The 69,808-nt window shown below is 52.1% G+C and overlaps 3 protein-coding genes across 14 annotated transcripts in view; 2 read left to right on the forward strand and 1 right to left on the reverse strand.

Moving 5' to 3' along the window:
• Positions 1-8,510: 8,510 nt before the first annotated feature.
• Positions 8,511-13,700, forward strand: MYL2 (myosin light chain 2; the record flags this gene model as incomplete). Of its 2 annotated transcripts, XM_080717479.1 has the most annotated exons (6): positions 8,511-8,597; positions 10,439-10,514; positions 10,741-10,845; positions 11,682-11,760; positions 11,844-11,892; positions 13,602-13,700. In XM_080717479.1, the coding sequence occupies exons 1-6, from the start codon at positions 8,562-8,564 to the stop codon at positions 13,698-13,700; spliced, it is 444 nt and encodes a 147-aa protein (XP_080573605.1). In that variant the 5' UTR covers positions 8,511-8,561. The 2 variants fall into 2 exon arrangements, with proteins under 2 accessions (XP_080573605.1, XP_080573606.1); XM_080717480.1 differs by lacking the exon at positions 10,439-10,514 and having other exon boundaries at positions 8,514-8,597; positions 10,698-10,845.
• A 2,083-nt stretch (positions 13,701-15,783) lies between these two features.
• Positions 15,784-31,620, reverse strand: CCDC63 (coiled-coil domain containing 63; the record flags this gene model as incomplete). The annotated part of the gene is made up of 10 exons (XM_080717573.1): positions 31,457-31,620; positions 29,733-29,922; positions 29,147-29,266; positions 27,593-27,774; positions 24,967-25,148; positions 23,874-24,094; positions 21,127-21,201; positions 18,013-18,205; positions 17,507-17,710; positions 15,784-15,920 (listed from the first exon to the last, which is right to left on the reverse strand). The coding sequence occupies exons 1-10, from the start codon at positions 31,513-31,515 to the stop codon at positions 15,784-15,786; spliced, it is 1,563 nt and encodes a 520-aa protein (XP_080573699.1). The 5' UTR covers positions 31,516-31,620.
• Positions 31,621-52,633: 21,013 nt separating this feature from the next.
• The window catches only part of PPP1CC (protein phosphatase 1 catalytic subunit gamma), a gene marked incomplete at its 3' end in the record, with an annotated part of 22,673 nt that continues 5,498 nt past the window's right edge, over positions 52,634-69,808 (forward strand). For 6 of the 11 annotated variants that reach the window (XM_080717420.1, XM_080717423.1, XM_080717427.1 and 3 more), the window contains exons 1-3: positions 52,634-52,821; positions 67,061-67,192; positions 67,980-68,210. In XM_080717420.1, the coding sequence (XP_080573546.1) occupies positions 52,767-52,821; positions 67,061-67,192; positions 67,980-68,210 (418 nt within the window). In that variant the 5' untranslated portion in view covers positions 52,634-52,766. Of the gene's footprint in view, positions 52,822-67,060; positions 67,193-67,979; positions 68,215-69,808 lie in introns of all 11 variants that reach the window. The other 5 variants (XM_080717424.1, XM_080717421.1, XM_080717426.1 and 2 more) reach the window with 4 other exon arrangements.

Raw genomic sequence — 69,808 nt, forward strand, 5'->3', positions numbered from 1 at the left:
CAAGTAATGGAATTACAAGCGTGCACCACCACACCCAGATTAGTTTTCTTTTGCAATTTTTACTGTTCGCAAAACAGTCATTTTGCAAAAATTACTGTTTCACAATAAATGAGTTTTTTTCTTTTTCTTTTCTTTTCTTTTTCTTCTTTTCTTGGTACTGGGATGGAATGGAAGGGTATTCTACCTCTGAACCATATCCCCAGCCCTATTTTACTTGGTTTGTGGTATTGGTGATGGAACCCAGGGGCATTCTGCCTCCAAGCCACACACCCCCCCCCTCCCAGCCCTTCAATTTTTTTTTTATCTGGAAACAGGGTCTCGCTAAGTTGCTGAGAGCCTCACTAAATTGCTGAGGCTGGCCTCGAACCTGCGATCCTCCTGTCTCGTCCTCCCAAGTACTGGATTCACAGTTGTGTGCCGCCGTGCCCTGCAAGAGCAGGTCATTTTTGACGGTTCTGTCCCCTGGTCATAAATGATTAAATGAATAAAATGGCTTTCCTTTACAAAGACTTTATTCCACCCTTGCCGTTGTGATTTTCTGAAAGCACGGCCCGGGCGAGATGGGTCTGGCAGGCCTGGTAGGGACAGGTGCGGCGAAAGATGTTCCTCTCCGGTTTCCAAATTTCTGCTCCCCTCGGCGTCCACGGGAGAGCGGCAGGCTGAGCGCTGGGCGGCGGCGCCCCCCGCTGGCCAAACTCGGGAACTGCAGGGCAGAGGCCGCACAGCGGCTCCTCTGCTGGGAACTAAACCTGGGCGTTTGGGATGGAGAGGCCATGGGCGGGCTCCTGGGGTTCCCTCTGGGAATCCAGACGGGTTTGTTGGGTTTTTTTAAGCTCGAAGGAAGTGGGATCCACTTCCTCAGATGCCGGGTCTGATTCCTGGCATGAGCGGGTTATTCCTGTTAAGAGATTTGGCCAAGACTTTTTTTTTTTTTTTTTTTTTTTTGGTGGTACTGGGGGTGGGACCCAGAGGCTTTCTACCTCCGGGCTATACTCCCAGACCTTTTTTATATTTCATTTGGAAACAGGGTCTCACTGAGTTGCTGAGAGCCTCACTAAGTAGCTGAGGCTGGCTTCGAACCCGCGCGATCCTCCTGTCTCTGCCTCCCAAGCGCGGGGATGACAAGCGTGCGCCACCACGCCCGGCCTTTTATTTTTTATTTCTGAAACAGGGTCTCACTGAGTTGCAAAGGGCCTCGCTAAGTAGCTGAGGCTGCCCGTGAACCGCGATCCTCCTGCCTCAGCCTCCCAGGTCCTGGGATTACAAGCGTGCGCCGCCACGCCCGGCTGACTTTATTTATTTGGAAACAGGGTCTCACTGGGTTTCTAAGAGCCTCGCTAAGTTGCCAAGGCTGGCTTGGACCTGCGATCCTCTGGTCTCAGCCTCCCAAGTACCACGACGACAAGTGTGCACCACCCCGCCTAGCTGGTTCCTTGGGTTTAATGTGGAGGCTTTTTACAACTACATCCCAGCCCCATTGAAGCCCAGCTCCAACGCATACTTTTGATTTTACTTTTATAGTAAAAGCGATAATCTGGTCAGGCGTGGCGGTGCACACCTGTAATCCCAGTACTTGGAGGCTGAGACAGGAGGATCGCGATTCACGGACAGCCTCAGCTACTTAGCGAGGCCCTTTGCAACTCAGTGAGATCCTACTTCAAAATAAAGAATAAAGCCGGGCGTGGTGGCGCACGCTTGTCATCCCCGCGCTTGGGAGGCGGAGACAGGAGGATCGCACAGGTTCGAAGCCAGCCGCGCTGGCGTAAGAGACCCTGTTTCAAAAATATAAAAATAGGTCTGGGAGCGTAGCCCGGAGGTAGAAGGGCTTCCAGGAACCCCAGTACCACCAAAAAAATAAAGAAAGAAAGAATAAAAAATAGGGCTTGGGGGTATAGCCTGGAGGTAGAATGCCCCTGGGTTTTATCCCCAAAACTGGGGGAAAAAAAGTTTTGACTTCATTTGACTAGTCTGGGTTTAAAGAATGAGCTGTAAGCCGCGTTTTTCTTTCTTTTTCTTTTTTTTTTGCAGTACTGGGGATGGAACCCAGGGGCATTCGACCTCCCAGCTACACCCCCTGCCCTATTTTTTATTCTTTATTTTGAAACCGGGTCTCACTGAGTTGCAGAGGGCCTCACTAAGCAGCTGAGGCTGTCCGCGAACCGCGATCCTCCTGTCTCAGCCTCCCCAATGCTGGGATGACAAGCGTGCGCCACCACGCCCGGCTTGTTTTTGTTTTTGTTTTTTGATACCTGCAGCCCAACACATTCCTCATGGATCTAGGCTCCCTGCTCTCTGTCCGGAATTAAAATCAGCATGGTCTCTCGTCTCTGCCCACTGGTTTCGCCTTGAGGACAGCCTGGGCTTCCTGTCCTGGGGCCTGTATCCATTGGGAAGCCATGACTCATCCCCCAGGCCTGGCCTGCTCACACCTCCGTTCCAGGAGCCCCGCCATCCGCCCTTCTTTGTCCTTCTCCTCTCTCCTGTCTATTTCTGTCCTTTGTGACATACCCTGGCCCCCAGCTAGGTCACAAAGGTATTAGCACACCCTGCCCTGTAATTCCACAGGCTCCGGTGCCTCCGTCCAAAGCCACACAGGGGAAGCCAGTGCGGTGGCGCAGGCCAGTCAGCCCAGGACTTGGGAGGCTGAGACAGGAGGGTCTCAGGTTCGAGGATAGCGTCAGCAATTTCGTGAGGCCCTCAGTAACTTAGTGAGACCCTGTTGCAAAATAAAAAATAAAATCGGGCTGGGGGTGAAACTCAGAGGTAGAATGTACTGGGTTCAATCCCCAGTACCACAGACAAAAACGAGAGAGAGAGGGAGGAAGAGAAAGACAGAGCGAGACCGAGAGTGAGACGGAGTCTTTATCCTAAGACAAGGAGCCACCATGTGAAAGTACAGACTTTGAGCTGGGCATGGTGGCATATTCTCGTAATCCCAGTACTTTATAGGCTGGGAGAAGAGGATCCCAGGTTCGCAGACAGCCTCAGCAACTTACTGAGGCCATAGCGACTTAGAGAGACCCTGTTTCAAAATAAAAAATACAACAGTGAGCCGGGAGAGGTGTGCATGCTTATAATGGTGCTGGTACCTGGGAGGCTGAGAAAGGAGGGCCGCAGGTTGAGGACAGCCTCAACAAGTAGTGGGACTCTCGTTAACCTAGGGAGACACTGTTTCAAAATAAGAATAAATAGGGCCGGGGGGTATCTCAGAGGTAGAATTCCCCAGGTTCAACCCCCAGAACCACAATAAAATAAAATTAAAATTAAAAATATGACAGGGGTACAGCTCAGAGGCCAAAAGCCCAGGTTCAAACCCCAGCACCCAACAAATAATTAATGCAAATATAGGTACTGAACTAAGATGATTTGGGATTGAACCAGTGTCAGATTGTCTTTTTGCTAAGAAAAGTCCTGACTTCATCTGAGGACCAATGACTGATACAGTTCACCTCACGGTAGTGAGATTTTTTTTTTTTTTTTTTTTTTTTTGCGGGTCTGGGGATGGAACCCAGGGCCATTCTACCTCTGAGCTACACCCAGCCCTATTTTTTATTCTTTATTTTGAAACAGGGTCTCACTGAGCTGCAAAGGGCCTCACTGTGTGGCTGAGGCTGGCTGTGAACCACCATCCTCCTGTCTCAGCCTCCCGGAGGCTGGGATGACAAGCCTGCGCCACCACGCCTGGCTATACTTGGTTTCTTTGTTTTGGGAGATTTTAGTTTTGGTCATTTTTTTGTTTGTTTGTTTGGTGTGTGTGTGTGTGTGTGTGTGTGTGTGTGTGTGTGTGTGTGATACTGGAGATTGAACTCAAGGGCATTCTACCTCTGAGCTACATACCCAGCCAGACTTTATGTTTTATTTGGAAACAGGGTCTTGCTAGGCTGATGAGTCCCACCAAGTAGCTGAGGCTATCCTTGAACCTGCGATCCTCCTGTCTCAGCCTCCCAGGTACCAGGATGACAAGCGTGCGCCGCCGCGCCTGGCTGGTCGTCACTCTTGGGAAGGGGCCTTGCTCCTGGCAGCTCTGGACAGTGGCCAGAGACCCCACTCCACTTCCTTGTGCACAGGACACCGGCTCCTGCCCAAACATAGGCATGATCGGGCCCCAACGTCCCCAGAGCTGGGGCCGGGAAGGAGCTGGAGGGCGGCCGGCTCTGCTGCCGGGTGTGAGCTGTTGAAAGGCCCTTCACACAGTGACCCCAGGTCGATGGCTGAGGAGCCGGCGGCGTGGTTTTCTACAGCCCGGGCCGGCGTGAGGGACCAGCCCGGGCTGGCGGGGTGCCACGTCCTTCAGCCCGGGGCGGCGGGCAGGGCCGGTGGGCAGCAGCTGTTGCTGGAATCCAGGCCTCAGCTAGGAACAATGTCCCAGGAATGCCGGGCACGCCAGCGGGACGCGGAGCCGGGCAGCGGCAGGACAGCCGTAACAATGGCATCCCGCCCCCACCCAGGCAGAGCAGGTGACCCGCAGCTAAAAATACTAAAGAAAAAGCCACCGGCGGCCTCTGCCTGCCCGGGCTGGGATGCCTTTGCCCCGGGCTGGCAGGGGTGGGAGCGAGGGCTCCCCGGGGGTACCAGAGCGAGGACCCGCCTGGACAGGGAGGCCTGGCACCCTGGGCTCGCATCCCGGGCCGCCCGGCGCCCACGGTGGGGTTGCTCTTCTCTGAACCTCCATCTCCTGGAAAATGGGTTCTGCATCAACGCCCGCCTCACAGTGCTGTTGGAGGAATTAAATAAGACCGTGGGTAGCCCGGCGTGGTGGGGCACGCTTGTAAATCTAGACTGTGAGGCTAAATCAGAGAGGATGGCTGCAACCTAGCACGTTTCTAAATAAAAGAATAAAATAGGGCTGCGGGTGTAGCTCGGAGGTAGAATGCCTCTGGGTTCTATCCTCAGTACTGAAAGAAGAAAGAAAAAGAAGGAAAGGAAGGAAGGAAGGAAGGAAGGAAGGAAGGAAGGAAGGAAGGAAGGAAGGAAGGAAGGAGTGTATCACTAAATTGCTGAGGCTGGCCGGGCGTGGCGGCGCACGCTTGTAATCCCAGCATCCGGGAAGCTGAGACCAGAGGATCGCGGTTCGCGGACAGTCTCAGCTACTTAGTGAGACCCTCCGTAACTCAGTGAGACCCTGTTTCAAAGTAAAGAATATAAAAAAAATAAGGCTGGAGTTGTGGCCTAGAGGTAGAATGCCCCTGGGTACCACAAAAAATAATAAATACCCAGTACCACAAAAATAATCCCCAGTACCACAAAAATAATAAATCCCCAGTACCACAAAAATAATAAATAAATAAATAAATAAATAAATAAATAAGCAAGCTGAGGCTGGCCTTCGGACCTGCCATCCTCCATCCTCCATCCTCCTGTTTCTGCCTCCCAAGCACTGGGAGTTACAGGCGCGTGCCACCACTGTGACCAACTCACAAGAATTCTTGGAAGGAATGACCACTATCTGCGCACCTGACAAGGAAACCAAGGCACCAAGGCTCTCTTGGCCTTGGGACACGGCAGGCGGCGGCTCAGCCACCATCTCCGCAGGTCACCGCGCGCTCAGCCCACTCGCTGGCTCGGCCAGGCTCCCGCTGGCACCTGGGGGCCCTGACAGGAAGAGATAGGCCGTATCACTTGGTGACAGGGTCTGTCCCCCACGCCTCGGGCCGCCAGGACGCGGCGGCCTTTGTTGTGTGGGAGAGCGCTGACCTCACCAACTCCTTACAGGGCATCCGGCCGCCAGGCCAGCCGACGCTGCCACCTTCCCAAGGGCACCGCAGAGACCCCGCGAGGATCATGGTTCATGGCCAGCTGGCCTCAGCTACTTAGCGAGGCCCTCGGCAACTCAGTGAGACCCCGTTTCCAAATAAAGAATAAAAAATAGGGCTGGGGGTGGAGCTCAGAGGTAGATGCCCCTGGGTTCCATCCCTGGTACTAAAAAAAAAAAAGCTGCGGAGGTGGCGCACGTCTATAATCCCAGGACTCGGGAGGCTGAGACAGGAGGATCATGCAGATTGGAAGCCAGCCTCCACTGGCTTGAGACCATTTCCAAATCATATATATAATAGGTCTGGGAGTGTAGCCCAGAGGTAGAAGGCCCCTCGGTTCCATCCCCAGGACCACTAAAAAAATGAAATAAGTAGCCGGTCATGGTGGTGCCTGCTTGAAATCCCAGCACTCGGGAGGCTGAGACAGGAGATCGCACAGGTTCGAAGCCAGCCTCAGCTACTTAGTGAGGCTCTCAGCAACTTAGTGAGACCCTGTTTCCACATAAAATATAAAATAGGTCTGGGAGTATAGTCTGGACGTAAAAAAGCCTGGGTTCCACCCCAGTACCACAAAAATAAATAAATAAATAAAAAGTAAAATAGGGCTGGGGGTGCAGCTCAGAAATAGAATGCCCCTGGATTCAGTCCCCAGCAACACACACACACACACACACACACACACACACACACACACATTCATACACAAGAATTCCCCTAGTGAGACTGGTTTAAAACCATTACAAAGCTGGGCGCGGCGGTGCACACTCGTAATCCCAGCACCTGGGAGGTTGCGACCAGATGATCACGGTCCATAGACAGCCTCAGCTACTTAGCCAGGCCCTCTGCCAGTGGACAGGCAGAGCCTGCTCCCCCCGTGGCCATGGCCTGGCCGCTGTCTCTTTAACCTTGAACACGTTTCTGGGTCTCATGTGTCACCGGCCGGCGGCAGCGGCGACCTGACTTCAGAGGAACGGCATGGGGTGGGTGGGGGGACCCAGGTGGCCTCCGCCTCACCTACCACGGCCAAAAGTGGTCATGGAGTTATTTTTAAACGCAGGGAGGAAGTATTTATTGTTCCTGGGCTGGGGAGAGCTGAGCTGGAGTATTTATTGTTCCTTCCCGGAGCCTCCTGTGAACCATGGTGAGTGGCCTCGGCCCCGCGAGGAGACGATGCTAGCTCGGGATGGCCGTCAGGAAGGGAATGCCATCTATGAGCCGGGGACCAAAGCAGAGGGGGAGAGAGACAGCTCCGAGGCCCGCAGCCTCCCCACACCTCGTGGAGAAAGCGGGGCGCCCTTGTATGCAACAGAGAATCCCCAGCCAGCCAGGTGTGGTGGCGCACGCCTGTAATCCCAGTCCTTGGGAGGCTGAGGCAGGAGGATTGGAGGTTGGAGGATAGCCTCAGCTAATTAGGGAGGATCCCTACAACTCAATGAGAGCCTGTTTCAAAATAAAGAATGAAAAATAGGGCTGGGGGGTGTAGCTCAGAGATAGAATGCCCCTGGGTTCCATCCCCAGTTCTCAAAAAAAAAAAAAAGAAAGAAAGAAAAAGAAAAGAAAAGATAAAAAGAAGCCCCAATCAATGCCCCGAGAGGCCACGGATAACAGCGGCTCCCAGGGACTCGCAGAAACCCCAGGGCTGGCTTCTTTATGGCTCGTTTGCTGACCTCTGGAGGGATCAATAACTCCCCGGCTCGCAAAGTGGGATTGAACGCTTCTAAGGATCAAATTGTAATTCTTTTCTCTTGCTCAGGCAGCTGGGGGAAAGAATCTTTTATAATTTTTTTGTTTTTACCTTTCGAACTTGCAAATTTAAAACCTCTCCTCCTGGGCTGTGTGGAGAGGTGCCCCCTCCCGGAGCGGGCAGCCCCCCAGCTCGGGGTCGGTGGTTAGGGCCCCAGGCTGCAGCCGGGAGGCCTGGGTTCTGCTCTGGCTCGGCCTTTCCGCGGCTGTGTGACCCTGGGCAACTGATTTGACCTCTCTGAGCCTCAGTAACTTCTAACAGCCTCCACCTGAGAGTAACTGTAAGACTGATACGAAATGAGGCCCGAGAGGTACGTAGGTGTCTGCGATTATTTAAGGTCAGCGGGGTTGGGGGCCGGGCATAGAGGCGCACACCTGTAATCCTAGCACTGGGGAGGCTGAGGCTGGAGGATCCAGGTTCGTGGCCAGCCTCAGCTATTTAGTGAGGCCCTCTGCAACTCAGTGAGGCCCTGTTTCAAAATAAAGCATAAAAATAGAGCTGGGGGTGTAGCTCAGAGGTAGAATGCCCCGGGTTCCATCCCCAGACCCGCAAAATAAAGTCAGAGGGAGGTGGAGCGGGGGAAGAGGTAAGGGGGCGTCCACAGGGCCTAGAGGAAGAGGAGGGCCAGGCGCAGGTGCTCGCGTCCTGGAGGTCACTTCGCCTGACTGTGTCACGACTTGGCGCAGGCCTCCTGGTCCCTGCACTGCATCGCCAAGCTTGAGCCAGGCGCCAGAGGGGACGCCTGCCGGGCAGCCAGCGCTGGGGCCCTCGGGCTCCGCTCCACGGGGCTCAGCTAGTCTCGGTTAGGCTCGGCTGGGCTCGGTTCAGCTGGTCCGGCAGGGTTAGGCCCAGCTCCAGCTGGCAGAGGTCCCTGGGCGCCATCCGGCTCTCAGGACGCCCCCTCCCTCAGTGGCGCCTTCTGAGATGGGAGCCCCGCATCCCGGCCCTGCCTCCCGCCCTCTGCCCACCCGGGGCCGGGCTGACCCGTCTGACCTCCGCCTCTCCCCCAGGCACCCAAGAAGGCCAAGAAGAGGACGGAGGGGGCCAACTCCAACGTCTTCTCCATGTTCGAGCAAACGCAGATCCAGGAGTTTAAGGAGGTGGGTGGACGGGCCGCCAACACCCGACCTCTGCTTACGGGCCTTCTCCTTCTGTCCACCTGCCTATCTGTCTACCTGTCTGTCTGTCTACCTGCCTATCTGTCTACCTGTCTGCCTACCTGTCTGTCTACCTATCTACCTATCTATCTATCTACCATATATATTTTTTAAACTTATTTATTATCATTTTGGTACTAGGGGTTGAATCCAGAGGCACTCTACCTCCAAGCTATATCTTACTTACTGAGGCCCTCTGCAACTTAGTAAGACCCTGTTTCAAAATACAGAATAAAATATCAGGCTGGGGGTGTAGCTCAGAGGTAGAACGCCTCTAGGTCGCATCCCTAGCACCATAAAAAAGGGAGTTCTAGCCGGGCGTGGTGGCGCACGCTTGTAATCCCCGCGCTTGGGAGGCTGAGACAGGAGGATCGCGCAGGTTCAAAGCCAGCCTCAGCTACTTAGTGAGGCTCTTGGCACCTTAGTGAGACCCTGTTTCCAAATAAAATAGAAAATAGGTCTGGGAGTATAGCCCGGAAGTAGAAAGCCCCTGGGTTCCACCCCCAGTACCACCAAAAAAAAAAAAAAAAAAAAAGGGGAGTTCTCTAACAACTTTTGCTGGTTAGTAAACTAAAACATAACATATTCCTTATTGGGAAAATATATACTACACACACATATATATATATATATATATTTTTTTTTCCTTAGGTACTAGGAATTGAACTCAGGAGGAGTCTACTTCCTAGCTACACCCCAGCCCTACTCTTTTTATTTTGGTGGTGGTGGTGGTGGTGGTGGTGGTGGTGGTGGTGGTGGTGGTGGTGGTGGTGTGTGTGTGTGTGTGTGTGTGTGTGTGTGTGTGTGTGTGTGTGTGGTGCTGGGGATGGAACCCAGAGTCACTCTACCTTTGAGCTACACCCCCAGCACAATTTTTTTTTTTTTTGCACTACTGGGGATGGAACCCAGGGGCATTCTACTTCTGAGCGTCACCCCCCAGTCCTATTTTTTATTCTTTACTTTGAAACAGGGTCTCACTGAGTTGCAAAGGGCCTCACTAAGTAGCTGAGGCTGGCTTTGTTTGGGGTTTTTTTTGTTTGTTTGTTTGTTTGGTTGGTTGGTTGGTTGGTTTTGGTGGTACTGGGGGTGGAACCCAGAGGCTTTCTACCTCCGGGCTATACTCCCAGACCTATTTTATATTTTATTTAGAAACAGGGTCTCAGTGAGTTGCAAAGGACCTCACTAAGTAGCTGAGGCTGGCTTCGAACCCGCGCGATCCTCCTGTCTCCGCCTCCCTAGCGCGGGGATGACAAGCGTGCGCCACGCCGGCCTCATCAAAGTCTTTTTAAGTTAGATGTACAATTCAGAAGTTTGTAACACAGTCTCAAAGTCTTCAAACATCTCTCCTCTAACTTGGAGACACTTTCTTCTCCCCAGAAGAAACCCCCCCCCATGAGCTGTCTCCCGGCCCGGCCTCTGCTCACCCGCCCCGTAGCCCTGTCTCTTGGGGACACTTCACAGAAACAGAATGGGGCGCTCCGCGGCCTTTTGTGTCTGGTTTTTCTCCCTACATATCTTGCCCTGATGTTCTGCCATGTTGTGGCTTGTGTCCAAATTTTCTTCTTTTTTGTGGCTGAATAGTATTCCACTGTGGAGGGACCCTATTTTGCTCATCTGCTCATCTGTTGGGTCTCTTATGAAGAACACTGCTAGGCATCTTGGTGCCCAGTTTCTGTGCGGACTCGGTTTCTATCCCGAGCGTGTGTCCCTAACCAGAGCTGGTGTTGGCCGGGCCGCTCGGGCTCCTCCTCGCGTCTCTGGCTCAGCCTCCATGCCCCCCGCAGGCCTTCACGATCATGGACCAGAACAGGGACGGCTTCATCGACAAGAACGACCTGCGAGACACGTTCGCCGCCCTCGGTAAGGCGCCGGTTCTGGCCCACGAGTTGCAGAGGGAGGGCCTTGCTAAGTGGCGGAGGCCGGCCTCGAACCCGCGCCTCCTGCCTCGGCCTCCCCAGGGCCGGGATGACGAGCGTGCCCACCACGCCGGCCTCCCCGTTTCTCATCATCCCTCGGCCAGATCTTTGGAGTCGCAGACGCCAGGCCCCGCCGCCCGGCTCTGACCTCCCGTGCGTTTCTGCTCCAGGGCGCGTCAACGTGAAAAATGAGGAAATCGACGAGATGATCAAGGAGGCACCGGGCGCCATCAACTTCACCGTGTTCCTCACCATGTTCGGAGAGAAGCTGAAGGGTGAGCGCACGCCGAGCCTCTCCCCAGGCAGGCAGGGTCGGGAGCGTGCGCGGGAGGCTGAGGCAGGAGGACCCGGGTTCGCGGACAGCTTCGGCCACTTAGCGAGGCCCTGGGCCATTCAGTGAGACCCCAGCATTCGGGAGGCTGAGACCGGAGGATCGCGGTTCACGGACAGCCTCAGCTATTTAGTGAGGCCCTGGGCAACTCGGTGAGACTCTTTCCAAATAAATTATGAAATAGGGCTGCAGGTGTAGCCCGGAGGTAGAAAAGCCCCTGGGTTCTACCCCCCCAGTACTACCAAAAACAATAAATAAATAAATAAATAAATAAATAAATAAATAAATAGACTAAAAGCCGGGCATGGTGGCGCACACTTGTAATCCCAGCATTCTGGAGACTGAGACCAGAGGATCGCGGTTCCTGGCCAGCCTCAGCTACTTAGCGAGGCCCTCCGCAACTTAGACCCTGCTTCAAAAATAAAGAATAAAAAATAGGGCAGGGGATGTAGCTCAGAGGTCGATTGCCCCTGGGTTCCATCCCCAGGCCCGCCAAAAAAAAAATTTTTTTAATTAAAAAAATAAAGACACTAAAAAATAGGGCTGGGGGTGTAGCTCAGAGGTAGAGGGTTTCCAGGAACCCCAGTACCACCACCAAAAAAGAAAAAATAGGGCTGGGGGTGTAGCTCGGAGGTCGAATGCCCCTGGGTTCCAGCCCTAGCACTACCCTGCAACAGAAGAGAGGTAGGCGGGATCCTCTCCTGGGGAGGGTCCTGCTGGCCCCCGCCTTGGGGGGCTCTGGGCCACCTGCAGCGCCGAGCCCCCTCCATTCCGTTCCAGGCGCGGACCCCGAGGAGACCATCCTCAACGCATTCAAGGTGTTCGACCCCGAGGGCAAAGGGGTGCTGAAGGCCGACTAGTGAGTGGGCGCTTGTGGGGGGGCCCCTTCCCGCCGCCCGCCGCCCGCCGCCCGCTGACCGCCGCCTCCTCCCTCCCCTGCAGCGTGCGCGAGATGCTGACCACGCAGGCCGAGCGCTTCTCCCAGGAGGAGGTAACCATGGCAACCCTGGTCCAGCGCGCGCACCGCGCCTGCGCGGACCGAGGCGCCGCCCACCCCGGCCAGCAGGGGGCGCCAAGGGCCGCCGCTCATTTGCCAAAGGCGGGCCGCGATGTTTCTGACCTTAGGAACTTCAATGGGTCTATTGAAAATACCCCGGTGTAGCTTCTTAGGCCTGTGTTCTTCGTCGAGTTCCATATTTTGTTTTGTTTTATTTTGTTTTGTTTGCGGTGCTGGGGATGGAAGCTAGGGGCATGCAACCTCCGAGCTACACCCCAGCCGTGTGTGTGTGTGTGTGTGTGTGTGTGTGTGTGTGTGTGTGTGTGTGTTACTGGGGTTCCTGGAAACCCTTCTACCTCCAGGCTACACTCCCAGACCTATTTTTTTGTATTTTTATTTGGAAACAGGGTCTCCTAAGCCAGCGCGGCTGGCTTCGAACCTGCGCCATCCTCCTGTCTCGGCCTCCCAAGCGCGGGGATGACAAGCGTGCCCACCACGCCCGGCTCCGATTTTTTTAGTCTTTATTTTGAAACAGGGTCTCACTGAGTTGCAGAGGACCTCACTAAGTAGCCGAGGCTGGCCGGGAACTGCGATCCTTCTGTCTCAGCCTCCCGAATGCTGGGATGACAAGCAGGTGCCACCACGCCCGGCTAGGCCTCTTTTTTTGTTTTTTTTTTTTAAATTGAGTTCCACGATTTGTTTTTTTTGTTTTGTTTTGGTTTTTTGTGTTTTGTTTTGTTTTGTTTTGTTTTGTTTTGCAGTGCTGAGGATCAAACCCATGGCATTCTACCATTGAGCTACACCCCAGCCCGATTTTTTTTATTCTTTATTAATGGAAATAGAGTCTCGCTAAGTTGTTGAGGGCCTCACTAAGTAACTGAGGCTGGCCATGACCCCATGATCCTGTCTCGGCCTCCCAAGTACTGGGATTACAAACGTGGGCCGGCACTCTGGGCTGATCTTATTAAATACTGTGTGTACAAGCCAGGCATGGTGGCGCACACCTGTAATCCCAGTACTTGGTCCTAGTACTTGGGAGGCTGAGACAGGAGGGTCACAGGTTGGAGACCAGCCTCGGCCACAGAGGGAGACGCTCATCTCCCTGTTTCCACCAAAAGAAAAGAAAAAAGGGGGTTGGGGGTGTAGCTCAGGGATAGAATGCCCCGGGTTGGATCCCCTGTCTGTCTGTCTGTCTGTCTGTCTCTCTCTCTCTCTCACACACACACACACACACACACACACCCCTAGATTTCTAGTTTCCCTCAAGCAATCTGACCTCCTCGCCCGAGCGCCCAGGGTCGCTTGGCCCTGAGCGGTTGCTGCCCTGCTGACGGACCAGGCATCTGCCTTTAGCCACAGTCCCCACCAGACCCCTCGCCCACCCGCCCGACTGCACACTTGAGTCTGGGACCCCCGCTCCCCGTTGCAGGGCCGCCTCCCGCAACATCCCTGCAGGACGCCTACTTGGGGGGCCTTGGGGTCAGCGCCCGGGGAAGGAGGACCAGGGGCAGGTGCGTGCGGAGGGGCCCTGGGGGTCGAGCTGGGCACCGCGGCCAGGCCTTTGCGCCCCCACTCTGGGCCGGGCTGCGGGGTGCCCAGGACAGCACGAGCCTGGGAGAGGTGGTCTCCACCTCACACCCAGCTCCCAGGGGCCCCTCAGCCTGCGCCCGGCCCCCTCAGCGCGTCTTGCTGCTTGTTCGCAGATTGACCAGATGTTCATAGCCTTTCCTCCAGATGTGACGGGCAATCTGGACTACAAGAACCTGGTGCACATCATTACCCACGGGGAAGAGAAGGACTGAGGCGGCCGGCCGCCCCGGGCCCGCGCAGCCCCTCCCCGGCCCACTGCGCTCACCCACCGCCATCTTTACCACAGCCTGGGTGCCCTTGATACCCACGGCCACATGGCCTGCAGACAGAGAGCCGCCCACACGGGGGCAGCGTGTCCAAATAGATGGAAATGTGTCAGGGGCCACGCTCAATAAACACGTTTATTGGTTGTGCATCTGGTGGTGATGCCCTCTTTCTTATTCTTTATTTGAAACAGGGTCTCACTGAGTTGCAGAGGGCCTCGCTAAGTAGCTGAGGCTGGCCTTAAGTCTTGGATCCTCCAGTCTCAGACTCCCAAGTACTGGGATGACAAGTACGTGCCACCACGCCCGGTTGACCCTGGGTTTGAGTGACCAAAGTCCTGGTTGAAGCACCTGGGTTCACTGTACCCACAAAAGTCATGAGAAGGAACCCCCAGGGCTTCAGGCACAGCTGTATCCAGCAGCCCAGACGGCTCCCGCCGCCCAAGGCCAGACGGCTCCCTGCGGCTCCTCTTCTACCCGGCAGCGATCTTAGTGGGAATGGGAGCTGTCTCACCAGCTCCACACGAGTGTGAGAACAGGAGCTCGTCCTGTCCTGACCGCTGGCCTCAGGGCAGGGGAGGTGATCCCCAAGGATGGCCAGAAGGACACAGTGGACTCAGAGAAGAAGCCCAAGCCCCACACAGGGAATGATTCGCAAGATGGGGACCCGGAGCCGAAGCGGGGTGCAGGGCAGAGCTGGGCCCCATGGAGGCCAGAAGAGGAGGCCCAGGAGGTGGGAGAGCTCAGGGCCAGGTCCATCCATGCCCCCAGTGAGCTGCCCAGCAAGCCGGGGACAGCCCCCCACGGCCTCCATTCCCCCGGGCATAGTGGAGGCCACGGACTTGGTACCAGCTCCTGCGGAGGCCCAGCCCCAGCTCAGAGCATCAGGGTGCAGCGTGCACCTTCAGGGTGACCCTCAGCACCCCTGAAGGGACAGCTCGACCACGAGACACAGGGACGGACACACCCAGACACACGGTCACACCAATCCAAGGACACAAACACACACGGCCAGGCGTGGTGGTGCACGCCTGTCATCCCAGTACTTGGGAGGCTGAGCCAGGAGGATCGCAGGCTCGAGGCCAGCCCCAGCCACTTAGCGAGGCCCACAGCAACTTAGACAGGTCCTGTTCCGAAATTTTAAAGAGCAGCCCAGCATGGTGGCAAGGCCTCTCATCCCAGTACTTGGGAGCCTGAGGCCAGAAAAATCACAGGTTCAAGGACAGCTCTGGCTAGTTGTGAGACCTTCATGAACCTAGCCCACCCCGTTTCTTAATAAAAATAAAATAGGGCTGGGGCTGGGGCTCCGAGGTAGAATGCCCCTGGGTACCTTCTCCATCCCAGTACAACGCAAGTGCACACACACACACACACGCAGATACAGATATACAAAGACACACAGACATACAAACATCCACAGACGCTTACGGAGCGGTGGACACACCTGTGGGGGTTCCATGCCACCGGGGCTCAGGGTGGCTGTTGTGGCTGTAGCGGTTTCTTAGGGCTCAGGGTCACTGTTGTGGCTGTAGCGGTGTCCTTGAGCTCAGGGTGACTGTTGTGTCCCTAGTGGTTGCTTTGGGCTCAGAGTGACTGTTGTGGCTCTAGCGGTTGCCTAGAGCTCAAGGTGACTGTCGTGGCTCTAGCGCTTTCCTAAGGCTCTGGGTGACTGTTGTGGCTCTAGCGGTTGCATTGATCTCAGGGTGGCTGTTGTGTCCTTAGTGGTTGCCTCCGGCTCAGGGTGGCTGTTGTGGCTCTAGTGGTTTCTTTGCGCTCAGGGTGACTGTTGTGGCTCTAGTGGTTTCTTTGCGCTCAGGGTGGCTGTTGTGGCTCTGGCGGTTGGTTTGGGCTCAGGGTGACTGTTGTGGCTCTAGCGGTTGCTTCTGTGTGCTCTCGGGAGCCCCACAGGTTGGGTGGTAAATGGGTGCCTTTCCCGCTCCCGGTTCCGTCGCTGTGGGGAGCAGGGAGGCCACTAAGTCTGGAGAACAAAACTTTTAATGTCTGGGCGGGTACAGAGGTCACACTCAGGCCGTCACTTCTTCTTGGGCCGTGACTCGTCAGGCTTCTCCATCGCGCTGTCCAGGAGTGGCTCGCGGGTCCGCGTCTCCTTCAGGCTTAAGTTGTCCAGCACCAGCTGCCTCAGGCTGACGTGGTCCAGGGGCTGTTCGACTGCACCGGAGCGGGTTGGGTCAGCTCCGCCAGCTGCCCCTGGCCGCGGCCCGGCACTGGACGCCCCAGCCAACGGGAGCCCTTGCGTGTGTGGGTGAGTGCCCGTACATGGGCATGCACATCTGTGGCATATCTGTGGACGGTTTGGCTTTTAGGGCAGCAGGATTGTATTGTATGGACCATTATGCCACCTTCTGCTTTTTCCTTTGAGGTCTATATGTTACTAAGGCTGTTCTCCCACATCAGCACATATGGACCTAGGGTGTCCTTTTTAGTGGCTATATAGTATTCCGTCGGGTAGACTATAATTTATTGAGCCAATGATGAGGGGGTGGGTATTTTGCTCTCTTTCTGGTTTGGGGCTAGAGTGAACATCCTTCTACTTCATCAGGGTCTCGGGGACTCATAAGCTTTTCTGGAAGGATCAGTTCTGGTAAGGGGCAGACCATGAACTTCCACCCGGAGAAGGTGAGGGAGCGGCAAACCCGAGCCCAAGCGGCCACGGCTGGGCAGAGCCAAGCCCGAGCGCCTCCATCAGGGGAAGGGGACATGGGTGGAGTCAGACTCCAGAGAAGAGGATGGGGGAGGAGTCTGGTGATCAGGTGTGTTTGTATCTGCCTAATTTGTAAAAATTTGCATATATGTAAATTTGTGTTGCATATTTATGTGTGTGTGTGTGTGTGTGTATTACATGACTGAGGATTGAGCCCAAAGGCATTCCACCTTTGAACTACACTCCCCAGCCATTTTTATTTTTTATTTGTCAAACAGGGTTTGGCTAGGTTATTAGGAGTCTCACTAAATTGCTGAGGCTGCCGTTGAACCTGTGACCCTCCCACCTCAGCCTCCCAAGCGCGGGGATGACAGGCCTGCGCCACCGCGCCCAGCTTTAAGTCTGTGCATTTTTAAGGTTCCTTTTAAAAGGTCCCAGGGAGCCGGGCGCGGTGGCGCACGCTTGTCATCCCCGGGCTTGGGAGGCGGAGACAGGAGGATCGCGCAGGTTCGAAGCCAGCCTCAGCTACTTAGTGAGGCTCTCGGCAACTTAGTGAGACCCTGTTTCCAAAAAAAATATAAAATGGGTCTGGGAGTATAGCCCGGAGGTAGAAAGCCCCTGGGTTCCACCCCCAGTACCACAAAAAATAAATAAATAAATAAATAAGTAAATAAATAAATAAATGGTCCCAAGGTAGCAGTGACTTTTGACAATACACAAGAGAAGTAAACTTGGGGAGTCTGTGGCGGGGCCGCCCTCAAGGCACAAGAACGAGCGTCCACGAGTCACGTTCAATGGGCTGTGGAGAGCCCGTGAGGGTTTGTACAGAGGGGACACCGAGGAAGCTGAGCCGGGCGCCTGTCGTCCCTGGGAGGCTGAGACGGGAGGATCCCAGGCTCCCGGCCAGCCTCAGCAACCTAATGAGGTCAAAGTAAGAATGTTTAAAAAACCGAGAGGACTTCGGGTGTAGCTCAGAAGTAGAATGCCCCTGAGTTCCGTCCCGGTACCAAAAGGAAGAGGGTGCAGCACCTGCGCCCCAGGGCGCCAGGACACGTCCCCGGGGGCCGCCCAGACCACGGGGGTCAGCACTCACTGTCGTCCAGCTTGTCGCTGAAAGGGTCGGCGCCCAGCACGGGCGGGGTGACCTTGATGGGTTCCGGGGGCTTGAGGAGGCCGGAGCCCCCCCAGAAGGGGTTGACGAAGGGCACGGGCGTCTCGGCGTCCGCCCCCTCCGTGTCCTGCATCCTTCTGCAGGACTCCAGCAGCAGCAGGTCGTTGGTCTTCTTCTCGATGATAGCTGCAAGAGAGGACGGGGGGCGCGCGCCCGTCATCCCGGCACTGGGGAGGCCGGGGCGGGAGGACCGCGGTGCGCGGCCAGCCTCGGCTACTCAGTGAGGCCCTCTGCAACTCAGGGAGACCCTGTTTCCAAATAAAATATAAATGGGTCTGGGAGTATAGCCCGGAGGTGGAAAGCCTCTGGGTTCCACCCCAGTACCATAAATAAATAAATAAATAAATAAATAAATAAATAAATAAATAAATAACAGCTGCTCTTCTAACCCAAGACCAGGGGCCGGCCGCCCTGGGCTCTGGACTCACAGAAGTACTGCGGGAGGTTGTTGTCTGTGATCTTCCCCGTCTCCCCCAGCTGCACCAAGACCCTGGTGGCGTCGCAGTCGATCTTCTTGAACAGACCCTCCACCGACTTCTTGAGGCGGTCCAGGGTCTGGCTGGTCTCCAGGTACTTGTCCTCGTAGGCGTTCGCCTCCTCCGTGGTCTGTCTTAGCTTCTCCTGCGGGCAGACACCAAGGTCCCGGGGTCGGCGGCTGGGCAGGACGTGCCCTGGGAGGGGAGGAGGCGGGGACCCCCGCACCAGGCTCTGCCGCCAGCCACGGTTCTGCAGACCTGGGGTGGGGGCGGGATCCCACCCAGATCCGTGCCCCCCACCCAGATCCGTGCGCTCCCATCAGCATCTTAAAATAGAACAGAAATGACAGGAGGAGCTCCTGCGTGGAGGCGCACCCTGGCCATCCCGGTACTTGGGAGGCTGAGACAGGAGGATCGCGGTTCTCGGCCAGTTTCCCCTACCTGTGAGGACCTTTGCAACTCAGTGAGACCTTGTTTCAAAATAAAGAATAAGCCGGGCGTGGTGGCGCAGGCTTGTAATCCCTGCGCTTGGGAGGCGGAGACAGGAGGATCGCGCGGGTTCGAAGCCAGCCTCAGCTACTTAGTGAGGCCCTCAGCAACTTAGTGAGACCCTGTTTCCAAATAAAGTATTAAAAAAAAATAGGTCTGGGAGTATAGCCCGGAGGTAGAAAAGCCCCTGGGTTTCACCCCCAGTTCCACTCAAGAATAAAAATAAAGAATAAAAAATCGGGCTGGAGGTGTAGCTTAGAGGCAGAATGCCCCTGGGTCCCATCCCCAGTACCACATAAATAAATAAATAAATGAATAGCCGGGCGTGGTGGCGCACGCTTGTCATCCCAGCATTCGGGAGGCTGAGACAAGAGGATCCCGGCTCACAGCCGGCCCCAGCTACTTAGTGAGGCCCTCTGCAATTTAGTGAGACCCTGTCTCAAAATAAAGAATAAAAAAAATCGGGCTGGAGGTGTAGCTCAGAGGTAGAACGCCCCCGGGTTCAATCCCCAGTACCGCAAAAAATATCAAATTAAATAACAATAGGCCAAAGAAAGCGCTAACCAGGGACTTGCACACAGATGGGCGCCAGTGGCCTCCGGGGGCGATGGCGCGTGCTCTGCTGCCCCCTGGTGGCCGGTCCGGGAAGGGCCCGCCGTTCCTGTTCCCAGCCAGGCACCTCTGGATTAGAACAGGACTTGGTGGCCAGATTAAGAGTTCACAGTTTTGCCCAACCCCACGCCACTAATATTTTTTCTTCTACTGGGAATTAAACCACCAAGTAGTCTACCTGTAGCCTACACTCCCAACCCGATTTTATTTATTTATTTTTTTTTTTTTGCGGGTCTGGGGATGGAACCCAGGGGCATTCGACCTCCGAGCTCCACCCCCTGCCCTATTTTTTATTCTTTATTTTGAAACCGGGTCTCACTGAGTTGCAGAGGGCCTAAGTAGCTGAGGCTGTCCGCGAACCGCGATCCTCCCGTCTCAGCCTCCCGAATGCTGGGATTACAAGCGTGCGCCACCACGCCCGGCTCCTATTCTATTTTTTTTATTTTTACCTAATCTTTTTACATTTTTTAAAATTTGGAAATGGTCTCCTAAGTCAGCGCGCGCGGCTGGCTTCGAACCTGGGCGATCCTCCTGTCTCTGCCTCCCAAGCGCGGGGATTACAGGCGTGCGCCACCACGCCTGGCTTTTATTTTTTTTATTTTGAAACCAGGTCACACCAAGTTACAGAGAGCCTGGCTAAACTGCTGAGGCTGGCTACGAACCTGTGATCCTTTGGTCTCAGTCTCCCAAGTGCTGGAGTTATAGGTGTATGCCGCTGCGCCCAGCAAACTCTTTTTCGTTTTTTCTAGTAGCTCCGCGCTCCACCCCAAGCCCTATCTGTTAGTCTTTAACCAGGGCCTCACTGAGCAGCTGAGGCTGGCCACGAACCTGCAACCTTCCTGTCTCAGCCTCCTAAGCACTGGGATGACAAACTCGCGCCACCACGCCCAGCGTGGCTCCTGTTATTAACAAATACAATTCTGAGGTGGTGCACACTGTCACCCCAGTACTCGAGATTAAAAAAAGAATTGAAAACGGCTGGGGATGGCCGGGTGTGGTGGCGCACACTTGCAATCCCGGCATTCCAGAGGCCAAGACCCCTGAGGATCGCGGTTCACAGCAAGGCCTTTTGCAACTCAGTGAGACTGTTTCAAAAAACAAAAAGACTAACAGCGGGCGCGGTGGCACAGCTTGTCATCCCCGCGCTTGGGAGGCGGAGACAGGAGGATCGCGCAGATTCAAAGCCAGCCTCGCTGACATAAGAGACTGTTTCAAAAATATAAAATAGGTCTGGGAGTGTAGCCCGGAGGTAGAAGGGCTTCCAGGAACCCCAGTGCCACACACACAAAAAAAAAAACCTAAATAAAAACTAAAAAATAGGGCTGGGGGTGTCGCTCTGAGGTAGAATGCCCCTGGGTTCCATCCCCAGTACCAAAAAAATAATAATAATAAATAGGGCTGGGGATGTAGCTCAGAGGTAGAATACACACACACACACACACACACACACACACACACACACACACACACGTGTCTTACAACATTCCAGCCCCGTAAGGCTGGCCAGGTGATTTGACCTCTGTGAACCCCGTCCCCTCGTCTGTAAAATGGGGTGATCGTCGGGTCGGATGGCACGAGCAGAGCACATAACGCGTCCCCGCTGGCCCTCACTGCTGGGCGGCAGGCGGCCAGGCCGGGTGGGCACAGGGGAGGCCCTGCATCGGGTGGGCACAGGGGAGGCCCTGCGGCGGGTGGGCACAGGGGAGGCCCTGCGGCGGGGACCTTTCTGGATGGAGTCCACCTGGGCTCCTCTCTCCAAAACGAGAGCTGTCTCTCTACAACGAAGACACCTGGGAACGGGGTCCCGCAGCCGGGCAGCCGGAGGTCACACCCAGATATGAGCCGCACCGGTCTCAAGCTATGGGGCGGACATGTTCCTGCTCCTAAAGCCGCCAGGCAGACAGACAGACAGACAGACAGACAGACAGACAGCAGAGGCTTCCGCCCCCTCCGCCCCCGGCTCACCTCCATCTGCTTGAGGATGGAGCGGCTGTCCTCGTGGGCCGATTTCTGCTGGGACCGCAGAGAGATTATCTCATCCTGCTCCAGGGAGAAGGGACAGGGCCGTGAGGGGCAGCGGTGTCCCCTCCCCGCCACACCCGGACCCACGCTCCCAGCAACAACCCAGACCCTGACTTTTTATTTTATTTTATTTTATTTTTGGCTTCATTTTGAAACAGGGTCTGGCCTAGGATGCTGAGGGTATCACTGAATTGCCGAGGCTGGCCTCAGGTCTGCGATCCTCCAGTGCTCAGCCTCCCAAGAGCGGAGATGACAGGCCCCGCTCCAAAAACGCCCAACTGTGGCCCCGGTTAGGGAAAACCTCGGTGTTCCGGCCAGAGCCCTCCCTGCCGTGCCGCAGACGGCCACCAGGGGGCGGTGGCGTCCTTCTCTAGTCTGATTTTCCAAGAGAAACCAGAAATTCAGATTTCCGCGTAGAATATACTGACTTTTAAATATTGGCAAGCAATAAATTAACAAGTTACAGGGTGGAGGAGACCAAGGAAAGGCGTAAGGCTGGATTCAGCCAGTTTTAGGACCTTGGGCCCCAGCCCCCAGGAGAGAGTGAAGCCAGGTGTTAGAATAGGAATCCAAGCCAGGCTGGTGGGCACGCTTGTAATCCCCGCGCTTGGGAGGCAGAGACAGGAGGATCGCACAGGTTCGAAGCCAGCCTCGGCTACTGAGTGAGGCTCTCGGCAACTTAGTGAGACCCTGTTTCCAAATAAAATATAAAATAGGTCTGGGAGTATAGCCCGGAGGTAGAAAGCCTCTGGGTTCCACCCCCAGTACCACCAAAAAGAGAGAGAGAGAGAGAGAGAAAGAGAGAGAGAGAGAGGCCCTGTTTCAAATTTTTTTTAAAAAAAGTATAAAATAGGCCTGGGAGTGTAACCCAGAGGTAGAAGGGTTTCCAGGAACCCCAGTACCACCAAAAAAAAAAAAAAAAAAAAAGGAATACAAATCCATGTTTGTAATCCCAGTACTTGGGAAGCTGAGACAGGAGGAGGATCATAGGTTTGAGGACAGCCTCAGCAAGTAATGAGACTCTCATTAACCTAGCGAGGCCCTTTTTCAAAATAAAAATAAACGCCAGGCATGGCGGTGCACACTTGTAATCTCAGCATTTGGGAGGCTGAGACAGGAGGATCGCGGATGGAGGACAGCCTCAGCTACTTAGTGAGGCCCTTTGCAACTCAGTGAGACCCTGTTTCAAAAGAAAGACTAAAAAATAGGACTGGAGGTGTAGCTCAGAGATAGAATGCCTTTGGGTTCCATCCCTAGTACCACAAAAAATAAAAATAAAAAAATAAAAGTAAAATTGGGGCTGGGGATGTAACTCAGAGGTAGAATGCCCCTGGACTCAATTTCCAGTACCACACACACAAAAAGAAACTTTTTTTTTTTTTTTTTGGTACTGGGGATTGAACCCAAGGGTGTTCTACCTCCGAGCTACACCCCCAGTTCTAATTTATTTCTTATTTGTAAACAGGGCCTCACTAAGTCGCCAAGGCTGGCTTCGAACCTGTGATCCTCTTATCTCAGTCTCCCAAGTACTGGGATTACAAGCGTGCACCACAATGCTTGGCTCGGCTGTTTATATTCTGAGGAATAAGTAGGTCGGGAGCCAATTAAATTTGGGAAATTACGGGTTCCATAAAGGTAAACGAGTTTCTTTCTTGCAGGCCTTGACAGAGCCTTGACTTCGCTCCTGTACACAAAGTCTGTACGAGATGAGCGGTGCCTCTCCCTCCTCAGCTCCTGCAACTGCTGATAACAGGGGTCAGCAAACTTAGGGCAGAGGGCCCGACGGTAAGCGTTCTAGTCTTTGCATGTGTGCTTGTGTGCTTCCTTTAAAATTTTAAAAGTTGAGGCAGATATGGTGGCGCACACCTGTAACCCCAGTACTTGGGAGGCTGAGACAGGAGGATCGCGGGCTTGAAGTCAGCCTCAGGAACTTAGTGGACGTCCTGTTTCCAAGGGAAAAATAAAAACAGAGCTGGGGTGAAGCTCAGAGGTAGAATACCCCTGGGTTCAATTCCTAGTACCCAAACAAATCAATTAGTTAAATTCATTTAAAAAGTGTAAAAAGTTATTCTTCATCCATGGACTATATAAAACAGCCATGATCTATAGTTTACTGAGCCCTGGATTATAAAACACGCCATGGGTTACAGACATCACTACTGGATGCGGGAGTCACGAGACATTAAATGTCTGTATCAACTCAAAGTCGAAAACCGATTTCGGGGTGTATTCATTTCGAGTCACCGCCCCATGCCATTTTGGCATGGGGCTGTATTTCTATTTTCTGTATTTCTATCTTCCTAATAAACTTCTTTAAATCTTCAGCAGCTGTCAAAAAAAAAGAAAAAAGAAAAAAAGAAAACCGATTTCAAAGAAGTTAAAATGGAGGGCGTGAGAGGAGCTGGGTATGGTGGCTCGTGCCTGTAATCCCAGTCCTTGGGAGGCTGAGACAAGAGGATCCCAGGTTCGAAGACAGCCTCAGCAACCTAGCGAGACCCAGTTTCCAAACATTAAAACATTTTTAAAAGGCCGGGGGTGAGGCTCAGAGGTAGAATGCCCCCTACTCCATCCCCCAGCACCACAGAGATAAGTGACATAAACTGAAGGAGAGGCACAGGGCGTGGGCTAAGCTGGCTGGGCTTGGGGGTCACGGCATTAGGGAGGCTGCTTGGAGACAGGAGCTGCCCCACCTGGATCCTCTGGGTCCTCTTGTGCATCGTCTCCATGTAGTTATTGAGCTCCGTGACATACGTGAACCGGGCAAAGTTCTTCTCTTCCTTAGCCAGGAACTCCTCAATGAGCTGGGCCAGGTTGCCGCTCTCCGCCAGCTTGAGCAGCCGGAGGTGGGCCACCTCGTAGCTCTCAAAGCTCTCCCCCTTGCTCCTCTTCCCCCGTTTTTTGGCCTTGAGAGCTGGGGAGGAAAGAAAAACCCAGCGCGGGTGAGTGCCTCCCGCGGGGAAGCCATCCTGTCCTGGGGGAGGGGCTGGGTTGTTCCAGAAAATGGAGCGGCAGCTTCACCTGCGGTTTCTTCACCAGTAGCTTAGGAAGCTGTGACTACGGGCCCAACACTGGGCTACACTCTACTGACACCGAAATGTTCTGGCCCCGAAGGAGCTTCCATGAAAAGATCAAAGAAGATACCCAAGTAAACAGAAGAAACCCGCACGTTACCGTGGCGGGAGGAAGGAGATGCCTCGCAGCTGAGATGGGGGCTCGGCTTTGGCTGCGTGGCCAGGGAAGGCCTCTCTAGAGAGGGGGCGTTGAGCTGGCCGGAGGTCAAGGTTTGTGGGAAGGCCCAGAGCTGGGCACACCCAAGGAACTGGCACCAAGAAAGTTCTCAGAGCCTTTCTCTCCCCACAGCCTGACTGCCTTAACCCAGGCTCTTTCCTCTCTCTGAAGGAACTTTCTAGATAAATCTGGCTCACATGACTTCATCACGTGGATGCCCACCGTCCTTGGGATAAAACCAAGGACAGGGAGGCTCAGCTGTCATCCCAGGATTTGAGAGGCTGAGACAGGACAATAGCAGGTCCGGGGCCAGCGTCGGCAATTTAGCAAGGTCCTCCACAACTTAAAAAATTTAAGTTTTCCAAATTAAATAGAAGGCCCTGGTTTCCACCCCTAGTACCACAAAAAAAAAATTCATTAATTAATTAACATTTAAATTAAACTAGGCATTTTGGACTTCGATTTGCTAAATTTGGCAGTCCTGTTACAAGGAGACTTGGGCACCGAGGGGCCCTCGGGAGAGGGGCAGAAGGTCAGAGCGCCCGGGGAGGGTACCTTCCTCCTTCTTGGCCTGCTCTTCGAATTCGCTGCGGTCGTTGAGTTTGATGAGCAGGAAGGACTTAAGCTTGGTCTCGTGGGCGTAGAGCCGCTCCAGCTCGCGGATCTCCAGGTTGTACTGGGAAATATCCTTCTGCTGGCGGTCCTTCATGGCGGCCATCCGAGCCATGGCTTCCAACCTGGGCAGAGGAGCAGGGCTGAGTGTCCTGAGGCCCCTTCCAGCCAGTCTAGAAGGACTTCCTGCCCACCAGGGACCACCAAGGTTTTGGGGTATTTTTTAACCAACAGAGGTTCCTGGGCATGGCTGAACAGCTCAACGGACCTGAGCAACTGGAGCTGCTCAGGAAGTGAGTTTTTCTACCATTATCATCTCCATCATCATTACTGCCACCACTATCATCATTATTACCAGCACTATTTACATCATCACCATCACCATCACCATTGTCATCATCATCACCACCACCATCAGCAGCAGGATCACCACCACCATCATCACCACCATCACCATCGTCACCATCACCACCATCATCAGCATCACCACCATCATCAGCATCATCACCATCGTCACCATCATCACCACCATCATCATCACCATCGTCACCATCATCACTATCATCATCACCACCACCATCAGCAGCAGCATCACCACCATCATCGTCACCATCACCACCACCATCATCACCATCATCACCACCATCAGCAGCATCATCACCATCGTCACCATCATCACCACCATCATCATCACCATCGTCACCATCATCACTATCATCATCATCACCACCACCACCATCAGCAGTAGCATCACCACCACCATCGTCACCATCATCACCACCATCGTCACCATCACCACCATCAGCAGCATCATCACCATCGTCACCATCATCACTATCATCATCATCACCACCACCATCAGCAGCAGCATCACCACCATCATCGTCACCATCACCACCACCATCATCACCATCACCATCATCACCATCATCATCATCACCACCATCGTCACCATCAACACCACCACCATCATCATCATCACCATCGTCACCATCGTCACCACCACCATCATCGTCACCATCACCACCACCATCGTCACCATCACCACCACCATCATCACCATCACCATCGTCACCATCATCACCATCATCACCACCACCATCATCGTCACCATCACCACCATCATCACCATCACCATCGTCACCATCATCACCATCATCATCATCACCACCACCATCGTCACCACCATCACCACCACCATCATCATCATCACCATTGTCACCATCGTCACCACCACCATCATCGTCACCATCGTCATTACCATCATCATCATCATCACAATCATCACCATCACCACCGTCACCATCACCACTGTCACCATCACCATAACTATCATCACCATCACCACCATTACCATTATCATCATCACCATCATCACCATCACCACTGTCACCATCACCATCATAACTATCATCACCATCACCATCACCATCATCACCATCATCACCACCATCATCACCATTATCACCATCACCATTGTCATCACCATCACCATCACCACCATAATCACCATTATCACCATCATCACCATCACCACCACCACCGTCACCATCACCATCATAACCATATCACCACCATCATCACCATCACCATTGTCATCACCATCACCCTCATCACCATCATCACCATCGTCACCATCACCATAACTATCATCACCATCACCATAATGACCATTATCACCATCATCACCATCACCACCACCACCGTCACCATCACCATCATAACCATATCACCACCATCATCATCATCATCACCAGCAGCAGCATCACCACTATTCCCATCCTCACCCTCGTCATCATCACCATCACCGGTGGTCACCAGTATCATCACCATGACCACCACCATCCCAGGGCCGGCAGCAGCAGCATTCCCACCGCTCGGAATCGCCGTGTCCCGGCACTCCCTTCTGTGCATACATTATTGAGTCTTCTTTACGGTGCCAAAAATCCCACGCCATTAGTAATCATGGAGCCAGGATTCCAGCCCAGTTATGTAGGACTCTAAAACCTGTTGTCTCTGCAGCCAAACAATATGCCGAGAGGCCTAGATGGAGAAAGACTCCTCGGAGGCAGTCATGTTGAGAGACAGAGACAGGAGGATCACGGGTTCGAGGACAGCCTCAGCAAGTAGTGAGACTCTCATCAACCTATTGAGGCCCTATTTCCAAAAATAACTAAAATAGAGGTTGGGGCTTAGCTCAGAGCTAGAATGCCCTGGATTTGATCCCCAGTACAAAAAAGAAAAGAAAAAGAAAAAAGACCCCCAGGACCAGAGGCAGGAGCACCTGCGGGGGACAGCGCAGAATAAAGCTTTGAGCCCCAGCTCTACCATGTCTGCGACCTCCCGGATTTCGGGTGAACATTTTAGCACCTCTAAGCCTGTGTCCTGGTCTGCAAAATGGGAGTAACGCCTCCCAGAGCAGTCGTGAGGATTAAAATAATCCACGGCGCCCCTGACATCACACGGGGCACGCGGCGGTGCCCGAGTCCTTATTAGGACGACGCAAGGCCCCCAACGCACCAGAGCAGGTGCCTCGAGCCAGCGCGGCCCCGCCATGCCCCCGGCGCACCTCTGCTCGTAGGCCTGGGAGGACTGTTCAATGGCCACGTTCATCGTCTTCTTCTGCGTGGACAGGCGTCGCTGCAGCTGCTGGTAGACGTTGTCGTACGCGGCCTTCTCGAAGCGCAGGTCCTCGATCTCCTTCCGAAGCTTGGCGTTGGTGGTCAGTATCTTGTCAAAGTGGACGGTGACCTGTTGGGAGGGTGCGTTTCAGAACGGGGCTCATTCCTCCTGCGGCAGGTAGGAGGCTGCAGGATCTCCCTGTCTCATACCCCCGGGCCGGGGAATGGTTGAGCACTGCCAGAGGGATTTGAGCAGGCCTTGCGCAGGTTCAAGGCCACCCTCAGTGACCTTTAGACCTCACCTCTGGTTTTCAGCAATTACAGGGGAGACGGGAGCTGGCCAAGCTAAGCAACCCCATCGGAAATAACTAGCCAAACCAGGCCTATCATCCCAGTACTTGGGAGGCTGAGGCTGGAGAACTGTAAGATTCGAGGCCAGCCTCAGCAACTTAGTGAGGCCCTGTTTCACAGTAAAAAATAAAATAGGACGCCGGGCGTGGTGGCGCACGCTTGTAATCCCTGCGCTTGGGAGGCGGAGACAGGAGGACCGCGCAGGTTCGAAGCCAGCTGCGCTGGCTTAAGAGACCCTGTTTCCAAATAAAAATATAAAATGGGTCTGAGAGTGTAGCCCAGAGGTAGAAGGGTTTCCAGTAACCCCAGTACCACCAATAAATAAGTAAATAAATAAATAATTAAAATAAAATAGGACTGGGGGTGTAACTCAGCGGTAGAATGCCCCTGGGTTCAATTCTCACTACCACAGACACACACAAAAAAGAGCTGCTCTCCTAGATTTAAGAAATTTAAGAGACCCAACAATTATATAAACTTTGAATTGACTTTGTGTATGTTTCTGTGTGTGTGTGTGTGTGTGTGTGTGTGTCAGCATCTTGTACATGCTAGTTAAGGACTCTACCACTAAGCCACGTCCTCACGCCCTGAATTTATTTATTTATTTATTTATTTATTTATTTATTTATTTATTTATTATTTGGTGGTGCTGGGAATTGAATCCAGGGGCATTCTGCCTCTGAGCTACACCCCCTATTTGTTTTGTTTTGTTTTGGGTTTTTTTGGGTGGTATTGGGGGTGGAACCCAGGGGCTTTCTACCTCTGGACTACACTCCCAGACCTATTTTATACTTTATTTGGAAACAGGTTCTCACTAAGTTGCTGAGAGCCTCACTAAGTAGCTGAGGCTGGCTTCGAACCTGTGTGATCCTCCTGTCTCAGCCTCACAAGCGCGGGGATTACAAGCGTGCGCCACCATGCTCGGCCCCAGCCCTATTTTTATCCTTTATTTTGGAACAGGGTCTCACTAAGTTGGGGAGGGCCTAAGTAGCTGAGGCTGGCCTTGAACCTGCGATCCTCCTGTCTCAGCCTCCCAAGTCCTGGGATTCCAGGCCTGGGCCACCTCCCATATGCCCAGCTCATCATTCTTGACTCTGAGCGGAGGGGAGCGGACAGTCCTGCTCAGAAGTCACAGCGGACACGGTACGTACAAGATTCAAGCGGGTTTCCAGAATGTGGATCTGTCTCTGCAGTTTCCGAGGGTTAGTGGCCTCTTGCATTTTGACAAAGATCTGCTTTTGGCTTGTGATTTTTTTTTCCATTTGAACAATCTGAAAAAGTGAAAAAGTCCAGCTGTGTTAATATCTGTATGGGTCCAAATTGTCATTGTTGTTGTTGTCCTTTTGGAGATGGAACCCAGGGACATTCTACTTCCAGGCTACGCCTCCAGCCCTATTTTATTTTTGTATTCTGCAAAGGGTCTTGCCGAGTTGCTGAGAGCATCACACCAAGTTGCTGAGGCCGTCCTCGAACCTACAACCCTCCGGTCTCAGCCTCCCAAGTACCAGGATCCCAGGTGCACACCGCCATGCCCAGCTCGGCCTTACAGCTTCAGGGCCGGGGGACTGGGCAACGGGCAGCTACAGCTCACCCCCCCACACAGTGTGCTAAGGATGTGTCCTAGCATGGGGGAGGGGGCCAGCTGCTAGGGAGCCCAGCGGGGCAGGGGAGTGGAGAGCCCGGGCTCTCTGGGCTCCAGGAGGGCACTGGCTGGGGTTAACCCTGCGTGGGCCGCACCTTCCCGTCCAGCTCCGCCAGCAGACCCTTCATGGACTTGATCAGGGCCTCGTAGTCCTCCTTGGCCTGCAGCAGGAAGCGCAGCTCCATGTAATTTTTCTGATTCAGATCCAAGTTCTTGGAGGACTTCAGGAGACTCAGGAGCAGGGTAATCTCGTCCTGCTCTGCCTGCAGGGTCTGTATTTCCCTCCTGCGGGGAGAGGGGATCTCCATTGACCCTGGACCCAGTAATAGCCCTCGTGGGTCCTCGGGCACCTTAGCACGGAGAGGAGCTTGGGAGAAGTACTTCCCCTCCCAGCCAGCGCAGGGGTCTCGCCCCGGGTCTCAGATCCAGGTCTACAACCCTGATTCTGAGCCGGGCCTGGCGGCGCACACGGCTCATCCCAGTACTTGGCAGGTAGAGACAGGAGGATCGCAGGTTCGAGGGCAGCCTCGGCAAGTAGTGAGACTCTTATCAATCTAGTGAGACCCTGTTTCCAAATAATAGAACCCTGATCACCACAGAGACCAGATCCACTGGCCGCCTGTGTTTGTAAATAAAGTTTTATTTACAAACACACCCGTTATCACATGCATGGACTATGGCAATTCATAATTGACTACAATTTTCCTTCTGCTAATAAGCAGCTTCTGCGTTTGCAAGTGTTATGGATGTGGCTAAGGAATTCAGTCCCTTTGGAGGGAATCTCTGCATGCCTGTTTTATGTTTATCTCTTCAACTCCAAGGAACAACTTCCTATTGCCCAAAGAAATACACACGTCATCGTTTCTAGGGCAACCCAATTTCAAATATTCAACCTTGCAGCTCCCAGAAGCACACACTAAGGAGAAACATAGGGATCCGCCACGGAGAGATTCCAGCCTTCGCAGGAAACGACCGGCTCCCCTGGCGAGACCAGGCAGGGATGGCCACGCCCACCCCGAAGCCCAGCCCCACCCACCGCAGCTGATTGGACCTGGCGAAGACACCTGACTGATTGTAGCCAATCAATCAGATTCTCCCTCTCTTGGGGAATTTGGAATTGGAAGTGATTCTTGACAGGCCCTCTGTGGCCCTCAGTCCCAGACAAGTGCAAGCTGATTGGACCAGACGTAGACACCTGCTGAAATTCGGAGGGAAAAGAGGACAGGACATGGATAGAGAAAAACAGGGACCAGAAATTCTCTCTGAAACTTGGGTGCCCTGCTCCTTGGCATCCTCAAGACACTTGGCGTCCTGATATTGAAGACCCCTCCCCACAGACACTGTCTTGTGTGGGTTAAGAGTCTTCAAAAAATGTGTGTGTGTGTGTGTGTGTGTGTGTGTGTGTGTGTGTATGTGTGTGTGTGTATATATATATATATATATATATATTTTTTTTTTTTTTTAATGGTGCTGGGGAGTGAGCACAGAGGCATTCTACCTTCGAGCTACACGCCTAACCCTATTTTATTTTTTTATTTGGAAACAGGGTCGCAATTGTTGAAGGCCTTTGAAGTGAGCCTTGAACCTGTGATCTTCGTGTCCCAGCCTCCCAAGTACTAGGGTTACAGGTATGCGACACCACACCCGGTTTCCTAATTTTTTATTTTACTTTTTTAATTTATTTTTTTATTTTTAAATAAAAGCCTCAGTTCTGGGGACCGGTCTCAGAAGCACAGCTGCACCCAGCCCCGGAGCCCGCACAGGGAGCCGAACCCCACTGTCCTCCCAGGCCCAGGTTCGAGACCCCGCCGCCACTCACTGCTGGCTGTTGAGCCTTAGCTGATTGCGGAAGTTGAAGGACTTCCGACTGGCCACCATCTTGCGGAACTGCTGGCGCAGCCTCCGAAGCTCGGTCTCGGCCTGCAGCTCTTTGACCTTCTCCGGGGGCTCTGGAAGGGGGTCCGAGTCCCTTCTCCGGTTCCTCTTCAACTGGGCCCGGCGGGCAGAGAACAAGGGTGAGGGGGCCGGTGGAGCCCCCACCCCAAGGGCGGCAGCGCTGGGGGGAAGGCCCCGGGGTGGGGGGGGCGTCTCGGCCACAGAGGGGGCCCGCCCCGGGTCGCCAGGGGGGACACACGGCGGGACTCCTCGCCGCACCCCGGGGGCGCCCGGCTGTGCTGGGAGGAGGCTGTTGTCTGGGGTCCTGGGTTCGAGTCCCGCCTGTGCTGTCGACGGCATGGTGATGGGCAGAGCCAATCAAGGCCCAGGAAGCAGCCGCAGGGTGCTGACGTCCCGGGAGCTAGGTCACCTACCATGGGCACCTACCATGGGCACCTACCATGGGCATCTTGAGACAAGTGGGCTTTCCTTCCGCTGGACGCTGGACCCAGGCAGCTCAGATCAGCAAGTCCCCTCTCTCTCTCTCTCTCTCTCTCTCTCTCTCTCTCTCTCTCTCTCTCTCGTCTTTTTCTCTCTCTGCAGTATCCTGTCCACAGGGGCAGAAGGACGAGAACTTGTAAGCCGCCTGCTGCAGTCCGGACCTGCGGGCCTCCCCCTTCCCGGCTCCCCACAGCCCCGTCCCCCGCCCGCAGCTTGGCAGGGGACAGCGGGGCAGATGCTGCCCGGGTGTGAGAGGAGCCCCCTCCCCGAAAAGCAACGTTTGCCTGGAACTTGTTCCTCTCATGATTTATTATTAGGAGCCGGGGAGACGGTGTGAGGATTAAAGGCAGGGGCGCCCCACCTGGCTGCCCCACCTCACGCTAGCCGAGGCTGGACCCCTGGCCCTCAACTTAGAGTAGCAGTGTGCACTGGTGGTGGGATGGAACCCACCTCCCAGCTTCACCCCCAGCCCCATTTCACTTATTTATTTGTTTATTTATTTATTGGCGCTACCGGGGATGGAGCCCAGGGGCATTCTACCTTCGAGCTACACCCCAGCCCTATTTTATGTATGTATGTATGTATGTATGTATGTATGTATGTATGTATGTATTTGCGGTACCAGGGATGGAGCCCAGGGCATTCTATCTTCGAGCTACACCCCCAGCCCTATTTTTTAGTCTTATTTTTGAAACAAGGTCTCATTGAGTTGCAAAGGGCCTCACCAAGCAGCTGAGGGTAACCGCAGCCTCAGCCTCCCGAATGCTGGGATTATAAACGTGTGCCACCACGCCTGGCTCACTTATTTATTTATTTTATTTATTTGTTGGCTTGTGTTTAATCTATTTAATGGCACTGGGGCTTTCTACCCCTGAGCTTACACCCCCAGCCTTAATAATTTATATCTTTATTTATAGGTACTGGGAACTGAACTCAAGGGCATTCTACCTCTGAGCTACCACACTGAGGGGCGTCCCGGGTACCTTTCTCCTCTGGAGACTGTGCCCGGAAGTTCCCGTGGGAAGCCACGCCCTCCCCCACCAGCTCCACCCCCTCCTGTTTTGCTGCTCAGGGCTGGCCACACCCACCAATTCCAGGATTGGGGCATATGACTCCGGGTGGACCAATCAGAATGCCAGATCCCTGCCCAATCCGCATAATCCTCAACTCCTGGAATGAGTAGGCGAAGGGGCGTCCCACCCTGACTTAATCTGAGTGAATAGTGCAATTTCAGCTTGAATTCTTAGATTTTGCTTTTTCCCGCGCTCGAACCTAACTGAATAAGGCGAGGAGCGGCTGATAACCATCGTTTCTCTGCAGGCACCTGAGTCTGAATCTTAAAAGCATCGTCTAAGCCCCTGGATTTCGCCAAGCCCAAAGATGCCTCGGGGTTATAATCAATGGTAGGAATCAATATTTTCCATTAAAGCCATCTAAGCTGCATTTTCTCCCGCGAGCATCCAGATGGGTTCTTGGGCTACTTAAATCCATTTAGCACCAACACTGAGCCCCTGATCCTAATGTAGGCTCAACTTTCTAGGGAATTCAGTGGCCAGTGAACCATACAGGCGCTCTGAATAGAGCAGGCGTGGTGGCACACGCTTATAATCTCAGTTCTTGGGAGGCTGAGACAGGAAGATCGCAGGTTCCAGGACAGCCTCGGCAACGTAGTGAGACCCTGTTTCAGAATCAAAATAAAAGGGCTGAGGATGTCCTTAGGAGTTAGAATGCCACTGGGTTCAATAACCAGTATCAAAAAAAGAGGGGGTGGGGAAAGGCTGGTGGTGCAGCTGAAAGGTATCCCCAGTGCCCAAAATAAAAAAATAAAAATAAAAAGGCCGGGCGTGGTGGCGCGCGCTTGTAATCCCAGTACTCAGCAGGCTGAGACAGGAAGGTCGCAGGTTCGAAACCAGCCTCAGCTATTTAGTGAGGCCCTCCGCAACTTAGTGAGTTCCTGTTTCAAAATAAAAAATAGGGATAGAGCCTGGAGTGGTGGCACACGCTTGCAATCCCGGCATTCAGGAAGCTGAGACAGGAGGACCATGGTTTGCGGACAGCCTCAGCTACTGGATAAGGCCCTTTGCAACTCAGTGAGACCCTGTTTCAAAATAAATAAAAAGTTGGGAAATACACACAATGGAATTCTATTCAGCTATAAAGAAGAACAAAATCACCGTCATTCGTAAGAAGACGGAAAGTGCTGGAAAGCATTATGTTAAGTGAGATCAGCCAAGCACAGAGAGAGAAGGGACATATGTTTCCTCTAATATGCCCAAACGAGTGAGCACTGGGGATACCAGAGGGACTCCAGATGATGGAAGGGAAATCTCAGCAAAGTTTGAGTGGAAAACTAAGAGAGGAAGGAGGCTGAACTTGACTGATGAGCGGCCATTTCCAAATAGGTGTAAAAGTACGAATATAGCAAGGTTAGCCTGGGTATTAAGTGTCGGGAGGGGGGAAGGGAAGCGAGGGGGGGAGAGGGCACCAAATACAGATTAAATGTATAACATTTACTTTCAATAAAAAGAAAGAAAGAAAGATAAATAAATAAATTAAAAATTAAAATAATAAGGCTAGGGGTGTAGCTTTTAGGCAGAATGCCCCTGAGTTCAATCGGTACCCCCCAAAAATAATAATTACATAAAATAAAAAGGCTGGAGGTGTAGCTCAAAGGTGGAATGCCCCAGGGTTCAATCGCCAGGACTAATAATAATCATAATAAATCAAGGGTCATTATGGGAGGAAACTGGAAAGTGCTGCGTCTATGGGGCTGACATCCCGAATTCACTTAGCCGTTCCCCCAGCTCGGGGCCTCGGTCTGAACCGCTGGGGGCACCCCCTTGGCCTCTGCCCAGCAGGGGCGCCGTGGAGAGCCGCTGCGGGCGGGCACTCACCAGCGACCGGCGGGTCCGCGGTGCAGGGAGAGGGCTGCGCCGCCCGCCCGGCCCGGCCGAGGCCCGCTCCCAGCTCGCGCCTTGTGACGCGCACAGAGTTCGGCCCTGGAAGGCCGGGCTGCGGCCGGGGGCGCGGGGAGGGGCGGCAGCCGCTCGCCCACCCCCTCCCGAGAGCCCTGCCCTGCCCTGCCCTGCCCTGCCCGGTGGGCCCTCCTGACCGGGGTAGCCCGCCGCCTCCTCCACCTCCTCCTCTCCCTCCTCCTCCTCCTCCTCCTCCTCCACCTCCTCCTCTCTCTCCTCCTCTCCCTCCTCCTCCTCTCCCTCCTCCTCATCCTCCTCCTCTTCTCCCCTCCTCCTCCTCCATCTCCTCCTCTCCCTTCTCCCTCTTCTCTCCCTCCTCCTCTCCCTCCTCCTCCACCTCCTCCTCTCCCTCCTCCTCCACCTCCTCCTCTCCCTCCTCCTCCTCTCCCTCCTCCTCTTCCTCCCCTCCTCCTCCACCTCCTCCTCTCCCTCCTCCTCCTCCTCCACCTCCTCCTTTCCCTCCTCCTCCTCTCCCTCCTCCTCCTCTCCCTCCTCCCTCCTCCTCTCCCTCCTCCTCCTCCACAGCCTCCTCTCCCTCCTCCTCCTCCTCCACCTCCTCCTCTCCCTCCTCCTCCTTCACCTCCTCCTTCCTCCTCCCCCCCTCCTCTACCTCCTCCACACCTCCACCTCCTCCTCCTCTCCCTCCTCCTCCTCTCCCTCCTCCTCCTCTCCCTCCTCCTCCTCCTCTCCCTCCTCCTCCTCCTCCACCTCCTCCTCTCCCTCCTCCTCCTCCACCTCCTCCTCTCCCTCCTCCCTCCTCCACCTCCTCCTTTCCCTCCTCCTCCCTCCCTCCTCCTCCCTCTCCTCCTCCTCCTCCTCTCCCTCCTCCTCCTCCACATCCTCCTCTCCCTCCTCCTCCTCCACCTCCTCCTCTCCCTCCTCCTCCTTCACCTCCTCCTCTCCCTCCTCCCCCCTCCTCTACCTCCTCCACACCTCCACCTCCTCCTCCTCTCCCTCCTCCTCTCCCTCCTCCTCCTCTCCCTCCTCCTCCTCCTCTCCCTCCTCCTCCTCTCCCTCCTCCTCCTCCTCTCCCTCCTCCTCCTCCTCCACATCCTCCTATCCCTCCTCCTCCTCCTCTCCCTCCTCCTCTCCTCCTCCTCCTCTCCCTCCTCCTCCTCCTCCACCTCCTCCTCTCCCTCCTCCTCCTCCTCCACCTCCTCCTCTCCCTCCTCCTCCACCTCCTCTTCTCCCTCCTCCTCTCCCTCCTCCTCCACCTCCTCTTCTCCCTCCTCCTCTCCTCCCCCCTCTCCTCCTCCTCTCCTCCCCCTTCTCCTCCTCCTCCCCCCTTCTCCTCCTCCTCCCCCTCTCCCTCCTCCCCCCTCCTCCACCTCCTCCTCTCCCTCCTCCTCCTCCTCCACCTCCTCCTCTCCCTCCTCCTCTCCACCTCCTCTTCTCCCTCCTCCTCCTCTCCCTCCTCCTCCACCTCTACTTCCTCCTCTTCTTCCTCCTCCTCCTCCACCTCCTCCTCCTCCCTCTTCCTCCTCCTCTTTTCTTATCTTTTTTTTTTTTCTTTTTTGCTACTAGGGATTGAACCCAGAGGCATTCTACTTCTGAGCTGCACCCCCAGCCCTATTTTTTATTCTTTATTTTCAAACAGGATCTCACCAAGTTGTGGAGGGCTTCACTCAGTAGCTGAGGCTGGATGCAAACCTGTGATCAGGTACTGGGGTCACAAGCATGCGCCACCACGCCGGGCTTTTTTTTTTTTTTTTTTACTTTAATTTTGTGACACTGGGGATTGAACCCAGGGCATTCTGCCTCCGGGATACACTCGGGTTATTTGGGGGGGGGGAGGTCCTGGGAATAAAACCCAGGGCATTCTTCTCCCAGCTACGCCCCCAGCCCTATTTTTTATACTTTATTTGGAAACAGGGTCTCACTAAGTTGCAGAGGGCCTCACTAAGCAGCTGAGGCTGGCCGCGAACCTGTGATCCTCCTGTCTCAGCCTCCCAAGTGCTGGGATGACAAGCGTGCGCCGCCACGCCTGGCACGTGTGATATTTTAAGGGCTGCTGTGCACCTCAGTACCAGGCATGGAACACAGATATTTCAAGTGTCAACGACCGAAAGATGATTAAGTTCAGTTAGGTTCAGGAATTGTTAAAAATAGGCCTGCCTGGGAAGAATTTACTCTCTGCCTTCATGGGTGCAAAGCTAAGCCTCCCTGAAGAGAGGAGCGCAAGGCTTTTTAAATTAGAACATGCCAGAATCAATTCTGCTAAAGGCATCTGCAGCTCCATCCTCGGGCCCTGGAGCGGGATGAGATGCCGGCTTGCCAAAGCCGTGAGCCAGCGGTGAGAGAGGTCGGCAATCCTTGAGGCTCCGGAGCGGAGGGGATCCCAGCCAAGCTGTGAGGAGCCCAGGCGGGGGCCTGGATGCAGATCAGGAAGCTGGCCTGGCTCCCCAAGCCGCTCTGGGGCTGAAAGGACCAGAAACCCACTGGAGCCAATTCTCCCTCCTGCCTCTGTAGCAGATCCCAGTCTGGCCAGGTAAAACGTCCCTCCCCCTCTGCCCTGGAACATTCACATACACGGCAGAGCTCCATTAGCCTTAAGTAGGCACAGCCGGTGGACGTGGTGGCGTCCACCTGGAATCTCAGTCCTTGGGAGGCTGAAACAGGAGGATCAGAGGTTTGAGGACAGCCTCAGCGAGTAGAGGGACTCTCAGCAACCTAGTGAGACCTTGTTTTAAAATTAAAATAAGACTGGGTTCAATCTCCAGTACTAAATAAATAAATAAATAAATAATAGATTCTTTTAGGCTCTAAATTTCTTTCTAGATTCATTTATAACAGTCACTAGCCGGGCGTGGTGGCGCACGCTTGTAATCTCCGCGCTTGGGAGGCGGAGACAGGAGGATCGCGCAGGTTTGAAGCCAGCCGCGCTGGCTTAGGAGACCCTGTTTCCAAATAAAAATATAAAATATGTCTGGGAGCGTAGCCTGGAGGTAGAAGGGTTTCCAGGAACCCCAGTACCAGCAAAAAATAAAAAATAAAAAAATAAAAATAAAACAGTCACTAGCCGGGCGTGGTGGCCCACACTCGTCATCCCAGCATTTGGGAGGCTGAGACAGGAGGATCGCCGTTCACAGCCAGCCTCATCTACTTAGTGAGGCCCTCTGCAACTTAGACCCTGTTTTAAAATAAAGAGTAAGAAATAGGGCTGGGGGTGTGGCTCAGAGGTAGAATGCCCCTGGGTTCCATCCCCACTATCACAAAAATAAAACGGGCACTGAACCCGGTGCACTCTACCTGGGGCTACGCCCCCAACGCTAGTATATTTCCATCTTGAAACAGGGTCTCCCTAGGTTGCTGGGAGTCTCACTACTTGCTGAGGCTGTCCTCGAACCTGTGGTCCTCCTGTCTCAGCCCCCAAGGAATGGGATGACGACAAGCGTGCCCGCCCGGGGCTCAGTATTTTCCAGCTCCAGACGGCAAGTGAGGAAGTCCCAGGTGGGTTTTACCTGAGGTTCCTATTCCCAAGTCCCCCGCTCTGGGTCCCAAGCTTTCTTAAAAAGCCACCTTCTCCTCCGACAGATTCAGGTTAATCTCCTTATCCAGTAGCGCGGGGTCAGGCGGACAGTCCGGTCACCTGCCTCAGCCTGGCCAGACGGGATTACCCGCCGTGACCCCAAAATTCACTCAGGCGCGCCTGCTCCTGACCCGTCTGCTGACGAGTCACGCCGCGGGGCGTCTGGGGACACTGCATTCACCTCCCGGGACAATCCAGGCTGGGGCACAGGGGTCACCCCTGCGGGGCGGTGGTTAAGCACCAGAGTCCTCCCCTGGCCCCCCAGCCCTGATTCTGATGCTTTTGCTTTTTCTTTCTTTCTTTTTTTTTTTTTTGCGGGCACTAGGGATAAAACCCAGGGGCATTCTACCCCCGAGCTACACCCCCTGCCCTATTTTTTATTCTTTCTTTTGAAACCGGGTCTCACTGAGTTGCAGAGGGCCTCACTGAGTAGCTGAGGCTGGCCGCGAACCGCCATCCTCCTGACTCAGCCTCCCGAGTGCTGGGATTAGAGGCTGGGATTAGAGGCTGGGATTAGAGGCGATGCCACCACGCCCGGCTCCATTCTGGGCCCTTTCAAAGGTCCACCCAGTTTCCACACACCGATATCCCAGAAAAGAAAATCAAATCAATGGTTTATGAAATTAAAGAATTTGAGAGTCACCAGGTTATTCTGACGTGGTCCAGCTCGGGGCCCTGTAAGGGATGGTTGTTGGCGTTTCTGTGTTCCTCCGGGAAGAGCACCCCGAGTTCCCTTGGGGGGCGCATCCCTCCTCTGCCCTCCGTCGGGGGTGAGGGGCCCAGCGCGGTGTGAGGTCGGCTGCATTCCTCCCCACTGCCTGGCTCCTGTTGGGGCCTCTCCCAGCTGAGATTCTGGAACATTCTTCCTCTGCCCCTTCCACCGGGGGCTTCCCCATCCCCATCCCCGCTGCCCCCCAGCACCACTGGACCAGTGACCTCTTCATCCGCCACAGACAAGGACCGTGGGGCCCCGATTCCCCTGGGTTTCCAGCAGCCCTATTTATTTTATTTTTTTCCTGATCCTGGGGATCAAACCCAGGGGCATTCTGCCTCTGAGCTACACGCGGCTCTTTGTTTGTTTGTTTTGAAACAGGGTCTCATTAGGTTGCTGAGAGCCTCACAGGTTGCTCAGGCTGGCCTCTAGCCTGCGATCCTCCTGTCTCAGCCTCCCCAGTACTAGGATTACAGATGTGCGTACCTTGCCTGCCCAGTACTGTTTGTTTATTTGTTACCAGGAATGGAACCTAGGAGCATTCTACCTCCAAGCTACACCGCCAGCACTACTTTTACTTTTTTTTTTTTTTTTTGGTGGTACAGGGGGTGAAACCCAGGGGCTTTTCTACCTCCAGGCTACACTCCCAGACGTATTCTCTATTTTATTTGGAAACAAGGTCTCACTAAGTTGCTGAGAGCCTCACTAAGTAGCTGAGGCTGGCTTCGAACCTGTGCGATCCTCCTGTCTCAGCCTCCCAAGCGCAGGGATTACAAGCCGCCATGCCCGGCCTACTTTTTTTTTTTTTAAAGAATCTTATAAGCCAGGCATGGTGGCGCACACTTGTAACCCCAGTACTTGGGAGGCTGAGACAGGAGGATCGCACAGGTTCAAGGCCAGCCTCGATATGTAGTGAGGCCCTCTGCAACTGAGTGCGATCCTCTTTCCAAAAAAATAAATAAATAAAAATAAAAATAAATAAATAAAATAGGGCTGGGGGTAGAACGCCCCTGGGTCCCATCCCCAGTAACACACACACACAGGCTATGAAGCGTTAGCAATGATCCTGCTGATTAGCGGAAGATTCTGATTTTAAATCAGCCCAAGGCAGGATTCGGCACTCTTTTATGTTCAGAACAGAGGCCGTCTGGGCTCAGCCAGGCTCACTAACTTGGTAAACCGGGACCCTGCGGGTCCTGCCCTTGGCCCCAGGGTGTCCTCGCTGGAGCTGAGCTGAGGATGTGTTTCAGGGGCACACTGAATCAGAAGGCCCTGGGCAGGAGGCGCGGAGGCTGGAGCAGAGGCTGGAGGCTGAAGGCTCAGGGCCAGGCAGGTTCCAGCGATGGGAATTTCAGTTCCAGGATCCGACACTGTCTCCTGCCATAGAGCCGGGCGGTGCTGGGGGTGGGGGGAGCCAGGCGCTACCTCGTCCCCTGGACGCAGCCCGGAGGGACGGGCAGATGGCTGCTTTTATCCCCGCTCAGCCCTGACCCCCAGCCCTCGGCAGCGCCTGCTCCCAACCTCCCTCCCCAGACCCTGCCTCCTTCCAGAGGATCAAAGTCAGGAAAATTAAAAGCCCCGCAGGATCCTCTAAGACTCTGCCGGGGCTTAGCCACCCAGGCAATTAAAGACGTCTCTCAGATTTGAGTTCCCGGCAAATCGGATCTCAAAAAAAAAAAATCCCCAACTCAAAAGGCCTGTGAGGCACCAAATCCGGCGCCCTGCAAAGCTTTTGGGCATGGGAATTATACAAAGGTAAGATTTGGAAGTACATGGCCGTGTGCATCCTAGGGCTGCCAAGGAGCTCAGGGCTTCAAGGTCAAAGGAGACGATAAAAACAGGTTCCCCAAACGCACAAAAAACCAGGCATTCTGCCAAAGACTCTCACACTAACAGGAACCCACCATAAGAAAGAGCCATAGGAGCGCCATGTGATTATTTATTTATTTATTTATTTTGGTGGTACTGGGGGTGGAACCCAGGGGCTTTCTACCTCCGGGCTATATTCCCAGACTGATTTTATACTTTATTTGGAAACAGGGTCTCACTGAGTTGCTGAGAGCCTCGCTAAGTAGCTGAGGCTGGCTTCGAACCCGTGCGATCCTCCCGTCTCAGCCTCCCAAGCACGGGGATTATAAGCGTGCGCCGCCACGCCCGGCTCACCATATGATTATTTAAAAAGAAGCCAGGCACAGCAGCACACGCCTGTCATTCCAGGACTCTGGAAGCAGAGACAGGAGAATTACAGGTTCGAGGCCAGTCTCAGCAACTAGGGAGACTCTCACCAACTTAGCGAGACCCCATTTTCAAATGAAAATAAAATAGTGTTTGGGGGGGGTAGCTTGGAGGAGATAGAACACCCCTGGGCTCAATCCCCAGTAGCAAAAAAAAAAAAAAGAAAGAAAGAAAAAAAAGAACAGGAGAGGAGTTGATCGGGTTATATCGTAGGATTGCATAGGTGCCAAACATCTTGAATTTAAAAATTATGTAAGAGAAGTTTCTGGTTTCCAGGAGGTAGGTGCAGGTAGAGACATCATGTTTGTAACTTCTTAAGTGGTCCTTTTCTTCTTTTTGGGCACTGGGGATAGAGTTTAGGGGCATTCTACCTCCAAGCTCCGTCCCCAGCCCTATTTATATTTATTTATTTTTTTTGAAACAGTGTCTCCCTAAATTGCTGAGGTTGGCCTTGAACCTGCAATCCTTCTGTCTTGGCCTCTCAAGTACTACTAGGATTACAGGAGTTCACCACTGTGTCAGGCTAATAGTGCGTGCGTGCGTGCGTGCGTGCATGCGTGCGTGCGTGTTACTGGAGATTGAACCCAGGCTCTATCTCTGAGCTCTATTTTTTTTTTTTTTTTTTTTTTGCAGTACTGGGGATGAAACCCGGGCATTCGACTTCTGAGCTCCACCCCCGTCCTCTTTTTTATTCTTTATTTTGAAACAGGGTCTCACTGAGTTGCAGAGGGCCTCACTAAGTAGCCGAGGCTGTCTGCGAACCGCGATCCTCCTGTCTCAGCCTCCCGAATGCTGGGGTTACAAGTGTGTGCCACCATGCCTGGCTCCCTAGCTCTATTTTATTTTATTTTTATTTATATATTTACTTATTTTTGTTGTAGTGGAGATTGAACTCAGGGGTATTCTACCTCCACACTACACCCCCAGCCCTAGTTTTTATTCTTTATTTTGAAACAGGGTCTCACTAAGTTGCAGAGGGCCTCACTAAGTAGCTGAGGCTGGCCGAGAACCTGCGATCTTCCTGTCTCAGCTTCCCAAGGACTGGGATGTATCACCCACCATGCCTGGCTTCTATTTTATCTTTTATTTCGAAACAGGGTCTCACTTAATTGCCGAGGGCTTCACTAACTTACTCAGGCTGTCCCTGACCCTGCGATCCTCCCCATCTCAGCCTTTCAAGTACTGGGATTACAGAGGTAGGCCACCAGGCCTCTCCCTCCCTCCCCCTCCCCCTCCCCCATCTCTTTTCCCCCTCCCTCTCGGAGGATAAGTCCAGACAGCAATTTGGTGAATATAAAAGCCACCCGGAGATTTCTAGGTCACCAGCTGTGCGGCATATTTAACCTGGTTTCCTCAGAACGCAGGGCCACTCAACATTCTCTGCCACCTCCTGGTGGCCGGGTGAGGAGAGGGTCCCCTCATGCCCTCCACACAATCAGCTGCAGGTTTCTTCCTCTGCAGCCTCGCACTTTTCTGTCCTCTGGAACTAAGATCCCCTGCGGCTAAAGCGGATCCTCCTGACCTACCTCAGCGGGTGAAGCGGTTAGAGGGATGAGCTGAAGGACCGGGCCTTGTGGCCCAGGATCGTCATCCCAGCATTTGGGAGGCTGAGACAGGAGGATCACGGTTCACAGCCTCAGCTACTTAGGTCCTTTACAACTCGGTGAGACCCTGTTTCCAAATATTTACTTTTATGGTACAGAGATTGAACCCAGGAGCATTCTACCTCCAAAGTACAACCCCAGCCTGATTTTCATTTTTATTTAGAAACAGTCTTGCTACGTTGATGAGAGTCTCACTACTTGCTAAGGCTGTCTGTCCTCAAACCTGTGATCCTCCTGTCTCAGCCTCCCAAGTCCTGGGACGACAAGCCTGCGCCACCACGCCCAGCAGATGCAGGTCTTTAAAGACAGGGCTGGCCGGGCGTGGAGGCGCAGGCTTGTCGTCCCAGGACTTGGGAGGCTGAGACAGGAGGATCACAGGTTTGAAGGCAGAATCAGCAACCTAGCAAGGCCCTCAGCAACCTAGTAAGACCCTCTTTCCAAATAAGCAATGAAGTCAGGCTGGAGAAAGCTTGGAGGTAGGATGCCTCTGGGTTCCACCTCCTGACGAGGCATCTGGCCTCTTACCTCTCCCTGGCATCAACCTCCGTGTGCCTGGTTCGGTTCTTGCTCCAAGTAGACCTGCCTTTCCTGCTGGGCCCATTTACTAAGCAGCTGGGCCTTTATGTCCTGATCTGATGGACGCTTTTTTTTTTTTTTTTTTTTGGCAAGAAATACCAGACCAGAACTGCCAATTTTCAGAAATAATTTATTTTCTGATGCAACCTAAGAGAACCGGGTTAGAAACAGGAGAAAGGCCGTTGGGGCCTGGTGGCGCACGCTGGTAAGCCCAGGACTGGGGAGGCTGAGACAGGAGGATCGCAGGTAGCCTGGTCAGCCTCAGCTACTTAGTGAGGCCCTCTGCAAAGTGAGACCCTGCTTCCAGAAATTAAAAAATAAAAATAGCCAAGGGCTGCATGCATTCATGTCACTAACCTTATTATTATTGTTGTTGGTTATTATTATTAGTAGTACTACAGATTGAACCCAGGGGCATCCTACCTCCAATGTACTCACTCAGCCCTATTTTATTTTATTTTCAAACAGAGTCTCACTAGGTTGATGAGAGTATCACTCTTTGCTGAGGCTGTCCTCAAACCTGTGATCCTCCTGCCTCAGCCTCCCAAGTACTAGGATTACAGGTATGCGCTATCATACCTGGATTACTATATATTCTTTGAGCGAGGTGTGGTGGCGCACCCTTGTAATCCCAGCATTTGGGAGGCTGAGATGCAGACAAGACCCTGTTACAGAATAAAGAATAAAAAATAGAGCTGGGGCTGGGCGTGGTGGGCACACTTGTAATCCCCGCGCTTGGGAGGCGGAGACAGGAGGATCGCGCACAGGTTCAAAGCCAGCCTCACTGGCGTAAGAGACCCTGTTTCCAAATAAAATATTAAAATAGGTCTGGGAATGTAGTCTGGAGGTAGAAGAGTTTCCAGGAACCCCAGTACCACCACACACACACACAAAAAAAAAAAAAAACAAACAAACATAGGGCTGGGGGCATAGTTAGGAGGTAGAATGCCCCTGGGTTCCATCCTCAGTACCAAAAAAAAAAAAAAAAAAAGGAAAAAGGGTCTCACTAAGTTGCGGAGAACCTCACTGAGTTGCAAAGACGGCCATCTTCCTGGCTGACCTCCTATCTCAGCCTCCCAAGTACTGGGATCCTCGGCATCCGCCTGGCTGATGGCGCTGGAATTAGAGCCACAACACAACCTAAGCACCGACCACGAAGCCAGCGCACGCTCTCCGGGGACAGATGGTTGGGAGCGGCCGGCCGCCCCTTCTCTGGGTTAAGCTCCCACAGCCAGACACAGCCGTCCCTGGTGGCTGCCAAGTCTAGCCGGCGCCTGGCTGTGCCCTGGGACCAGATGGCTGTTAGCACACTCTAGCTCTGTCCCCTCGAAGGCTGGGCGGCCCAGGGCCAGTGACTCCACATCTCTGGGCCTTAGTTTTGTCTTCCGTAAAGATAACACAAAATTGAATGAAATGAGCCAGGCGTGGTGGTGGCGCAGGCCTGCCATCCCCGTACTTGGGAGGCTGAGACAGGAGGATCGCAGACTCAAGGCCAGCCTCAGCATCTGAGCAAGGCCCTCAGCAACTTGGTAAGACCCTGTTTCTAAATAAAGAATAGCTGGACGTGGTGGCGCTTGTCATCCCCGCGCTTGGGAGGCGGAGACAGGAGGATCGCGCTGGTTTGGAGCCAGCCGCGCTGGCTTAAGAGACCCTGTTTCCACATAAAAAAGTTAAAAAATAGGTCTGGGAGTGTAGCCCGTGGGAGTGTATCCCGGAGGTAGAAGGGCTTCCAGGAACCCCAGTACCACCGAAAGAAAAAGAAAAGAAAAGAAAAGAAAAGAAAAGAAAAGAAAAGAAAAGAAAGAAAGAAAGAAAGGAAGGAAGGAAGGAAGGAAGAAAGAAAATAGGGTCTGTAGCTCAGAGGTAGAATGCCCTGGGTCCCATCCCCAATACCGAAAAAAAAAGAAACAAGCTTGGAAGACGCCTAAGTAGGCAAGACCGCTTGCCCCTGGGTTGGCCCGCGGAGGTTTGTGGGGGCGCTGGAGCGGGCTGAGCTTCCCTGCTGGCTGGGTGGGGGGCGTGTGGCACATACAAGCCCTGGTGACAGCTCTTACCCCAGGGCATCAGCCTGTCCGGCAAGCTCTTGCAGACCCAGCCCCGGCCGCCTCCGCTTTACTACGGTCGGTCGCTATTTCCTGGGAGAGGAGGCCGAGGCGGCCTCCAGGGGCCCCTGGTTTCTCCGCACTGTGGTCGATTCCGACGACCTCTGTGGATAGTGTTCAGCGATTTCCCAGTGCGCCGCCAAAGAAACCCACATCAGGCATTTATTTATTTGTTTGTTTGTTTATTTATTTGTATTGGGGATTGAACCCAGGGCTAGGGTGATTACAAGCACAAGCCACCAAGCCCAGCAATTTAAGCTATTTATTTATTTATTTATTTATTTATTTATTTATTTGCGGGTCTGGGGATGAAACCCAGAGGCATTTGACCTCCAAGCTACACCCCCTGCCCTATTTTTAATTCTTTATTTTTATTTTTTTTATATTTGATTTGGAAACAGAGTCTCACTAAGTAGCTGAGGCTGGCTTCAAACCTGCATGATCCTCCTGTCTCCGCCTCCGTGCGCCACCACGCCCGGCTTTTTAATTTTTTATTTTGAAACCGGGTCTCACTAAGGTGCTGAGGGCCTCAGCTACTTCGATCCTCTAGTCTCAGCCTCCCAAATGCTGGGATTACAAGCGTGTGCCACTACGCCCGCCCGCCAGGCTCTAAAGATTGATTAATGTAGCTGGGTGTGGTGGCCCAAGCTCTTGAAAGGCTACAACAGGAAGCTCACAGGTTCAAGAACAGCCTCAGCCACTTAGCGAGGCCCTCCAGAACCTAGTGAAGTTGTTTCAAAATAAGAAATAAAGGCCGGGTATGGGAGGCGGAGACAGGAGGATCGCGCAGGTTCAAAGCCAGCCGCGCTGGCTTAAGAGACTGTTTCCAAATAAAAATATAAAATAGATCTGAGAGTGTAGCCCAGAAGTAGAAAGAAGGGTTTCCAGAAACCCCAGTACCACATACATACATACATACATACATACATACATACATACATACATAAGAAATAAAGCAACCGGGCGTGGTAGCGAACGCTTGTAATCCAGCATTTGGGAGGCTGAGACAGGAGGATCGCAGTGAGGCCCTCTGCAACCCGGTGAAACCGTGTTTCAAAATAAAGAATAAAAAAATAGGGCTGGGGGTGTAGCTCAGAGGTAGAATGCCCCTGGGTTCCATCCCTAGAACCGGAAAAAAAAAAAAAAAAGGAAATAAAGCCAGGCATGTTGTAATCCCAGTACTTGAGAGGGTGAGACAGGAGGATCACAGCCAGCCTCGGCTACTTAGCGAGACCCTGTTTCAAAAACAGGGCTGGGGGCATAGAATGCCCCCGAGTTTCATCCCCAGTACCAAAAATAATAAATAAGGCTAGGGTTATAGCTCAGAGATAGAATACGCTTGGGTTCAATCCCCAGTACTAAAAAAATAAATAAATAAATAAAGTTAGGGGGTGTAGCTCAGAGTTAAAATGTCCCTGAATTCAATTCCTAGCGCATAAAATAAATAAATAAATAAACCTTACATGGAGCGAAGCAGCAGCTACAAGATCGCGCCCTGCTGGTCCCATCTTCCTCTGCTGTTCAGCGTCTAGAAGTCGCCTCAGTGTGGCCTGGCCTGGGGTGGGCGCCGGAGGCAGGCTGATGGGAACGTGCTCTTTTGGGGTAGTTTCCAGGGGTCCCCTCGTTGGTCAAAATCCCTTGAAATCTGCTCAAAGTGGGTAATATTTTATCCTAGCGGTGATGTGTGGGTGTGGGGGGGCACTGGGGATTGAAACCAGGGGAGTTCTAGCTCTGAGCTACACCCTCAACCCTTTTTTATTTTTTATTTTGAATCAGGGTCTCCCTAGGTTTCTATTTTATATTTTTATTTGGAAACAGGTTCTCGCTAAGTTGCTGAGAGCCTCACTAAGTAGCTGAGGCTGGCTTCGAACCTGTGCGATCCTCCCGTCTCAGCCTCCCAAGCGCAGGGATGACAAGCGTGCGCCACCAAGCCCGGCTCTCTAGGTTGCTGAGTCTCACTACATGGCTGAGGCTGTCCTCAGACCTGTGATCCTCCTGTCTCAGCCTCCCAAGGACTGAGATTACAAGGGTAGGCTACCACGCCTGACTTAAAGGGGTGTGTGTGTGTGTGTGTGTGTGTGTGGTACTGGGGATGGAACCCAGGGACTTTTTACCTCCAGGCTATACACCCAGACCTATTTTATACTTTATTTGGAAACAGGGTCTCACTAAGTTGCTGAGAGCCTCACTAAGTAGCTGAGGCTGGCTTCGAACCTGTGCGATCCTCCTGTCTCAGCCTCCCAAGTGCGGGGATGACAAGCGTGCGCCACCACGCCCGGCAAGGCTGGTTTTTAAAGCCTTAATATAGCAAACTCCTACATAATCATCTTCCAATTTAGGAAACAGAGCATTAGAAGGAAAACTGCGCCCCAGGGCACTTTCCTTCTGAATCTGATAGTTCATTTTCTTTCTATATCTGATTTTTACCACATAAGCATATATCACTAAGGCAGCATTTTACAAACTGCTTGTTGCAACTTTTTGGTAGACTAAAAAATCAACTTTTTTATAACCTGCTGGTTATAACCAGCATTCAAAACATAAACTGGTCATGGTGGTACAAAACTATAACTCTAGTACTTTGGAGGCTGAGACAGGAGGATCTCAGGTTCAAGGACAGCCTTAACAAGTAGTGAGACTCTCATCAGCTTGGTGAGACCCTATTTCAAAATAAAAAAATAAGCCGGGCGTGGTGGCGCACGCTTGTAATCCCCGCGCTTGGGAGGCTGAGACAGGAGGATCGCACAGGTTCGAAGCCAGCCTCAGCTACTTAGTGAGGCTCTCAGCAACTTAGTGAGACCCTGTTTCCAAATAAAGTATAAAATAGGTCTGGGAGTATAGCCCGGAGGTAGAAAAGGCCCCTGGTTTCCACCCCCCAGTACCACAAAAAAAATAAAAAATAAAAATAAAATAGGGTTGGGAGTGTGGCTTGGAGGTAGAATGCTCCTGGGTTCAATCCCCCAGTGCCAAAAATAAATAATAAATAAAATAGCAGCCAAGCCTGGTGGTGCATACCTGTAATCCTTGAGACAAGAGGATGGATGGCAAATTCACAGCCAGCCTCAGCAACTCAGTAAGACTCTGTTTCAAAATAAAGAACAAAAAAATAAAGCTGTGGCCGGGCGTGGTGGTGCACACTTGTAATCCCCGCGCTTGGGAGGCGGAGACGGGAGGAGCGCACAGGTTCGAAGCCAGCCTCAGCTACTTAGTGAGGCTCTCAGCAACTCAGTGAGACCCTGTTTCCAAATAAAGAACAAAGATAAGGCTGTGGGTATAGTTCGGAGGTAGAATGTCGAGTTCAATTCTCAGTATCCCCCCTACACCTCCCCACAAGGATAAAATAGAACAAAGATTAATTCAAGCGCATTACATGGAGCAAAGTCTTAGGAAAATTCTTCTTGGTACTGGAGATTGAACACAGGGGCATTCCACCTCCAGCCACACCCTAGATCTTTTTTAATTTTTTTTTTTTTATCTACTCAAAGGTAGAATGCTCTTGGGTTCCATCTCCAGTACAATAATAATAATAATAATAATAATAATAATAATAATAATACAAAATCGGGCTGAGGGTATAACTCAGAAGTAGAATGCTTCTGGATTCTATCTCTAGTATGCAAAAACAAACAAAAAAACACAAAAAACCCAGGATCACTAGGTTGTTGAGAGTGTCCCTGAGTTGCCACGGCTGCCCACAAACCTATGCACCTGTCTCAGTCTCCTGTGAAAATTCCAGGGGTGTGGCACCATGCTTAGCTTCATTTCTTGTCTTTTACTCTATTTTATTTTTTGCGATACTGCAGCTGGAACCCAGGGGCATTCTACCTCTGAGCCACACACACCCCCCCCCCAGCCCTATTTTTTTTTTTTTTTGGTGGTGGTACTGGGGGTGGAACCCAGAGTCTTTCTACCCCCGGGTTATACTCCCTGACCTATTTTATACTTTATTTGGAAACAGGGTCTCACTCAGTTGCTGAGAGCCTCACTCAGTAGCCGAGGCTGGCTTCGAACCTGCGCGATCCTTCTGTCTCAGCCTCCCGAGCGCGGGGATGACAAGCGTGCGCCGCCACGCCCGGCCACAGCCCTATTTTTTATTCTGGCTTTGTTCCCAGGATAGATCATTCCTCCCGCCTTCTACCTGGGGAAGAAAAGTGACAGCAGTTGGAGAACTTGGGTAAGCGCACAGCGCTCGAAGCCGCGGAGCCTGGCTGTGAACTCAGATGTGCCTGGCTCCAGAGACCACCAAGCCAGAGAGCCGGAAGTTCTTTTGAGGGCCACTGTTTTATAAAGAGCGAGGCGCTGTTCAAGGATTCAGGAAGAGAAAAAGAGTGCAAGGCTGGATTTGTTCTGAAGGACCAGATCGGAGCCGGACAGGGCAGCGCACGCTGGTCATCCCAGGACTTGGGAGGCTGAGACAGGAGGAACGCGGGTTCCGAGGCTGCCTGGGCAACTTGATGAGGCTCTCAGCAACCTATGGAGACCTTGTTTCCAAATAAAAAATAAAATCAGGCTGGGGGTGTAGCTTGGAGGTAGAATGCTTCTGGGTTTAATCTCCAATCCCCAAAATAAAAATAAATAATAAAATGAATGAATGAATGAAAATGCCTCGCTCTAGCTGGACCATCCATAGAGGCCCCAGAGTCCGAAGCTTTGCATCCAGAGGCGTTTCTATTTAATGCCATCCTCCCAATAAGAACAAAAAAGTGGCCAGAACGGAGGACAATTCCAAAGCCACTCTGCGTCAGGCCCCAAATGCATCAGGCCCTAAAAGCAGTGTCCTCACTTGGGGTGCGGAGGGCGACTTCGACTCCTAGGGTACAGATTTTTGGCATCAGAAGTTCAGAAGTCCTTTTTTAAAGTGATACCAGGGAGCCGGGCGTGGTGGCACACGCTTGTCATTCCAGCATTCGGGAGGCTGAGACCTGGAGGATCGCAGTTCGCGGACAGCCTCAGCTACTTAGCGAGGCCCTCTGCAACTCAGTGAGACCCGGTTTCAAAGTAAAGAATAAAAAATAGGGCAGGGGGTGTAGCTCGGAGGTCAAATGCCCCTGGGTTCCATCCCCAGACCTGAAAAAAATAAATAAATAGAGTGATACCAGGGATAGGACCCAGGGGCATCTACCTCTGAGCTCCACTCCCAGCCCGAATTTTATTCTTTATTTAGAAACAGGGTCTCACAAAGTTGCAGAGGGCCTTAGGTGCTGTTGAGGCTGGCCGAGAACCTGCGATCCTCCTGTCTCAGCCTCCCAAGCACTGGGATGACAAGAGTGCGCAGCCAGCCGCCGGGCTTGTGCAGACCCACTCAGATCGGCTGTTCCACTGGGCTCCACGCTTACCTGTGCCTGGGGTGTGCCGGGGATGCTTCCGTCTAGAGCAATCTGGCACACAGTCGGTGCTCCTCTCCTCTGCGACTATTTGCTGGCTGGATCCTTGTCTTCTGAGTTCCTGCTCCAAATGCCAGGGCCGCATGTGCCCTGCCCGGGGAGGACCCCAAGGTCTCCTGGACTCAGGCAAGAGCCACCCCGACCTCCAGGGAGAGATGTGCCCAGCAGCGCGCAGAGCATCGACCCCAAGTGTCATCAAGGGGGCTCACACATGACACTGAGGTGCCTTGTGTGGGCAGAGCCCCAGCAGCGCCCGGGAGAGTGGGCTGGTGGCTACAGCCGAGGGGTGCGGGGAGCCCCGAACCTCCCTCTGCACCCCAGGAACGCACAAGCCTCAGAAATCAGCCGGGGCACTCCAGGAAGGGAATCCTGCATCCTGCGGGGTGAGAAGGAGCGAAGGGGCTTTGCAAAGTGTAAAGCGCTGCTGGAGACAAACAGACAGACAGACAGACAGACAGACAGACAGACAGACGGATGGAGAGGCGAGGGGAGGGAGCAGATGTTTGCTGGGCGCGGCTGCACTCCCACCCCGGCCCCAGGCCGCAGCCCCCGGGGCGGCCCGTGTGGGGCTCCCGGAGCCGCAGGACCGAGCCGAGTTCTCCCCGGGGTCCGCGCTTTCTCCAGACTCTGGCACAAAGGTGCCAGCGCTCCCTGTGCCCGCAGCGCGCGCTCACCCAGCCCGACCCGGCCCGGGCTAGAGTCGGGGGCACCGTCCTGGGGTTACGTAACTTCCCCAGTTCAAGAGGGATGAGCCAAGGATGGGCATGACTTTTTTTTTTTTTTTGAGAACACATTTTTCCCTCCAAATAAGTTACAGAAGCGCTAAAAAAAATAAAAAATTATATGCAAAGATCCATCATCCCACCCACTCACAATGAATTAACTGTGCACATTTTGGCACAGTATCTGGGGGAAGGTTCTTTTTTTTTTTTTTTCCTTTTTTTGTTCCCCAAGTCTCTTCTCTTCCAAGTCCCAGCATTATCTAAATTCAAAATAAACCAGCCGACTCCTCTGTATTAATCCTCCTTCTCCATCCTCACCCCGGAGGCAGGGGACACCTTCCAGGCCCTCCGCCAGCCCCGGGTGGGCGCCCCGCGCCTTCCCGCCCGCAGCCCCGGCTCCCGCGCGCAACTTCGCAACTCACGCTCGGGCCGGGGGCCTATTTGCCCGGCCCGTTTGGCGGAAGGATCCCTCGCGCGCGCTGCGCCCAACCGTCTCCTCCGCCCCCCGCGCGCCGGCCCCGCCCCTCCGCGCGCCGGCCCCGCCCCTCGCGAGGCCGAGCACGCCTCGCGCGCCCGGGCCCCGCCCCCCGGCGCCCGGGCCCCGCCCCCGGCCCCGCCCCCGGCCCCTAAAGAAGTCCCGGCCGGGCCGCCGCACTCCCCGCGCGCATCCGTGCGCCGCCCGAGGCTGGCTGAGGAGTCGGCGGCCATTTTGTTCTTCTCGTGGTTCCAGTGGGGAGAGAAGGAGGAAGCCGGGAGCGGGGCGGCCTGGGGGTGGGGGGAACCCGCCGCGGCTGCTTGCCACCGCCGCCGCCGCCACCACCGCCTCTGAGCTCGCGGCGCGGGGGGAGCAGGCGTGAGTCCCGGGCGCGAGCCGGCGGCGGCGCCGCTGCGGGAGGGTCGGCGGCGGGACGGCGATGGCGGATATCGATAAACTCAACATCGACAGCATCATCCAACGGCTGCTGGAAGGTGAGCGGGGCGGCGGGGCCGGGGCCCCCCACCTGAAGGCTGGGGCGCGCGAGGGCTCGGAGAGCGCCGCCCCCCCGCGACCCGCGACCCCGCGACCCCCCGTGGCCCCTCGCCCCCCGCGCTCTGCCCCGCCGGGCCCCGGGGAGACCAGACGCCGGAGGGAGCCGCCGCCCCCAAAGCTGTGGCCGCCGGCGGGCTGGGGCAGGGGTCCCGCCGGTGCTGGGGTCCGGGGCTCCGCGCCCCCCGCGGGGGGGAACCCCGCTCCCCTCCCCAAAACGCCTTTGGGGTTGCCCCGGGTCGGGCCGGGCTCGCGCGCTTTCCCCGGCGGGCATCCATCCCGGCGTGCGTCCCGCCCGGGCCGGCGCGGCCGCTGGAGCCATGGCCGGGGCGCCCCCCGCGATCGCCCCCCGCGATCGCCCCCCGCGATCGAGCTCGGCGAGGTAGGCGCTGCTGGCTCCCGGCTGTTTGCAGAAGAAACTGAGACGCGGGAGTGGAGTCGCGGGGAGGACCAAGGTCACGCGGGGAGGGGCAGATGGCAGACCCAGGTAGCCAGGACCTAGAACTTGGCACGCTGCGCTGGCCCTCTAGGAGGGAAGGAGGGAGGTGGCCGGGGAGAGCTGTGGTCTGGCTGGCCTAGGACTAGGGAGGTTGGCAGCCCATTCACGATGAGCTGGAAGAAGAGGTTTGCATTCGAAGAGGGGAGCTAATGTTCGTGACTCGGGCGCGCCTGCTGAGGTGAACTAACCAAGTTTTACCCGCTTTTACCGTCCCAAAACGTTGTTGGGATATAATTGCCCTGAGTGAGGGCGTTGAGCGGGAGCCCCATTGGACCGTGCTGGATCTTTTAAGTAAGTCATTGAAATAAAACTTGTGGAAATAGCTTGAAAATCTTGTACTTTTTTTTTTTTTTTTTGGTGGTGGTGGTACTGGGGATGGGACCCAGGGGCATTCTACTTCCGGGCCGCACCCCCAGCCCTATTTTTTATTCTTTATTTTTGAAACAGGGTCTCTCTGAGTTGGAGAGGGCCTAAGTAGCTGAGGCTGTCTACAAACCACCGTGAGGAGCCTCTCAAAGGGCTGGAATTACAAGTGTGCACCACCACGCCCTGCATACTTTTCTTAATCTAAGTTTTCTGCATTTTCTTTTTATGTGGTGCTGGGGATTGAACACAGGGACATTCTACCTCTGAGGTATACCCCCAGCCCTATTTTCATTATTTTGAAACAGGGTCTCAGTTGCAAAGGGTCTCACTAAGTAGTAGCTGAGGCTGTCTGCAAACCATGATTCTTCTGTCTCAGCCTCCCAAATGCCAGGATTATGATTTTTTATTTTTAACAGGATATCACTAAGTTGCAGAGGGCCTCATTAAGTAGTTATTTTTTATTCTTTATTTTGAAACAGGGCCTCCCTAAGTACCTGAGGCTGTCCACAAACCTAACCGTGATCCTCCTGTCTCAGCCTTCCAAATGCTGAGATTACAAGTGTGTGCCACCACACCTGGCTTCTATTCTTTTTTTTTAAACAGGGTCTCACCAAGTTGCAGAGGGCCTGAGTAGCTGAGGCTGGCTTTGAACCTGTGATCCTTCTGTCTCAACCTTCCAAGTACTGGGATTACAAGCTTGTGCCACCACGCCGGCTTTATTTTTTATTTGGAAACGAGATCTCTCTAGGTTGTGGAAGCTGTACTTGAACCCGCCATCCTCCTGTCTCAGCCTTCCCCAAGTACTGGGATTAGAGGTGTGCGCCACCACGCCCGGCTGCCTTTTATACTTTCTTTACAGAAAAGCTTACTAAATATTACTTAGGACCCCTGAACTGCTCTTGAAATGTCGAGCCATTTGTAGATGAGAACCTCGTCCTTCACTCAGCGCCCAGGGTTTATGTAAGAACTGTTTTTCACACTACTTAATACAGTAATTTATATAAGGCAGCTATTAGGAACCAATTAAAATGTTCTGCTGTAGGAAGGAACCTCTTGGCAAATATTTTAGTTCTGAATTTGGAAAGTCTGTACTTGTAGTCACTTGTATCTCAGTACTTGGGAGGCTGAGAAAGGAGGATTGCAGGGGGGGGCAGCCTCAGCAACTAAGACCTTCTTTCAAAATAAAGACTAAAGTATGGTTGGGGCTGTAGGTAGGAGGTAGGATCCCTCTGGGTTCAGCCCCCAGTACTGCAAAAAAAGACTCAGGTCCTGGTTTGCAGGAGGCATCTTTGTACTGAGCAAGGCTCGCACCAGACTGCGAACCCAGCAAAAGTGCCTGGTTGCCTGACTGCTTCTGTGACTTAAATATGGCCTGTGCCCTAGCTCGCTGGAGAGTGTTCACCAGTTTAACCTTCATATAAGGGTGTGCCTGGAGGTGTTCATATAGTCTTAACTTGGAAGTTGTTTAACCCATGTGCTTGGCTTTGGGTAGAATATGAAACATGTTTATAATAAAAAAAGAAAGTAGTTCCTAGTCCCAAAGACCTGGAGGACAACCATGGTGTGGTGGTGCGCACCTGTGAGCCCAGTACTTGGGAGACAGAGACGGGAGGATAGAAGGTTTAAGGCCAGGACATGATAACTTAGCAAGCCAGCCCGTGTGGTGTGGCAGAGCTCTCAGAAACCTTGTTTCAGAATACAGAATAAAAGCAGGGTCTGTTGGTGCACGCTTGTAATCCCATTACTTGGAAGGCTAGGCTGGAGATTGCAGGTTTGAAGCCAGCAGTTAGGCCATCTGCAACTTAGACCCTGTTTCCAAATAAAAGAATAAAATAGGACTGGGAGAATAGCTCGGAGGTAGAATGCCCCTGGTTCCATCCACATTACCACCAAAAAAATAAAAAAGGGCTAGCGGTGTTGATTGTTGCTTGGAGGTAGAATGCTTCTGGGTTCAATCTCCAGTGCCAAAAAATAAAAAATAAAAAAAGGCTGGGGTTGTGCTCAGTGTTAGAATGCCACTGGGTTCAATCCCCAGTACTACACATAGATAATAAAGACGAGCAGACTTGTCTGAGTATGCTCTGACAGGAGGGTCAGGTTCACAAACAGCCTCAGCTACTAGTGAGGCCCTGTTCCAAAACTTAAAAAAAATAGGTCTGGGGTGTAGCTCAGAGGTAGAATGCCCCTGGGTTTCATCCCCAGTACAGCAAAAAATAAAGACAAGCATAAGCCAAGCCGGGTGTGGTGGTGAACACTTGTAATTCCAGCATTTGGGAAGCTGAGACAGGAGGATCATGGCTGTGGACAGCCTCAGCTACTTAGGCCCTTTTCAACTCACTGAGATCCTGTGTCAAAAATAAAAAATAGGACTACAGGTATAGCTCAGAGGTAGAATGCCTCTGGGTTCTATCCCCAGTACCACAAATAAATAAAGGCAAGTATAATGGTTAAAAAGAATTTTTAAATGCTGAGGAATGAGCCGGGCATGGTGGTGTACACTTGTAATCCCCATGCTTGGGAAGCTGAGACAGGAGGATTGCACAGGTTCAAAGCCAGCCTCAGCTGGCTTAAGAGACCCTGTTTCCAAATAAAATAGAAAATAGGATTGAGAGTGTAGCCGAGAGGTAGAAGGCCCCTTGGTTCCATCCCCAGTACCACCAAAAAAAAAAATGCTAAGGATGAGCCGGGCGTGGTGGCGCACGCTTGTAATCCCCGCACTTGGGAGGCTGAGACAGGAGGATCGCACAGCTCGAAGCCAGCCTCAGCTACTTAGTGAGGCTTTCAGCAACTGAGTGAGACCCTGTTTCCAAATAAAATATAAAATAGGTCTGGGGGTATAGCCCGGAGGCAGAAATTCTCTCGGTTCCAACCTCAGTACCACCAAAAAAAAAATGCTGAGGAATGAAAATAACCATAGTCTTTCCTAATGGTAGATTTTTGGGTGTTTTTTGTTTGTTTGTTTTGTTTTTTTAACCCAGCAGATAATTTTTACAGTGAACTCCAGGTTGCATGTGATTTTATTTTTCCCCCCCTGGTACTGGGCATTTTGCCATCCAGCTATACCCCAGCCCTATTTTTTATTCTTTAGTTTGAAACAGGGTCTCACTAAGAAGCTGAGGCTGGCAGTGAACTGATCCTCCTTTCTCAGCCTCCTGAATGCTGGGATTATGAGCGTGCACCACCGAGCCTGGCTCCCAGCCCCCCCTTCCTTTTTTTTCAGGTCTGGGGATGGAACCCAGGGGCGTTTGACCTCCAAGCTACACCCCCTGCCCCCCCCCCTTTTTTGGTGGTGCTGGGGGTGGAACCCAGGGGCTTTTCTACCTCCGGGCTATACTCCCAGACCTATTTTATATTTTATTTGGAAACAGGGTCTCACTAAGTTGCTGAGAGCCTCACTTAAGTAGCTGAGGCTGGCTTCGAACCTGCGCCATCCTCCTGTCTCCGCCTCCCAGGTGCTGGGATTACAAGCGTGCGCCACCACGCCCGGCTCTTATTCTTTTATTTTGAAACAGGGCCTCACTTAGTTGCGAAGGGCCTCACTAAGTAGCTGAGGCTGTCTGCGAACCGCGATCCTCTGGTCTCAACCTCCCGAATGCAGGCATGCACCACCATACCCGGCTTCCCAGCCCTATTTTTTATTTTGAAACAGGGTCTCACTAATTTGCAGAGGGCCTCACTAAGGAGCCAAGGCTGGCTATGACCTGTGATCCCCCCAAGTACTGGAATTACAAGCATGCATCACTATGCCTGGTTTAGGCTGCCTGTTTTTTTTTTTTTTTTTTTTTTTTTGTTTGTTTGTTTTTTGGTGGTACTGGGGTTCCTGGAAGCCCTTCTACCTTTGGGCTACACTCCCAGACCTATTTTATTTATTTATTTATTTTTTTTTAAATTTGGAAACAGGGTCTCTTAAGCCAGCTGTGCTGGCTTAGAACCTGCGCGATCCTCCTGTCTCCGCCTCCCAAGCGCGGGGATTACAAGCGGGCCGGCATAGGTTGCCTGTTCTAATTCCCTAATTTACAAGTTTGTTGGGAGCTTTTGCCCTTTTTTGTTTTTGTTTTTTGGAAACAGGGTCTCACTAAGTTGCTGAGGCTGGCTTCGAATCTGTGCAACCTTCCTGTTTCAGCCTAGCCTTTGCCCTTTCAAAAGGCATGTTGGCTGTGTACTTATGGTGCCGCCTACCAGGCAGAACAGGAGACACCTAAGGGCCCATCCCACTGAGTTGCGTCCCCAGCACTTTGATTCTGCGTGTCAGTGAAAGGTCCAAGCTGGCCTTGAAACTGCAGTCCTGCCTCTAGCTCCTGAGTAGCTGGATCTACAGGTATGCATCACCATGTCTAGTGCATGAGACCTTTTGTATTCTTACTTTTTTGTGGTGCTGGAAGGCTGAGACGCGGATCCACAGGTTCAAAGCCAGCCACCACAACTTAGCAAGCTCTTCAGCAAGTTAAGACCTGTTTCAAAGCCGAGCGTGGGGTGCACGCTTGTAATCCCTGTGCTTGGGAGGTTGAGACAGGAGGATCGCACAGGTTCAAAGCCAGCCTCAGCTACTTAGGCTCAGCAACTTAGTGAGACCCTGTTTCCAAATAAAGTATGAAATGGGTCTGGGCGTATAGCCTGGAGGTAGAAAGCCCCTGGGCCCCACCCCCAGTACCACACACAAAAAAGACCTGTTTCATAATAACAATAGGGTTGGGGGTGTCGCTCGGGTAGAACCCAGGTAGAACGCCCCTGGATTCAATTCTCAGTGCCAAACATCTATGTATGTGCCCGCGCGCGCGCGCGCACACACACACACACTTATGGGCCCTTGATGATTTGTCTGAAATCATAAGATTTTCCCCTAGTGCCTGCTGGCAACCCATGTCTAGAAGCGAGTGGGTATCAATGATGGCATTAAGAAAATAAGACATAAAATAGAGGTTTGGATGTAGAGTATATGCCATGGTGTTTTATCAAAAGGTGGTTTTAGCCTGTGGAAAGTTAAACATATTTCAGTGAATTGAAGTAACCTAGACACTTGATTGAGAGCAGAGCTGGATGTGCGGCGCTCACCACTGCCCTCGGGAGATGGGTGTGTTCTTTAAACAGGAACCTCTAAATCACAGGCATGGCAGCCAGTTGGAGCAGCGTGGGGGGAGAGGGTGGCCAGACATGGGAGTCAGCCCGCTGGAGACTTTGCAGAGGGGCCTGAGGATACTTTGAGGTTTTGGGGGGGTCATACTGGGCATTGTACCTCTGACGTGTGCCATCAAACACTTTTAAGTTTTTTGTTTTGTTTTGGTGGTGCTGGAGATTGAACATGGGCAGTTCAGCCTTTGAGCTACTCCCTCTGCTCTATTTTTTTTGTTTTGCAACAATCTCTGAGTTGCTGAGGCTGGCCACAAACCTGTGATCCTCCTGGCTCGGTCTCATTAATTTAGTGTGTGTGTGTGTGTGTGTGTGTGTGTTTTACTGGGAATGGCACCGAGGGGTTTTTCTACCTCCGGGCTATACTCCCAGACCTATTTTGTATTTTATTTTCAAACGGTCTCAATAAGTTGCCAAGAGCCTCACTAAGTAGCCGAGGCTTCGCACCTCCTCATCTTAGCTTCCCAAATACTGGGATTACAAGTGCGTCGCCACGCCCAGGTCCTATTTATTTTTTATTTTGAAATAGGGTCTCACTTAAGTAGCTGAGGCAGGCCACGAACCTGTGATCCTCCTGTCTCAGTCTTCAAAGTACTGAGATGACACGTGTGCACCACAACGCCTGGCTTTAAAGAGTTTTGATAACATGTCTGTGGTTTATATTTTTTGTAGAAAATAACTTGCTTGTGGAAATATTTGCTCCCAACTTTTGTTTTTTGAGACTTTTTTCTTTTTGGAACTGGGAAGGCAAGTGCTGTGCCACTGAGCTACATCCTTAATGTTGGGGGGGGGGGTGTTACTAGAGATTGAACCCAGAGGCATTCTACTTCTGAACTACAACCCAGCCTTTTTGTCTTTTTTTTTTTTTTTTTCCTTCACTAGGTTGTTGAGTCTCACCGCTTGTGAGACTGTCCTTGGACCTGGGTTTCTCCTGTCTCAGCCTCCCAAGTGTTGGGATTACATGCATGTGCCACTATACCAGACAATATTGCAAAAATTTACTGGATTTTTTTTTCCCCCAGTACAGGGTTTGGTACCAGGGGCATTCTAGTTCTGAGCTATGCCCCAGCCCTATTTTTTATTCTTTATTTTGAAACAGGGTCTCACTGAATTGCTAAAGACCTTACTAAGCAGCTGAGGCTGTCCGCGAACTGTGATCCTCCAGTTTCAGCCTCCCGAATGCTGGGATTACAAGCGTGTGTCACCACACCCAGCCTGTAGTCATACATCTTAATGGGGTACAAGATGAGAGGCATACATGCACACATCACTTATTTAGCCCTTCCCAGTGCCCTCCCCCTTTCTTCTTCCTCATGTTTGGCTTAGTGATTGATACAGTCTTATTTTTCCAAATCCGTCAAATTCAAGGATAATAATTAACCAAAGTGCTTACATGACTTACTAAGATTGCCACCTACCAGGGTGTGGTGCTGCACACCTGTAATCCCAGTACCTAGAAGGCTGAGATAAGCTTGTAGGTGTAAGGACAGTCTCAGCAAGTAGTGAGGCTCATCAACCTAGCGAGACCCTGTTTCCAAATAAAAAATAAAATTGGGCTGGGAGTGTAGCTCAAAGGTTCAATTCCTCTGAGTTCAATCCCAAGGACCACACACAAAAATTGTCACCTCCTTTATTAGCATTATTTTAAAGCAGCACACCTCTGCTGAGTGATTCTCATGTCGGTTGTGAGTCCTAAAGGTTCTGAGTCTCGGTCAGCTGGGTGGTTTTTGTTAGAATTTGGCCCTTTAGTGTGGCCTTCTTCCAACACGTGAAGCCTTGAGGTGACAAGAGATGCCTTTCCATGCCTCACAAGTCTCAGAATGCCTCGATTTCCTGATAGTTTTCGTTTTAAGGTTTTTGTTTTGCTTTGCTTTCGTTTATTCTGGCATTGGGGATTGAACCCAGGGGCATTCTACTGGAGTTTACCCCCCAGCCCTATTTCATATTTTATTTAGAAATGGATTGCTAAGTCATAAAGGGCCATCCTAGGTTGCTTAGGTTGGCAGTGAACCTGCAGTCCTCCAACATACCTGGCTAGAAGTCAATTCTAACTTGGTATTTTAGTGTATTGATCACTAACATACACAGGTCATGGTTCCCATGCAATGCCTGGCACTCACATTTCTGAGAAATACTTAGAAAGTATCATTCTTGCTCATGAGAATATTTGGAATTTCATTAACATTCAGATGTTGAAATGATACTTACTATTTGGAATGCTCTGCTAGGAAGTTAGGAGAAGACCTTTACTATGCCAACTTGTGTGTGTGTGTGTGTGTGTGTGTGTGTGTGTGTGTGTGTGTGTGTTGCTGGGGATTGAACCCAGGGACATTTCTACCCCTGAGCTACAGCCCTTTTGTGTGTGTGTGCGCACAGTACTGGATATATTACCCAAGGGGGATTCTGCCTCTAACTACATCCCCAGCCCTCTTTTTTAAATTTATTTATTTATTTATTTATTTATTTTTTGGAAGGTTGTTGCACAGGGTCTAAGTAGCTGAGGCTGGTTACAAATCTGGAATCCTCCTGCCTCGGCCTCCCAAGTACTGGGATCTCAAGGGTGCGCCACCACACCCGACTCCCTTTTTCTTTTTTTTTTCTTTTTTTTTTTTCCTTTTTCTGCAGTACCGGGAATGGAACTCAAGGGCATTGTACCTCTGAGCTACACCCCCACCCCTATTTTTTTATTCTTTATTTTGAAGCAGGGTTTCACTGAGTTGCACAGGGCATCACTAAGTAGTAGCTGAGGCTACCCACAAACCACAGTCCTCCTGTTACAGCCTCCCAAATGCTGGGATTACAAGTGTGCGCCACCATACCCAGCTGCCCTATCTTATTTTGAGGCAGTCTTGCTAGGTTCCTGAGAGCCTTAAGTTGCTACAGCTAACTTCAAATCTGCAATCCTCCTGTCTCAGTTTCCCGTGTCCTGGGCTTATAGGGGTGCACCACTGTGCTCAGCACAATTTTTTTTTAAGGAGCACCGACTGTATAATTGGATTTTGGTAGCTTGGGTCCTACATCTGTTCCTTTGGTCTGGAAGTTGAATGTTGGACAGTGATTAGGTGAAAGGTAGTATGGTGACCTGGAGCCCTGTGTCCTTCCAAGCTCTGGCCTGGGCCTTAGTCACCCAACTCCAACATCCAAAATGAGGGTGGTACTCCTTGACTTGATAGCATCCTTCAGAGGATTAAAGGGCAATATGGAGCACCTTAGCACCGTGCCCAGAAGATAGTGAATGCCAGCCACAACTCACTTCTATTTGATAGGCCTTGCAAATAGTTACTTGTGTGTGTGTGTGTGTGTGTGTGTGTGTGTGTGTGTGTGTGTGGTGGTACTGGGGTTCCTGGAAGCCCTTCTACCTCCGGGCTACACTCCCAGGTCTATTTTATATTTTTATTTGGAAAATAGGGTCTCTTAAGCCAGTGTGGCTGGCTTCGAACCTGCACGATCCTCCTGTCTCTGTCTCCCAAGCTCGGGGATTACAAGCGCGCGCCACCACGCCTGGCCTTACGTGGATTTTTATGTTGGCAACTTTTAATAAATATTAGTGTTCATACGGACTACTAAAACCCATTTGAATATCTTTTTGAAATTAGAGCCACCCTAAATAACACAGAAGGCTAAAACAGGAATATCATGTGTTTGTGGCCAGTGTGTACTAATTTAGTGAGACCCTGTTTCATAATAAATAAAATAGAGCTGGGGGTATAGCTCAGTGGTAGAGCGCCCCTCCCCAGATTCGGTCCTCAGTACTGCATGCACGGTCACCCTTTTTTATTATTGTTATTGGAGGTTGAACCCAAGGGCTTTCTTCCTCTAAGCTACCCTCAGCTCTGTTTTGTTTTTTATTGTGAAATAGAGTTTTGCTAAATTGCTGGGGCTGGCCTCAAACCCGCGACCCTCCTGTCTTAGCCTCCCATGTACTGAGATTTTAAATGTGTACCACCACACCTGGTCATCCTGAATTTTCATAATGAAAATAATACGGTAAAGTCTGGTAGGAAAATGACACTATTGCTTTGTAATTTTAAAGAACAGAAACAGTTTTTGTGAGAGTTGGAAGTATAGTCTTAGAGTATATTTTATTCTAAGGCCATAAGTCGAAAGTACTTAAAGATGGATCCAAAGCAGGAGTTGGTGGCACGTAGCTGCGATCCCAGTACTCAGGAGCTGAAACAAGGGTCACAGGTTCAAGAGCAGCCTCGGTAACTTAGTACGGTCTGTTTTCCAGATAGAATCGGGTTGGGAAGCCAGGCGTGGTGGCGCACGCCTGTAATCCCAGCACTTGGGAGGCTGAGACAGGAGGATTATGCAAGTTCAAAGCCAGCCTCAGCTACTTAGGCTTTCAGCAACTCAGTGAGACCCTGTTTCCAAATAAAATAGAAAATAGGTCTGGGAGTGTAGCCTGGAGGTAGAAAAGCCTCTGGGTTCCACCCCCAGCACCACAAGAAAAAAGAATAGGGCTGGGCGGGTAGGTCAAGGACGGGAGGCCTCTGAGCTCAGTTCCTGAGTGCCACAAAAGTAAACGCATAAATGTAGCAGTGGAAGCCCAGGAAGTTGATAGGAGCTCTGATCAGAAGGAGCCCGCTGTCTCTACAGGCGTCATACCCCAGGAGCCGCAGAGGTGTTCTTCCGGAGACAGGAGGGAGCCGCTCGTTAAGAAGCGTGGGACTAGCTGAAGAAAATTCAGCTTAAAACCAGAAGCTTCTAGGAGTTCCCTTCTAGCCAAAAATAGTTTCCTGCTGGGCACTTTGCCCACATCTCCAGTTAACTTGCGAGATCACTGCTTGCGCTGTCTGGGCAGTGAAGCCAGGATCCTGCCGCCTTTCGTCAAGAGTGTTGCTTGGGTAATGGCGTGTGCTTGGAATCCCAGTACTTGGGAGGCTGAGACAGGAGGATTGCTGTTTTGAAGCCAGTCTTTATTATTTTATTTTATTTATTTATTTTTTTTGCAGGTCTGGGATGGAACCCAAGGGTATTTGAACTCCAAGCTACACCCCCTGCCCTATTTTTCATTTTTCATTTTGGAAGAGTCTCAACGGGCCTCACTAAATAGCTGAGGCTGTCCAAGAACCACGATCCTCCTGTCTCAGCCTCCCCAATGCTGGGATGACAAGCGTGCGCCACCATGCCTGGCTTAAAGCCAGTCTTGGCAACTTAGCAAGGCTCTCAGCAACCTAGTGAGACCCTGTTACCAATTAAGAAATGAAATCAGACTGGGGGTAATAACTTAGAGGTCAAATGTCTCTGGGTTCGATCCCCAGTGCCGCAAAAAAGTGTTGCTTGGTTCTCTCCTGCGTGTGTCTGGACAGAAAAGAACACTTGGGCTCTCAGGGACGCTTTGCTTTCAGTTGCTGTTGTCTGTTTCTGTCTTCCTCGAGGTTATCATGACTGCACTTCCCCTCTTATTTAGCTTCTTGTTTTAGAACTTTAATCAGAAAGAAGCTGTTAGTATTTTAGTTGATTTTTTGGGGGGGGTCTTGGAAACCCTTCTACCTCCAGGCTACACTCCTAGACCTGTTTTTATATTTTTATTTGGAAACAGGGTCTCAGACTTAGGCCAGCACAAGCGTGCCCACCACGCCCGGCAGTTGAGGTTCCTTTTCCAGTATATTTTGGAGTCCTGGCTGACTCCCTCTCCAGCCCTGTCTCTCGTCGTTTTCTCTTCCTTTTGTGTTTCAAGACTATCCCTTGTCTTGTAGTGTCCTTCCTTGCTTAGCATTTTTTGAAAAATAAATCCTGCTCTTCATACTGTTCTTTTCTGCTCAGCTTGCTTCGTCAGAGTTCCGGTTTGAGGCCATTTAGGCTGAAGGGTGGTTTACCTAGGGCAGTACTTCTCAAGCCTGGACATCGCTCTTCTAATGGGAAAAGGATTCTCGGCGTACACAGCATGTTTCTTACTTGAGTTGTTTTTATTGCTCCGTATTATGGTTACTTAGGTTTGTTTTTTTTTTTTTTTTACTGAATGAAGCTGTCGCTGGTCTTTAGCCATTATGCTTACAGTCTTATGATGTGAATACAGAGCCCCTAGAACCAGTAAAATTTTAACTAGCAATATGATTCCATTTGATGGATTTTTGTGGGTTTTGTTAAATCACTGGATCATGAGTTTAATGATGAAAGGAGTGGCCTTAGTTTTTCTCTTTAGTCTGGCCTTGTATTTTTAGTTCAGATTCAGAGAATGCCTGCTTTTATGTTTTTGGTTTTTTATTCCCCCCGGTACCGGGGATGGGACTCCAGGGACATTGTACTTCTGAGCTACACTCCCAGTCCTATTTTTTATTCTTTGTTTTATTTATTTTTATTTTATGTGGTACTAGGGGTAGAACCCAGGGGCTTTTCTACCTCTGGGCTATACTCCCAGACCTATTTTATATTTTGTTTGGAAACAGGGTCTCACTAAGTAGCTGAGGCTGGCTTCAGACTTGTGCAATCCTCCTGTCTCTGCCTTCCAAGCGCTGAGATTACAGGGGTGCGCCACCATGCCAGGCTTATTCTTTTTTGTGGTACTGGGGTTCCTGGAAGCCCTTCTATCTCCGGGCTACACTCCCAGACCTATTTTTACATTTTTATTTTGGAAACAGGGTCTCCTAAGCCAGTGCACACAGCTGGCTTTGAACCCGCGCGATCCTCCTGTCTCCGCCTCCACACCACGCCCGGTTTATTCTTTGTTTTAAAACATGGTCTCAACGCCGGGCGTGGTGGGCACGCTTGTAATCCCCGCGCTTGGGAGGCGGAGACAGGAGGATCGCGCAGGTTCGAAGCCAGCCGCACGTGCTGGCTTAGGAGACCCTGTTTCCAAATAAAATTGTAAAAAACAGGTCTGGGAGTGTAGCCCGGAGGTAGAAGGGCTTCCAGGAACCCCAGTACCACCAAAATAAATAAATAAGTAAAACATGGTCTCAAGCTGGGTGTGGTGGCGCAATTTGTAATCCCAGCATTTGGGAGGCTAAGACAAGAGGATTGTGGTTCGCTGCCAGCCACAGCTACTTAGTCCCTTGCAACTCAGTGAGACTGTTTCAAAATAAAGAATAAAAAATAGGGCTAGAAGTGCCTGTCACCCAGAGGTAGAATGCCCCTGGGTTCCATCTCCACTATCACTGGAGGGAGGGAGGGAGGGAGGGAGGGAGGGAGGGAGGGAGGGAGATCTCACCGAGGGCTGTCTGCCAACAGCGATCCTCCTGTCTCAGCCTCCCTCCCTCCCGAATGCTGGGAATGCTGGGATTACAAGCGTGCCCCGCCACGCCCTTGCTTTTATAAAAGTCTTTTGTGCAAAAGAAATAGGCTTGAGTGTAACTCTTGAGCATATGCAGGCTTTGCTATTCAGACTCCACTGGCAGGAAGGCCTGCTGGACTGTCCTGATGTAAAATCGAGGTGTGCTTTAGTTCAGTGCTGTTTCATCTGTATTTAATGCTTACCTAATTTGCCACAACCAGAACCAAAGAAAATCTGCTACTGCTATTTTCCCTAGCTAGTGATGAAGGGCCGCAGCGCTGGCCGGGAGCTGCGGAGTTGAGGGCGCCCGGGCTGTGGGCAGCTTCTCTCTCCTCTCGCTTCTTGTGTTGAAATGAGGGGAAATCTGTGGGCCTCCGTCACTAGATACAAGCATGATTGTAAACACAGATGCAGGACCAGAGATTGTACAAAATATGTGCATTGAGCCTGTGTGGGGCGTTTTTTAATCAGATGAAAACATTAACTTTTTTGTAGATAAGTAAGAGACCCTTGATCTCCAGTCTTCTGGAAAAGACTTGGATATGATTCTGAGCATTTCTAATCCCGCATCTTAAAATAAATAAGCAGTTCTTAGGACAAATTTGGCAGCACGACAGTCTAAAGTCGGCCGCGATCACTGCTACTATTGTCATGCCAGCAAATGCTAATTTACTTGCTGGCTGGAGAAGACAGGGCCGGCTGGAGGTGCCGGGGCTTCAGCAGTAGTGAGGCCAGGTAGCACCCCTCGGTACGGAGGGTGCAGCTTCGACGGAAGTCCAGTCTGAGGTTCCCAGGCTCTGATGGGGCATTAGAAGCGAGCTCTTTGTAAGCGTCCTGGAAAGGGGGCCAGACAGCAAGGTAGGTCAACCACTAATGCCCCTCTTGACGTAAACCTTGTGTCTTCTCGGCATTTCGCGTTTTTACATTAAATTTTATTTTGACTCGGAGCTAATTGGGGCTTTCTCTCCTACAGTGAGAGGGTCCAAGCCAGGTAAGAATGTCCAGCTCCAAGAGAATGAAATCAGAGGACTGTGCTTAAAGTCTCGGGAGATTTTTCTCAGTCAGCCTATCCTGCTAGAACTTGAAGCGCCACTCAAGATATGTGGTAAGTCACGACACCGGGAGCTGTCTATGGCTGCATCGTCAAACGGGGTCAAGGGTGTGTTTTGCCCTGTGTTTGCTAGTAGGATCACGCCCTGTCTACTTACAGGCTTGAACCTACTTAGAGTTAAAATAGTAGCTTTACAACAAATGCCTCTAATGGGTGTGCTGCAGCTTTTAAAAAAAGTATTTTACTGATGGAATATCAGCATTACAGGAAAAAAAGTGAAACTAAATCTCTGAATTACACCGCTTACGGTGCGCTGGTCTTACTTAAAAATAGAACTTGCACTGCGCTGTTTTGTCCTTACACTGTTGCGCAGAGCAGTTAATGTACTATACATACACTATGAAAGTAAACTTCATTAACATTTGGCTCTGTGGAAAAACTTGGGTGGATTTTTAAAGGGAAGCGCTCTGGCATTTTCTGGCAGGGAGAAACTGCTGGCTCGGGCCTGAGTGTGTGTTGACACAGGACCTGGAGACTGAGCTGTCAGAGCTGATAGTGATCAGCCAGCTTGAAAGGAAAACCATACTACTTTACAAGGAGGTGTGCCGGGATGTAATACACCTTTCCATAGAATAAATTCTTAATCAGTTAAATTTTGTGTGAGGTTTTCTATGTACACGTGTAATTATTACAGTCAAACTAAATATAAGATTGAAAGTTAGTGTTGGCCATCAGACCCATTAGAGGTCAGTGCCGTTGTGCGATGGCTGGTAATTTTTTCTGAAGCTTAGTTGGCCGTTGTGTTATAAGGGTGTAACTCTAACCAAATTGTTGTCTTCAGGTGACATCCATGGGCAATACTATGATTTGCTTCGACTCTTTGAGTACGGTGGTTTCCCACCAGAAAGCAACTACCTGTTTCTCGGGGACTATGTGGACAGGGGGAAGCAGTCTCTGGAGACCATCTGCCTCCTACTGGCCTACAAAATCAAGTATCCCGAGAATTTCTTTCTTCTCAGAGGGAACCATGAATGTGCCAGCATCAATAGAATTTATGGATTTTATGATGAATGTAAGTATTTTCTACATCTAAGGAAGGGTTGATTTACTCTGTCCTGAGCTGAAATGTCAAATGCTTCTGTTAGAATTGTGAAGGTTTAGTCAGGCATCGTGTGGCACGCGCTTGTAATCCCCACGCTTGGGATGCTGACACAGGAGAATCACAGGTTGAAGGCTAGCCTTAGCTACTTACTGAGGCCCTTTGCAACTTAGACCCTGTTTCAAAATAAATAATAAAAAATAGGCCAGGGGTGTAGCTCAGAGGTAGAATGCCCCCGGGTTCAGTTTCCAGTACTGCAAACAAAAAGAAAATGGTCAGGGTGTAGATGGGGTGTTAAAATCTCATCATGTTCTTCCTTTTTTTTCTTCCGGAACTGGGTGTGGAGCCTTAGGGGCATTCTACCTCTGAGACCCCCCAGTCCGATTTTTTATTCTTTGTTTTGAAACACAGTCTCGCTGAGTTGCAAAGGGCCTCACTAAATAGCTGAGGCTGTCCGTGAACTCCAGTGCTCCTGTCTCAGCCTCCCCAATGCTGGATAAAAAGCATGCACCATTACGCCTGGCTTTGGGAAATGGTGCTTACTTTCCTAAAATACTGAGTGGAGAAAGCAAAATAATAAACTTTTTTTGGTAATAATTTACACATTTTGAGGTTCATTTGGGGCTGTTTATTTGAAGGTGCACTTTAAGTTGATTATTGACAGAAATGAGTGTGTGTGTGTTACTTGAACTCCAAGTTATATCCTCAGCTCTTTTATGGTACTGGGGTTCCTGGAAGCCCTTCTTCCTCCGGGCTCCACTCCCAGACCTATTTTATATTTTTGAAACAGGGTCTCTTACGCCAGCGCGGCTGGCTTCGAACCTACGCGATCCTCCTGTCTCCGCCTCCCAAGCGCGGGGATGACAAGCGTGCCCACCGCGCCCGGCCTCTCCTCAGCTCATTTTAATCTGGAAACGTCTCACCAGTTTGCTGGGGGTCTTTTCTTAGGTTGCCGAGGCTGTCTTCAAACCTGTGATTCTCTTTTCTTAGCCTCCCAAGCATTGGGATTATAGGTGCGCACCACCAGACCTAGCTAGAAATGAGATTAAGTCTCAGAAATAGCCAGTTTGGTAGAGGGTTTGTTTGTTGTGGGCCTGGGGGCGGGACCCAGAGACATTGACCTCGGAGCTACACACCCTGCCCTATTTTTTTTTTTTTGAAACAGGGTCGCACTGAGTTGTGGAGGGCCCTAAGTAGCTGAGGCTGGCCACAAGCTGTGATTCTCCATTCTCAGCCTCCCGAATGCTGGGATTACAAGTGCCACCATGCCCAGCTGGTAGAGGCTTTTGATTATTGTTTTAAGCACACATAAACTGTTAACAAGGTTTGAACCCTTGCTCCTACCGTCTTTGGTGTTTGTTTTGCCAGGAGAGGCAAAAGTTAAGAGGCTGTGGTTAAGGAGCTTGGTTCCTTAGCACTGGCCGAGCGACCGGGAGGTCTGCGCAGCCTCCTGCACGCGGTCGTGACCTGTGCCCTATAGACTACAGACGCTTCCTCTCCTGCACAGACCGCGGGCTGACGTCCCTGTTGGATGCGCACCTTGGAGAGGATCCAGCCGCAGACCTTGCCTC

The sequence above is a fragment of the Muscardinus avellanarius genome, assembly GCF_963383645.1.
Source record: "Muscardinus avellanarius genome assembly, chromosome: 21".
Taxonomy (NCBI): Eukaryota; Metazoa; Chordata; class Mammalia; order Rodentia; family Gliridae; genus Muscardinus; species Muscardinus avellanarius.